The sequence below is a fragment of the Oryctolagus cuniculus genome, chromosome 13 (assembly GCF_964237555.1).
Source record: "Oryctolagus cuniculus chromosome 13, mOryCun1.1, whole genome shotgun sequence".
Taxonomy (NCBI): Eukaryota; Metazoa; Chordata; class Mammalia; order Lagomorpha; family Leporidae; genus Oryctolagus; species Oryctolagus cuniculus.
Genome location: NC_091444.1, coordinates 77,198,059 through 77,259,423, shown reverse-complemented (window position 1 = coordinate 77,259,423; position 61,365 = coordinate 77,198,059). Strand labels below are relative to the sequence as shown.

At 44.4% G+C, this 61,365-nt stretch overlaps 1 protein-coding gene across 5 annotated transcripts; it reads left to right on the top strand.

Moving 5' to 3' along the window:
* The first annotated feature begins 20,753 nt into the window (after positions 1-20,753).
* Positions 20,754-60,848, top strand: RBM17 (RNA binding motif protein 17). 5 transcript variants are annotated; one of them, XR_011381586.1, is made up of 13 exons: positions 20,754-20,890; positions 29,104-29,241; positions 43,002-43,118; positions 44,326-44,492; positions 45,286-45,383; positions 50,242-50,298; positions 51,272-51,413; positions 53,566-53,729; positions 54,760-54,833; positions 55,322-55,420; positions 57,135-57,207; positions 57,348-58,197; positions 60,264-60,848. XR_011381586.1 is itself a non-coding variant. In XM_070055785.1 (12 exons), the coding sequence occupies exons 2-12, from the start codon at positions 29,119-29,121 to the stop codon at positions 57,449-57,451; spliced, it is 1,218 nt and encodes a 405-aa protein (XP_069911886.1). In that variant the 5' UTR covers positions 20,754-20,890; positions 29,104-29,118; the 3' UTR covers positions 57,452-58,739. The 5 variants fall into 5 exon arrangements, 2 of the variants coding, with proteins under 2 accessions (XP_069911886.1, XP_069911885.1); XR_011381584.1 differs by having other exon boundaries at positions 20,771-20,957; XR_011381585.1 differs by having other exon boundaries at positions 20,771-20,957; positions 57,348-58,202; positions 60,271-60,848.
* Positions 60,849-61,365: the final 517 nt, after the last annotated feature.

Below are 61,365 nucleotides of genomic sequence, written 5' to 3'. Positions count from 1 at the left end.
GACATTAGCAAGTGGTTAAATTCATGGAATCCAAGTATTTCATCAGACATGGCCAGATAGATATTAACAATACCTTGAATTGACGGAATTAATTATTTCTGAGAACTCTGAAAGTTTTTGATTGAGTAACCTCATTTTCCCTTCCCCACCCCTCCCCTGTTTCTTGTTAATAGATGAAGAGATTGGGCTGAGACCGGGTTCATCTCATCCATGATGGAGACAGTACGGATTTCTAGTTGTCTCGTGTCTTGTTGTTCTTCTGAAAAACACTGCTCTCTCCTGTTCTGGCCCGTATTTTTGCATGATGATGACCTTCCTGCTGATTTCACACAAATAAGGCAAATCCTCCTTTTCTGCCGCACTGATCATGGGTATTCCATTACCATGACTCTGTGCAAGGTGGCCAGCACTGGTGTTAGTGAAAACAGAACAGACAAACTTTCTGCCATTATTGTGGTCTTTTAGTTGGGACAGACAGACAATAAGTAATGAAACACATGAGTAGGGCAATGTCCAGTGATGATAAGTGTTAAAAGGGAAAATAATGCAGGTAAGTAAAAAAATGCCTGGAAGGGACTAGATAGGATGATGCCCTTTTTGGGTGAAGAAGACTGGAAAATCTCCGAGGAATGTCACTTGGACGGAGTTCCAGATGAAGTGAGGGACAAATCTGGTCATTATTTGGAAGAAGTGCATTCCTGAGCTGGGGATAAGCTCCAAAGTCTTAGGAAGAGCAAGCAGGCTGATGGGAGTGGATGAGTCAGGGGCCAAATAGGAGACACAGGCTGGAAAATCGAGCAGATCAGAAGTTTGGAATTTTATTCTAAGTTGATGGGAAGCTATGGGAAGGTTGAGAGCAGAGGAATAAAGCACTTGGGTTCTTTCAGTTGTCCAAGCAAGGTGTTGGGCATGTGGTCAGAGACTACAGCCGTGGAAATGATGGGCACCTTGAGATTTATTTTAAGAGTAGAGCCGAGGGGCCAGCACTGTGGTGTAGTGAGTAAAGCTGCCCCCTGTGGAACCAGCATCCCATAGGGGTGCCAGGTCGAGGCCCGGCTGCTCTACTTCCCATCCAGCTCCCTGCTAATGCACCTGGAAAAGCAGAGGAGGATAGCTCAAGTCCTTGGGCCCCTGAACCCATGTGGGAGACCCAGAAGAAGCTCTTGGCTCCTGGCTTTGGTCTGGCCCAGCTCTGGCCTTGAGGGCATTTGGGAAGTGAACCAGCAGATGGAAGATCTCTCTCTCTCTTTAAAAATAAATAAATAAATAAATAAATAAATAAATAAAAATTATATATATGTATGTATGTATGTATGTATAAAGTTAGAGCCCAGAGTACTTGCTTATTTGATTGGATGATGTGTATAAGGAAGAGAGAAGAATCAAGACTGTCTCAGATGTTGGGCTTGACTACTCAGTGAAAGATGTTGCTGGTTACTAAGATAGAGAACATGAGTAGAAACTTGCTTGCGTGATGAGGTGTAATTAAGAATTGTGTTTTTGGGGCAGATGTCGTGGTGTAACGAGTTAAGCCACTACCTCTGATGTTGGCGTCTCATTTAGGCGCCAATTTGAGTCCCAGCTGCTCTACTTCTGATCCAGCTCCCTGCTAATGCCCCTGGGGAAGCAGCAGAAGGTGGCCCAAGCACTTGAGCCCCTGATCCCCCATGGAAGACTCAGATGAATCTCCTGGCTCATGGTTTCACCAAAGCCCAGCTTCGACCGTTGCGGCCAATTGTGGAGTGAGCCAGGGGATGAAAGATCTCCCTCTCTAAGTGTGTATGTTTGTCTCTCCTTCTCTTTAACTCTGCCTTTCAAACAAATAAATATTTTTTAGGAAAAGAATTGTGTTTTGGCCATGGTAACTGATATATAACTGGGGATATTGTTTAGATGCTGGGTAGATACCTCATTTGAGGAACTATGTTCCTAAGGAGAGCAGGGACTGTACAAACAAGGCAGGAGCTTCAATGAGGAGTTGTGGGCAACCAGTGAAGGTTTTAAAAAACAGATTTCCTTGGGGGTGGGTGCTGTGGTACATGGATTAAACTGCTGCTCGTGACACTGGCATCCCATGTTTGAGTGCTGGCTGCTCCACTTCTGATCCAGCTTCCCGCGAATGTACCTGGGAAAGAAGAGGGAAGATGACCCAAGTACCTGGGCCTCTCCCACTCAAGTGGGAGACCAAGATGGAGTTCCTGGCTTTGGCCTGGCCCAGACCTTGCTGTTGCAGCCATTTGGGGAGTGAACCAGTAGGTAGAAGGTGTCCCTCTCTCTTCCCCTCTCTATCACTCTGTCTTTCAAATCAACCAATCAATCTTTACAAAGTAGACTTTCTTTCCAGAGCAGTTTTAGGTGTGTAGTTAACTTGAGTGGAAGGCAGATTTCCCATATCTCTTCTGCCTTCACACATGCATGGCACCAGCATTAACAACACCCACACCATGTTGGTCCATTGCTACAATCCATGAGCCTACATGAACACATCCTCGTCACCCGAAAGTCCATGGCTTACAATAGGGTTCACTTTCAGGGTCACACATTCTATGGGCTTGAACAAATGCACAATGACCTGCATCATCCATCACAGTGTCAGACAGAGCCGTTTCATTGCCCTAAAGTTCTCCCGTGCTCGGCCTTTTCACCCCTTTCCCCTTCCAACCTGCTGGGGAAAAAACACTGAAATTTTTAAGAAACAGCTTGTTTTCTATGAAGGGAGTTGTTACCGTGTAGTGGTATGCTGAGGAGAACCACTGAGAAGAGAAGAACTGCAGGAGCAAAACGTTTGAGTTGGAGACTCCAGAGCACTGGTGCATCCTGAAGGAATCAGCCGGAGATCATCCTTCCCCGTAGCTGGTGGAAAGGCACTGTTCTCGCCTGCTAAGGAGGCAGACGTGGGCCAGCTGGCAAATGCGTTGATGTGGGGTGAGGTGGATCTCTTCTGATTTCTTAATTTTCTCAGTAAAATGAGAATCAAGGAGAGGCAAGGACAAGGGTGTTAGAGGAGAAGGTCATATTCAGCAAGCTTTATTGAGCAACTATTACGTGCCCAGTCACCATTTTGGACTCATGGAAATAGCAATGAACAAAATCATGCCCTCACTTTCATGAAATTTGTACATTCTGGTAGATCTAAGGAGGTAGAGAAGTGGTTATTAATTTTGCTGCAGTCATTACTGATTCCAAATCCCAAATGGCTTACAATTTTAAAAAAAAGGTATTTCTCACTCCTGCTTCGTGTGAACTGAGAGTGAATAGCTCTGCCCTGAGCCATGGCTCTAATGCAGGTAGAATAAAACTCTCCACCAGCTCAACCATCTTAATTCTCAGGTGGGAAGAGAAACCAGCCCGTCTAGCACATGTCAGTCTTGTGACTCAAAGAACTGAGAACATTCCCCTGAAGCACACAATGCTCTCACTGCTTGTTGGTTTGTTGTATCACCTGCCATTGAGTGAAGCAAGCCCCATGGCGCAGGATGCCACCAATAGGGTGGAGAGAAAAACTCTTGCCATGGGAAGTACTGGGACTCACCAGGAAAGGGTTGTAGTGTACTCCAAGGAGAAGCGTGAATGCTTAGACATGAATACAGATTTATTACAGCGTGAATGAGAGAGTGAGCCTACTGTGAAGATGTAATAGGGTCAGCAGGTAGAGCAGAGGGCCCATTTAAGTTTTGTAGTTAGAAATCTAAAATGAGGGGCCAGTGCTGGGGTGCAGCAGGTTAAGCCACCGCCTTTAACACTAATATCCCACACAGGAGCTGGTTCAAGTCCCAGTTGCTTCACTTTTGATCCACCTCCTTGCTAAAGCACCCGGGAAGGCAGCACACCCTGCACCCATTTCTAGATCCAGAAGAAATTCCTAACTCCTGGCTTTCAAGCGGCCCAGCTCTGGCCATTGTGGCCATTTGGAGAAAGAACCAACAAGTGGAAGATCTCTCTCTCTCTCTCTCTCTCCCTCTCTCTCTTGAACTCTGTCTTTCAAATAAATAAACCAATCTCGTAAAAAATGAAATTTAAAACAAAAGCAATCATTGTGTGTGGAAAGGGAAATGAAAATACAGGTAGATGCCTGAGAACTGCCTAATCAGGATCCTGGAAGGGAAAAATATTGAATAATTGGAGACAAAGACTTTTGAAGTGAAGTGTGGGAGTGGATAAAATGTACGAAGTTTTAGACAACATGAATCAGCCTGCTTTTGTCATCAGCCTCCCTGAAAATGGCACACTGAGTGCGTGAGTGCAATGGCTACATGGGTTCAAGAGCAAGGACTCCACTTGCCAAGGCCAATCTGCCTCCGGCTTTCTCTGAACACTCGGTCTGCCTGCTCCAGAGACCAATGCTGCAGCTCCCCCAGCTAACGGACCACATGTCTCAAGGGCCAGTTTTATTCAGGAAACAGAAAAGGAGTCCTTTCCTTTCATCTGGGGCTATTTTTTATGATTGCTTTGTACAACCCACTTTTCACACCTCGTAAATCCTCCGGCTGCAGTGGGGCCCCTGAGATCTGACACTGTTAAGGATTTGTGTTGTCTTCCTCCTCCTGCTGTCACCCTCACAGAGAGCAGATATGGTGACTGCTCTGCTTTTTAATAGCTCCTTTTTGTGTTTATTTGCTTAAAACTGCAACACCCTCAAGACCACAAAAGCTTTTTCTCCTGCTTCCTCCTTTCCATCATTGGCTTTATCCTACCTTGAATCCCCTTGGATCACAATATGCTGCCCCTGCCAGATAAACCCATGTTATTCTGCACTCTTGATTTGGTCATTTCTGATTCTTGTTCCCTAAGTGTGCTCACACCACTCTTGCCCTCATCCTGGTCACTACAGACAGCCGGCTTCATGGGCATGCAACGATGTTATTGCACAAGGCCCTGTGATCTGATGGGGCTCTGCAAAGTGGTTTACTGGTCTGTGGTGGCCTTCTTAAATTCCTAGTAATCTTGTCTTTGACTTTGTGTTTTGTAAGTGAAAGTCTTAGGAGACAGTGGAGCAAGACCTATGGGCCTGATGCCTCAATTCATATGTGACCCTACTTCCTGCTACAGATTACTGAACTAGTGATGGTGGCCTGGCCATTCTGCCTCCAGTGGGGACCTGGACCCAGTGCAGGGGCTGGAAAGGGGTTGGGCACAGGTGCTCTGTTTGGCGATTCACAACACTAACCCAGCAAGTGTCTCCTGTGTAAGGGAACAAGGCATTAAATAGCAAGTAAAGGCCAGCGCCGCGGCTCACTAGGCTAATCCTCTGCCTTGCGGGGCTGGCACACCGGGTTCTAGTCCCGGTCGGGGCACCGGATTCTGTCCCGGTTGCCCCTCTTCCAGGCCAGCTCTCTGCTGTGGCCCAGGAGTGCAGTGGAGGATGGCCCAAGTGGTTGGGCCCTGCACCCCATGGGAGACCAGGAGAAGCACCTGGCTCCTGCCTTCGGATCAGCGCGGTGCGCCAGCTGCAGTGTGCCAGCCGTGGCGGCCATTGGAGGGTGAACCAACGGCAAAGGAAGACCTTTCTCTCTGTCTCTCTCTCACACTGTCCACTCTGCCTGTCAAAAAATAAAAAAAGAAATAAAAAAAATAAATAGCAAGTAAAAACACTGCAAGATGGGTTGGCTGTTCAGCAGGCCTGAGTGTGCCTACAGCGCTAGCATCCCATATGGGCACCAGTTCATGTCCTGGCTGCTCCACTTCTGATGCAGTTCCCTGCTGATAAAGCAGTGGAGATTGCCCAAGTGCTTGGGCCTCTGCACCCACATGGGAGACCTGGAAGAAGTTCCTGGCTCCCGGCTTCAGCCTGGCCCAGCCCCAGCTGTTGTGACCGTTTGGGGAAGATTCATTTTCATTCTCTCTCTCTCTCTCTCTCTCTCTCCCTTTCTCATTGTGCCTCTGTCTTTCAAATAAATAAAATAAATCTTAAAAAATATAGTTCATACATTGAATCAGATTTAAAACAATGCAGATTTATGTGCAGCTATTAAGAGCATTGAAAATGGAGATGTTCTTTTTCTCTCACACCCCCTCTGCCTCTCCCTGTCACTCTGTAACTACCTTTCAAGTAAAATGAATAAATCCTAAAAAAAAAAAAAAAAAAAAAAAAGGAGGGAGGCAGCATTTGTGGCACAGTGGGTTAGGCCTCCACCTGCAACGGCGTCATTTCATATGGGCACTGATTCAAGTCCCGGCTGCTCCACTTCCGATCCAGCTCTTGCTGATGAGACTAGGAAAACAGTGGCGTATGTCCCCAGTTCTTGGAGCCCTACCATACACATGGGAGACACAGATGAAGTTCCTGGCTTTCGGTTGGCCCACTTGGTGGCCATTTGGGGAGTTAACCAGCAGATAGAAGTTCTTTCTCTTTTTCTCTCCCTCCTCCCCCATCTCTGTAACTGTCTTTTTTTTTTTTTTTTTTTTTTTTTTTTGACAGGCAGAGTGGACAGTGAGAGAGAGACAGAGAGGAAGGTCTTCCTTTGCCATTGGTTCACCCTCCAATGGCCGCCATGGCTGGCACACTGCGGCCGGCACACCGTGCTGATCCAAAGGCAGGAGCCAGGTGCTTCTCCCGATCTCCCATGGGGTGCAGGGCCCAAGGACTTGGGCCATCCTCCACTGCACTCCTGGGCCACAGCAGAGAGCTGGCCTGGAAGAGGAGCAACTGGGACAGAATCCGGTGCCCCGACCGGGACTAGAACCTGGTGTGCCAGCGCTGCAGGCGGAGGATTAGCCTATTGAGCCGCAGTGCCGACCCTCTGTAACTGTCTTTAAAATAAAATGAATAAATCTTTAAAAAAACTGAAAAAGACCTCATTGAAATTTGAAGATCTCCTGGTAATAGTTAACAGACTTGATAATTGATTAACAAAGGGATACACTACATTGATGTTGTCTTTATTCTGAAGGAAGCAAACAATGGTGCTGTAAATCACTTTTCCTATAATGGTCCTAAGATATAAAACTTACTTTCTGTTAACACGCAGTAAGTGTTTCCCTTGACCATGGATGAGGTTCCTTTGTTCACCATGACAGTTGATTGAAGAAGTGACATTAGCTGGGAACCAGCTGAAGGAGCCTTCTCAGCATGGACAGAATCCTGACTTAGGCTTCTGCAAGGTTCAAGTCTGCAAATGTAAAAGGAAGAATTGGAATTGAAAAAAAAATGAAACAACTAGAATATGTGGCATTATCATCAACTCTTGATTCTACGTATGATGAATTTTTGACAGTTATTTTATAATCTCACCTTGCAGTCAATTATTTTGAACAAAATTCAAAGTAACTGAGTAGCAAAATAAGAACATAGAGAAGTAAACTTCCACAAAATAATGGATCTAAATATATATTACAACCTCCTCTTCCACACACACACTTTTGCTATGGGGCCCAGAATAGGCCAGGAGTTGGGGAAAAATGAGCTGGAAGATTTTCCCACAATTTCTGTCTCTAGGCTTGCACCCTAACTCTACCCCTTTATATGACAATCCAGTATGCCCATTTTCTCATGGTGCACCTGTGTCCCCTGCCCTGGGAAGGAGACACCATGATGAACATGTGTGAACTCATCTCCACATGGAGATGCCAGGAAGCTCCCAGGAAACCTCACTCACACTAAATCCCACCCAAACTCCACCCCACTTGTATATTCAGTTAGGGTACCTCCCCTTAGCCCATAAAGGGAACCACTGAACCCGGAAGCAGCCCTCTCTTCCTTTGCCTAAATTCTCCTCTCTTTACCGCAAGCCTCTGCTTTGAATTCTTGTATCATGTGGGGACAGGAGTCTGGAATAAAAACTGGAAACACATTGCTATGACACTTTGATGATGCCGTTGGTTTTTGTTTTGTAATATTGTTCCCCTGTTCATTTCCACACACGTCTTCCCCACTTCAACCTGTTGATGTGAAGTACAAGGCTTCAAGCTTTTGTTGAGGAAATGAGATGGTCACACATGTAACCTGTTTGAGACTCACAATCCTGATAAAAGAGAAGTCTGCATACAGAAAATGGGAAACTGGTGAAATCCATATTCACAGACAACAAAGTGAAAACAGGAGTCACCAGATGAAGTCCCAGGGCCTGGAATTAACATGGAGTCGCTGGTCAGTCAATGTTTGTTGGAATAAACTGAGCTTCCTTGGCTCTTGGACTTGCAGAGTGAGAAGCAGAGGTCCAAAACTGAACCTCTTTATCCATTCTGTCCTGCAATTTTCCAGGAGGGATTTAAAGATCTTTACAAAAAGCATTTCCCAATAATGCCTTCTCATTGAGAAGCATGCTAACAAAGAGGCAAAGTGTTGCCTTGGACATTTGGTCACTGTCCCATCTTTGGACCAAACCCAAGACTTCCTAGTCAGACTTGTATGCCAATTACTTAACTCGGTGAATGTCAAATATTGTTTAGAGCTTGGAGCTTTTCTTCTCCTTCTATCTTGACTGTTTCCCTTGGCGAAGAATACTGAAGCAGCTGCCTGAAGATGAGTCAGTAAACACTGAAGATAACAATCCAGCGTTGAGAGACTACACCTAATCCTAAAAAGCACAAAGGAGCAGAGGGGGCCCGAGCTGCATGAAGAAGACATTATCTGCTTGAAAATGCATCACTCCAGGGACACAAGTAGTCAGGAAAAACCACATTCATAAAATAAATTGCAATACTTAATACTATATACATTCTGGATGGAGGAAAACCTTTTAGAAATTTCATTATTCAATGTTTTATAAGATGTGTTTATTGATTTATTTCAAATAGAGAGAGGGAGAGAGAGATAGAGAGGTAGCTTCTATCCACTAATTTACTCCCCAAATGGCTGCAACAGCCAGGGATGGGCCAGACTGAAGCCAGGAGTCAAAAACCGCATGGTGGTCTCCCGCCTGGGTACAGGGTCTCCAACAATTGGGCCATCATCTGCTGTCTTCCTGAGTGTGTTAGCAGGAAACAGGGTCAGAAACAGAGTAGGTGGAACTTCAACACGCATTACTTTATGATATGCTGGTGATATAAATGGCAGTGTAACCAGCTGTGCCACAATGCCAGCCCACTCATTGTACAATTTTTTTAAAAAATGAGATAAATGGCGCAATCATCTACCTCTGTCTTTTATATTTATCCTTTGAAGTTTGGTTTCCAAGCTTTAGAATGTATCAAAATCACCCAGAGGCTAAGTTAAAACATACGCTAATAGGCCTACGCCCCCTCGTATTATTTCTCAGCAGGTGCAGCGCTCAGACAGGAAAGAAAGAGGGCTGTTCAGTGCCTTAAGAGCTCAATATTGTGGGTGTAATAGGAAAGATTTAAGCATTCTGTAAGGTGATGGCGCTTACAGTTCCTTTCTTTTTTTTTTTTTTAAGATTTATTTATTTATTTGAAAGAGTTACAGAGAGACAGAGGCAGAGACAAAGAGAGAGAGGTCTGCCATCCGCTGGTTCACTCCCCAGATGGCCACACGGCCAGAGCTGTGCCGATCCAAAGTCAGGAGCCAGGAGCTCCTTCTGGTTCTCCCACAATGGTACAGGGGCCCAAACACTTGGGATATCTTCTACTGCTTTCCCAGGCCATCAGTAAGGAGCTGGAGTAGAATAGCCAGGACTTGAACCGGTACCCATATGGAATGCCAGCACTGCAGGCAGAGGCTTTGTGTGCTACACCAAAGTGTGGACCCCAACAGTTCCTTTCAACCCTAGGCTCATTCTGTTTCATCCCCTTCTGTCCTGAAGAAAGCATAGAATTCAGTCGCCTTTGGCTTTCGATAGGGGGAAGAACCCAATAGGGATTTGAGGAAGTTGTTTCAGATCTGCTTTGTTTTCTAGGATGACATTCAGGTTCAGAAAAACACTACATTGTCGCTCCCCCTCTTCGTGGAGGAACGACACAGGACCCTGCGCTGTTCTTTCGTCTGCTCGGCCCTCCCCGGGTTTGCTGCTGGTTCTTCCCGGGTTAGCTACTATCCCTTCCACCTCCGTGGAAGGGCAGTTCCCCCTGCCACATTCCCCACTTCCGCAGGGGAGCGGCACACCGCCGGCCGGCTTTCTCGGGGGCTGCACGGGTGTTCCTTCAGCTAGACGTTCCCCTTAGATGTTCCCTTAGATGTTCCTGGTGCATGCCGTCTCTCTCCTCCTTTATAGTCCTCCTCCGCCAATCCTAACTCAGCTGCCCACACGCCGAGTACGCTGCTCTCCTCCAATCAGGAGCAAGTCCTACAGTTTATTGGTTGAACTGGAGGCAGCTGTGCGGAAGCTGTTTACTTCTCTCCCAGCGCCATATTGTGGGACAGCAGATGCATAGAATAAGTCTTAATTCCAGTAACTCAGTCTAGTCCGGTTTGCTCCCCACACTACATCTGTCGTTAGAGCATGGAATATCAACCATGATAGAAGAGGCAAGCATATGGATAGGAGCAAATTAAATTTGAATTCTCAAACTTTTTCATAATAGATATATGTGTTTTTGCTCAAAGATGTCTTTGATTAAAAAAAACTGGTGGGAAAGAAAAGAAGGAAGAAAAATTATCTGTGTGTTGGGGGTAGTAAAAAAATTTCTCTAGCACTTCTTGTTCTGTTTCTCTGAAGGTCATGATCACAGATGTTTTGATAAAGTCATCTTCTCTAGTGCATGTGTCTTTTTGCATAGGGCAGATGCAGTTGGCACTGTTGGTTGCCAGTCTGCTGCTTTACCTTGAGACACTGTGGCAGGTAGGAGATAGGGAAGCAGAAGCAAAGAGTTTTCATTTTCCAGCTGCATGGGAGACCTGGACAGAGACAGGCTCCTTGGTTTCAGCCTGGCCTAGCCTGGGATGTTCCAGCATTTGGAGACTAAACCAGCACATGGAAGATCTCTCTGTCTCTGTCTCTCTTTCAAATGAAATGGAAATAAATAAAATGGAGACAATCAGTCCTGTGTCTGACTCAGGAGTCAAATCTGGTCTACTTGCTGTTTTTATAGTCTTTGAGCTAGGAGTAGTTTTCATATTTTTTAATGGTTGGGGAGACTCAGAATAATAATATTTTTTGATAGGTGAAAAACATATGAGACTCAAATTTCAGTGTCCATAAGTTTCATTCAGACTCAGAAGTGTTCATTCTTTTGCAGATTGTCTACAACTGCTTTTGTGCTTCCATGGCAAAGTTGTAACAAAAATTATGATTCATAAAGCCAAAAAAAATTTTTTTGAAAAACAGAGTTACAAAGAGAGGTAGAGACAAAGAGAGAGGTCTTTCATCAACTGGTTTACTCCCCAGATGGCCGCAATGGCCGGAGCTGTGCCGATCTGAAGCCAGGAGCCAGGAGCTTCTTCTGGGTCTCCCACGTGGGAAAGCCAAAAATCTTAACCAATTCCTCCTTTAGGTCCTTAAACAAGGCACTAATCTTTGTTGTCTTTCTCAGCACCTGAAAGATGATACTATGCTTGATTTTTACCTTGATTTTGGAGGAGGGAATCCCAGAATCTTCTTTTTAGCTTTCCCCACTATGATACACTCACCCCAAAGGCCAAGGAATCATGGTGGGGAATGTGTACATTTTCAAAAATACCAATCCCAATTGTAAATTTAGAAACTGGAAAACTGAACCAAGAGGTGGGTTCATGTAAGCCAGACCCTGGCAAGGACTCCATTTATCATCTGCCTGCGTGTACCTCCACGCTATCTGAGATGACATAGTGACACTTTAGGGCTGAAGATATCCACAACAATAATAATTCCCAGAATGTTTGGTTATTTCTCTTTCACCAATATAGTTGCCCAAGCAATGAGCCACAGGCTCCTTGGGTAGATGCCTGAGAAATTGTTCTTGAGTATAATTGCAGTTGTGTTTAGGTTCCTTCTTCCTGGGGAACCAGGACTCTCTTCTGTCAGTGGGTTCTGGGACTGATAACACCCTTAGACTGGTGTTGCTTCCCTCAACCATCTGGCTAACATCTTTCATCTGTACAAGCTAAGAAGGACATTTGTTGGCTGCCCACGTAGATCCACTGATAACAATGGGGATGATTCTTCCAGAACAGCTCTGACTTACAGGGAGACAGTTTCTCTGAGTAAGAGTCATGGGGCTTGACCTGCAGAGTTACAGAGATAGATATTTGAATCTCTAGGGGCAAAATCCCTGCCTACATTATGCTGCTACTCAACCCTAGTTAGAGGTCTACTGGCCCAGGGGGCAGGAGAGAAAAGATTCTGGAGAGCCCCATTGTCTTTTTGGATAAGAGGCTTTTGCAGTGTCTTAAAACAAAGGGCCACACCAGCTGACCATAGTTCCAGCTTTACCCTGCTGCTTGTTTAGTAGATGAAAGCTCTTTTGCAAGCTGTGGGGGAATTCCTCTGGTTCTCACCTTTCAGCTGCCTGCTTTAGACCTGCAGGTTTTTGTCTTGTTGTTGTCGAATGTTGATGGAACCTAGCAGTAGCCACCTGTTGTAGTCTGTCTTCTGTTGCTATAACAGAATACCTAAGACTTGGTAACTTATAAAGAAGAGAGGTTTAGCTTTGGCTCCTGGTTCTGTAAGCTGAGAAGTCCAAGATTGTAGGGCCAACATCTTCTTGCCTTCTAGCAAGTGATTGGGTGTGGGAAAGTGGGAGGACAGGCAAGCACAAGCTGAAGAGAAACACACTTGTGATGAAGTTAGTCAAGCTTGCTCTATGACAACCCACAGTCACGATAATTAACCCACTCTTGGGTACTGAGGGTGGATCCCCTCTAACCTAATTACCTCTTAAAAGTCTTACCATATCTCAACACTGTTACATGAGGAACCAACATGCACTTTGGTGGTGACAACCCACATCTAAGCCACAGTGATATCATCCAGCCTTATTAATAATTTTAGATATTAACAGTCCTGTGGGTTCTTGTCATCTATTTAGATAAGAATTCTGAATATCAGCTCAAAATAGACCAGGCAACGTGGTAAGTTTTTAAGCATTTTATTCAATGAGGGAAATGCACAGGAAAGTGAGAGCTTTAGTTAGAGGAGAAAGAAGTCTAGAAGCTAAGTTGGGGCCATACCAGGCAGAGAGCAGGCCAGCAGCCACGTGGAGCAAGGATATGATTATGAGCAGCCACAGTTAGCTTAGTGCAGGCAGAAAAGCAAAGGCAGAGAGTGAGCCATGGTCTCATCAAATCTTTTATAAACTTTCCAAACAGGAGCAGTTACGTAGTCTGACAACTGGGTGTCCAGGTGAGCTCAGATAAGGGCATGAGATCATGAAAGGGGGCAGGATGAAGGCATGGCCTGCAGCTTACAAACCTTACAGTTTGATCCTATCTGCTTGCCTAGATCAATAGCATCAGCCATGCTCCTCTCCAAACACCTAATCCCTTATACCAGCTAGTGAGTTCCTTTCCACTGGTTCCTTCTGCTGACTGACCTAGAATGTCTCCCAACGTTGTAACTGTCGTGTCCATTCAGGCTTGCTCTGTTTTCTCAGTCTTGCCAACCAGGACTTCCCGTGTCTTCAGCTGAGTCTCTTCTCGAAGGTACTGCGTCCACCAGAGCTCTGCTCCACTGTTTGCCCACCTCTCACCTCCTTTGCCTACTGTAGCTTCCCTTAAATCTCCACTTTGAATACTCCTTTTAAGTGGCCTTTGCTTTAGAGCTGTGGTGAGTTAAGCTGCTGCTTGCAACATCCACATCTCATACCAGAGCACCAGTTCAAGTCCCAGTGGCTTCGCTTCTGATCCGGCTCCCTGCCAAAGTGCCTGGGGAAGCAGCAGATAACGACCCGAGGATCTGGGCTCCTGCCACCCAAGTGAGAGACCTGGATGGAGTTCCAGGCTCCCAGCTTTTTGTGGCCATTTGAACTAGCAGATGAAAGTTCTCTCTCTTTCTCTGTGTGTGTGTGTGTGTCTTTATCTCTGGCCCTCTGCTTTTCAAATAAGTGAAAATAATAAAAATAAATAGAAAAATCAGAACATATACTTGACTAGTTTTCTCTGCTCATCACACTCTTTTTTTTTTGACAAGCAGAGTGGACAGTGAGAGAGGGAGACAGAGAGAAAGGTCTTCCTTTTGCCGTTGGTTCACCCTCCAATGGCTGCCGTGGCCAGTGCACTGTGGCCAGCGCACCGCGCTGATCCGATGGCAGGAGCCAGGTACTTATCCTGGTCCCCCATGGGGTGCAGGGCCCAAGCACTTGGGCCATCCTCCACTGCACTCCCAGGCCACAGCTGAGAGCTGGCCTGGAAGAGGGGCAACCGGGACAGAATCCGGTGCCCCGACCGGGACTAGAACCCGGTGTGCCGGCGCTGCAAGGTGGAGGATTAGCCTAGTGAGCCGCGGCGCCGGCCCTCAATTTCTATAACATTGTGTAACTGGAATGCTGACCTAGTATGAGCTTCAAAGAAACTTGAACAAGATGGAATTCCATAAAACCTAAGGCATTGCCTCAGATGTCTCTGTGAGCCTGTGTTGCATTGATTTGGAGTAAAGAGTCCTAAGAGGAAGCACTCTGGAGCCAAGGCGCTCTGCTGAAATAGCTTCTCTCAGCTGCCATTTCTTCCACTGTAGTGAGGTTGATGATAGCTACCTTGGGGAGGAATAAATTAGATAAAATACATAAGCCACTCACCCAGGACCTGGGACATGGAAAAGTATATAGATGTCCTTTTTTTTTCAGAGTGGATTAATGGGAGAGTCCCAGTGAGACAATGGAGACCAAACTGTCCAGTGCCAACCCAATCACCTCTGGCAGACTGATCAAGGTTCTCATCACGATTCAGGTGTTTACAAGGTGTGTGACCTGGGCAAATTTCTTACCTTCCCTGAGCCTCATTTCCTGTTTTGAAGAATGGGCATAACAACACCTGTCTCACTGAGTAATTAGGAATGAATGAGTTGATTGATGTTAAGGGTAGCTAGCATTCAAATGGCAGTCATTCTCTCTACCATCCTAGGGTCGTTTAACCTCTGTGCAGAGTTACTGTCACTGTTCTTTGCAAGACTTTAGCTCCATGATAAGAGAGACCCTCAGATCACAGCAAAAATTATTTCCCAGTGGTGCCGCATAAGCTCACGGTCTGTGTTGACGATCTGCTGTACACAGGCAAGCACAGTGAGGTTGCCCTCAGAGCTGTATTCCTGACCCAAGTGCTGGAGCAAAGCTTGCCTCTCCACATTCTCAGGGGTTGCACCAGAAGACACAGTGGAGAGACAAGAGCCCGCCGGGGAGATATTCAGAATCAAGCTCTTGGTCTCACTACCTGAAGAGTTGGAAAAGGATAATTTTACTCACTACTTTAGGTGTGCATATGTCAACCTGGCGTTTTTTTAAAAAGTCCCAATGAAAGCTGCAAAACATGCACAAAAATTATGTTTTGGAAAAGTGAATTTCCAGGGCTTGTGCTATAGCGTAGGAGGTTAAGCCTCCGCCTGCAGTGTCAGCATCCCATGTGAGCACCAGTTTGAGTCCTGGCTGCCCCACTTCCCATCCAGCTGCCTGCTAATGTGCCTGGGAAAGCAGCAAAAGACAGCCCAAGTGGTTGTGCCTTGCACCCACGTGGGAGATCTGGAAGAAGCTGGTGGCCTTGGCTTCAGGTTGGCACAGCTTTGGCTGTTGCAGCCATTTGGGGAGTGAAGCAGCAGATGGAAGATCTCTTTCTGTCTCTCTATCCCCCCATTCTCTCTCTCTGTAACTCTGCCTTTCAAATAAATAAATGAATCTTTAAAGAAAAAAGTAAATTTCCTGTACCCCTTAAGTATGTATAATTACTATGTGCTCATTTAAAATGAAATATACTAATAAAACAAAAAGAATGAAATAAAAATAAATTTCTTATTGAAAAGATTAATTTTCAGCTAATCAAACAATTTTTTTTTTGACAGGCAGAGTTAGACAGTGAGAGAGAGAGAGAGGCAGAGAGAAAGGTCTTCATTTTCCGTTGGTTCACCCCGCAAATGGCCACTATGGCTGGCGCACTGTGGCCAGTGCGCTGCGCCAATCCGAAGCCAGGAGCCAGGTGCCTCCTCCTGGTCTCCCATGTGGGTGCAGGGCCCAAGCACCTGGGCTATCCTCCACTGCCTTCCCGGGTCACAGCAGAGAGCTGGACTGGAAGAGGAGCAACCGGGACAGAATCCGGCGCCCCAACCGGGACTAGAACCCGGGGTGCTGGTGCCGCAGGCGGAGGATTAGCCAAGTGAGCCACAACGCTGGCCTAATCAATGCAATTTTAAACATTGATGAGAGATTTGTCAAACAAGCAGAAGGAAGACCAATTGGAGGGAGACAAATGAAAACTTTTTTAAAACTTCAGAAGATTCTGCATCCAAGGTTCACGTGAACAGGAAGCTGGAATTGAGAGTGGAGCTGGGACTCAAACCCAGGCACTTCAGAATGGGATGCCACCTCTTAGCAGCCACATCAAAGCCTGGATTTCTGGTCTTTGACTAATTCTACCATCTGCCTCCTGCTGTCCTCCCTCCAGGTTGCTGAGCACTGCAGGAGAAAATCCCGACTTGTTTGTCTAGGGGCTGCTATGCACACTTGCTCTTCAGTCCTACTCGGTTCCCTGAACCATTTGGTCTTGTCCCTCTTCCAGACATTTTTGCTTATGCTGCCTAACAGGTGCATGATCTGGGTTAGGTTCCTCCGTTGTACAGAGCCTCAGCTTCTCGATTGGTGAAATAAAGGCGATATTTGCTACTGTCGATAGGAAATGGAGGCAAGAGAAGTACTTCCATGTTCGAGGAGATGAGGGAAGTAAGATTTTCCTCCGGAGAATCCAACCAGAAAGGTTCCCAGACAATGGACGTGACTGCATCTGTGGTCTCTCAGTCAAAATTGTCTGTGAATGTGTAAACTGAATGATTTGGGAATGAATGCACCCAACTCCACCCAAAAGTGGGAGAGAAAAGTGGCAGAAAATGGACTCCGCAGTGGAGACTTGGGAGAGTTAGAGAGAGAGAGAGAGAGAGCAGATTCAATGTGGACGGAGACCCTCAGGCTCCGGGCCCCAGAATCAGACCTTCGCACACCCACTTCTGCTTTGATCAGCAGGTGGGACAAGACTCCGTCTAGACACTTTCTATCTTTGCCCTTCATCTTTTTGTGTCTACGCAACACGGTGTTCTGCTTTTTCCTTTATAAATTACTTCCTTCTACTCTGCACAATTTTATTTTCTTCCATTTCTAGCTTCTTGCACAGGTGCCTAGTTCACGTAATCAATTCTTCTTTTTAAAGTAATACAAAAATGTAAACCTATAAACTCTCCTCTTAAACCTTTTGAGCTAAATTGCATGATTTCTGCTGTGCTTTTCATCCTTTCTGGTATGATGCTATTTTGGTTTAAGTTTCCTTTTTTGATCCAAATTTGTCTCAACACTTAAAATTTTCCAAGGAGTGGGAATGTTTTATTTTCCGTTTTATTGTTAATCTCCAGTTTTGATTTGTGATCAGATAATATTATCCAGATGGCTCTACTTGTTGAAATATTAAGATTATTCTCATGCGTCCCATGAACACTTGAAAAGATGCAATGTTTGTTTCAGGGCACAGAGTTTGATGTATTAGATTTGCCCCATTGATTATATTTTGAAGTCTTTTCAATTCTCATTGATTTTTTTGTGCCCTTAATCTGGCAAAAGTGGTACCAATTAATTCTGTTCTATTCATTTACTCCTATAGTGTGATTCGGTGCATAGATTTTCCTAATTTTTTTTCTTTCTGGTGAATTTGTTTTCATTTTATAAAATGCTCTTTTAAAACTTATTCAAATGTTTTGCCTGGAACTCAACCTTGTTTGCAAGTCCTGATGGCTTGTTGTTTTGGTGTATTTCTGGTTTACCTTTTCCAGTCTTGTGTTTTTGAGCTTTCAGAATCGTTTTATGGGAGCCCTTTCTTTCTTTCTTTTTTTATAGGAAGTTTTTATTTAATAAATATAATTTCATAGATACAACTTCCAGATTATAATGGTTCTTCCCCCCATACCTGCCCTCCCACCCCCGACCATCCCATCTCCTACTCCCTCTCCCATCCCATTCTTCATTAAGATTCATTTTTAATTATCTTTATATACAGAAGACCAACTCTATACTAAGCAACGATTTCAACAGTTTGCACCCACACAGACACACAAAGTGTAAAGTACTGTTTGAAGACTAGTTTTACTGTTAATTCTCATCGTACAACACATTAAGGACAGAGATCCTACATGGGGAACAAGTGCACAGTGACTCCTGTTGTTGATTTAACAATTGACACTCTTATTTATGAGTTCAGTAATCACCTGAGGCTCTTGTCATGAGCTGCCATGCTATGGAAACCTTTTGAATCCACAAACTCTGACCTTATTTAGACAGGGCTATAATCAAAGTGGAAGTTCTCTCCTCCCTTCAGAGAAAGGTACCTCCTTCTTTGATGGCCCCTGCTTTCCACCGGGACCTCACTCACAGAGATCTTTCATGTAGGTCATTTTTTGCCACAGTGTCTTGGTTTTCTATGCCTGAAATGGGGAGCACTTTCTTGTATACAATATAGAGTGAATTTGTGGTTTGTGCTCCAATCTGATCATTGTCTTTTTAATAGTGAGTATAGGTCACTTACAAATATTTATTCATGTGAGACATTTGGTCTTAGTTCTTACTTTTTTTTTTAACTTTTTCAGATACTTTGTGATGTTACTTCATTTTTCTGTTGTGTGTGCGTGCTTCCTGATCATTTGAAAGGTGTGTATTTTTGTTCTGAGTGACTATTATAATATAACCACCTGATGCTCTCAATCCTCTATTTCTTTGGGTTGTATATTGCCTCCCCACTGTATTTTTCTTTCCCCATATTCTATCCACTTTCTCTCTCTCCTCTCTCTCTCTTTAAGATTTATGTCATTTATTTGAGAGGCAGAGTTACAGAGCAAGAGAGAAAATTGGTTGCAATTGCCAGGGCTGGATCAGGCCAAAGCCAAGAGCCTGGAGCTTTATCCAGGTCTCCCATGGATCTGCTGGAGTCCAAGAGCTTGAGCCATCTTCTGCTGCTTTTCCAGGTGCATCAGCAGGAACCTGGGTCAGAAGTGGAGCATCCGGGACTTGAACTGGCACCCCTATGGAATACTGGCATTGCAGACGGCAGCTTAACCTGCTATGCCACAGTGCTGACCCCACATCCACTTTCTTGATCATGAATTTAAATTGATTTTATGACTGTACATGAATTTCAAAACTTATTTGCATCAAAATAAACTTATCTTTTAGTTCCATTTGCCATGACATTTTCAAAGTACGTTAAAATTATCTTTATTGGTATGATTCTTTGAATTAAGACATCTGCTTAAATTTCTACTACTTGATCATTTAGCAGCAGCCTTTTGACACTCAGTTAAAGATGTGACACTTGGGGCCAGCACTGTGGCAGAGCAGGTAAAGCTGCGACCTGCAGTGCCGCCATCCCATATGCGTGCCGGTTCAAGTGCTGGCTGCGCCACTTCCAATCTAGCTCTGCTATGGCCTGGGAAAGCAGTAGAAGATAACCCAGATGCTAGGGCCCCTGCACCCGCGTGGGAGACTCAGAGGAAGTCCCTGGCTCCGAACTTCGGAACAGCACAGCTCCGGCCATTGTGGCCATCCAGGGAGTGAACCAGCAGATGAAGACCTCTCTCTCTCTCTGGCTCTTTATAACTCTGCCTTTAAATAAATATGTCTTTTAAAAAACAAGTGACAATTATATTCATTTGAAGTTCCATTCTCCCTTCCCCTTTCAACTTTTTTTTTAATTTACATTGTTTTTTGTTTTGTTTGTTTGTTTTTGACAGGCAGAGTGGACAGTGAGAGAGAGACAGAGAGAAAGGTCTTCCTTTTGCCTTTGGTTCACCCTCCAATGGCTGCCTCGGCTGGCGTGCTGCAGCCAGCGCACCTTGCTGATCCGAGGGCAGGAGCCAAGTGCTTCTCCTGGTCTCCCATGGGGTGCAGAGCCCAAGCACTCGGGCCATCTTTCACTGCTTTCCCGGGCCACAGCAGAGAGCTGGCCTGGAAGAGGGGCAACCGGGACAGAATCCAGTGCCCCGACCAGGACCAGAACCCGGTGTGCCGGTGCCACAAGGCGGAAGATTAGCCTAGTGAGCCGCGGCGCCGGCCTACACTGCTTTTAAATTGAGAAGCTTTATAACCTTTACCTTTATTCTGTTATAACATATACTATCTATTTTGAAAGCAGGGAGTCAGTGGAGAGAGAAAGAAAGAGAGAGAGAGATTTTCCAACCAGTAATTCATTCCCCCAAATGTCTGCAACAGTATGAGCCGGGCCAGACCAAACCCAGGAGCCAGGAACTTCATCCAGGTCTCCTACGTGAGTGGCAGGGGCCCCAAGTTCTTGAGCCATCCCCTGCTGCCTCCCAAGGTGCACGTTAATAGGAAGTTGGAATTACGTGGGAAGTGAGGACTTCGATCCAGGAGCTCCTGTATGGGATGAAGGCATCCCAAACTGCGTGTTAACCGCTGTGCCACCCACCCACCCACACACTGGATCTCGGCATGTTATTGTGGTTTTACATTTAGTTCAATGCTGGCTGCCATTCTCTTGTAGTATTTCCCCTACGGAGATTTATTTGCATGCTTTTTTTAACATATAAACTACTGGTTTTAAATGGCTGCGAACCTTGGGTGGGGAGCTTTCTCTCCTCCCCGACGACAGAGCAAAGCGTGGGACCATTTCTCTCCACCATTTAGGGTCCACGCTCCTCAAACTTGCACTTTGGAAACCTTGCGCCACGGCGCCACCTCTTGGTGGAAGAGATCGCCAGTGGAGGCGACCCTGCTGTGTGGTCCTCCCACCGGCAGGGGGCAGTGAGGCCAGACGCCCGAGGCTCGAGCGCACGCTCAGGCGCGCTTTTCCCGTCGGCCACCGCACTCCCTGCCCCGCGCCGCGGAGCGCCCTGCTTCTTCGGTTGCGGGTGGGCTGTCGCCGTGGGCTAGCGTTTGCAGGTTCCCGGTGAATGCGGCCCGGCCCCGCGCTGCCGCCGCCGTGGCTCATGGGCAAAGTCGGCGCAGCGGGCTGGGTAAGTGGCGCCTTCGCGGCGCGGGCGGGTAGCCTGACAGCGGGGACGCGAGGTGGGCTGCGCTTCCCGGGGGACGCTGGGCGCGAGGCCGCGGCTTTGGGCCGTGCAGCGGGAGGCGGGGGCGTTCCGGCCTGGTCAGCCCGAGCCCCCCGGGGGAGGGGTCTTCCCCTCCACGGCGGGCCCCTCCCGCAGTGCCGCGCCGTCTCCATCCCGCCCTGTGGTCCGTCTTCTCCACGCCTTCCGCTCGCAGACTCTAGCCTTCTCCCGTCGAGTCTGCCTCGGTCTGTTTGGAACTACAAGAGCGTTCCTTTTTCTCTACGGGAGCCGTGTCCTAACGAAGTTGTGCGGTTCCCACACCGCGGCAGGTCGGAGTGTGCCCCTCCCCCGCCTTGGCCTCGCACAGCGACCCCTCTCCGGGGCTCGGGAAATGGAGGGAGAAGAGCCGATGGCTTCCCGGATCTCAGAACTGAGAGTTGCAGATGCTGGCATCTCACAGAGCCAGGAGCTCACCGGGTTAGGTGAAGGCAGTCGTGATCCCGGCGCTGCCTCGGCCCTTTGTAGTCTTGAGGTTTTGAGCTGCCCCTCTTGCCTGATGAGGATGCGAGGTGAGTGAGGGTATCCGTGCTCTCCAGGAATTTGGTCCCTAGGAAGACAGGCGTGAGAACCCGTACGTGGGTTGAGCTGAGCGGCGAGAGCCGGCGGGGTCTTGGGAGGCCTCCAAAAGGAGGCGATGCTTATACCGACTCCTGGAGGTGTTGGGTGTGCAAGGTGAGGACTGGGTGCTCTGGACAAGGAATAGGTGCAAAGTGTGCAGAAGTGAAGCACTTGGCGCGTTCCGGACACTGCGGGTGAGGCAGAGAGAAAGGCTTGAGGAGGAGTGGGATCGGATCATGCAGGCAGGTCCTTTGAGAAGTCTGTGAAGGCGCCACTGAAAGTACCCAGTTGCGGGGCTGGCGCTGTGGCGCAGCGGGTGTAAGCCCCGGCCTGTAGCCGGCATCCTTTGTGGGCACCAATTGCAGTCCCGGCTGTTCCACCCCCGAGGCAGCTCACCACTAATGTGCCTGGGAAAGCAGCAGAGGATGGCCCAAGCCCCTCAACTTGGGCCCCTGCACCTATGTGGGAGACCCGGAAGAAGCTCCTGGCTTCTGGCTTCCAGTTGGCTCAGCTCTGGCTGGCCGTTGTGACTGTTTGGGGAGTAAACCACTGGATGGAAGACCTCTCTCTCTGTGTATCTTTCAAATAAACTAAATCTCAAAAAAAAAAAAAAAAAAGTACTTATTGCTAGAACCAGGCATAGGATGGAAAGAGAATATTCTAGGGGCAAAGGCAGGAGTGGTAGATGAAGTCTGTGTTTCTCTTTAACAGTGTTTAAGTTAGCAGGCAACTCAGTTTCCGCCTTCTTCCTGAATATAGGCTGAGTAGACTGACTTTTAGGGAATGTGGGGTAGTAGCCTGCACTGGGAACATTTTATTTTTAGGATTTATTAAGCAGTGTGCTGTACACTGTAGAGTTTTTAGAACAGACAGTTGGGTGTGAGGTAGACAGATGTAAAAGGCATAAAAGAAGTGTTAACAGCCCAGAGCTGTTCTGTTGTGGAGTTCTGTGGAACCGAAGCTCTCCTTTATGGGGGAGTTTGAGAAAATTGTACACTCCCGAGTGTGATTTTACCTAAAGTGGATTTCTTCTTGCCTGGCTTGTTTTAAGTGACCTTTCTGTTCTTCACCAGCTGTGGATTTTTCCAGAGCTTGCCCTATTCCCCGCAGGGAAGAGGTGATCCTGTTCTGGTAAACTGGAGCCTTTCATAGTAACAAAATGGTCAAGGATGCTAAACGCCGAAATTCCAGGGGCACTGGCGGACTTTGCAATTCATGGTAAATTCTTCCAGCAGTCATTGTAGGTCTAATACATGAGGCAGATGCCCTTTGATAGCTTATGTGTTTGTGGATGTCAGAGCGCGCCACCGCTCAGATTTCCTTTCTGTTTCTGTGTATACTTGCCATATTCTTTAGGCTTCAGGGAGGCAGCTGAAGCCTGCATTTCTATTCCGTGATAGAAAGGTTCTGTGTTAGCCTGCTGCTTTAGGTGCTAGAACTCACACCCTGACTCCTTAGTGATTGTATGGTGGTAGTAGCTTTTCCTCCGATGAATTTTGGTTTGCAGTTTTATTTTGTGATACTTCTCTCAAATTCTGCTTGCCTTGTGTCCTTAAAAAGCAGGTCTGCAGATTTAATTGTTTCGTAATAATGTGATTTGAATAATGCATACATTTCTACCTACTCAACTGACATTTAAGATTTATTTATTTATTTGAAAGCATTAGAGATCTTGCATCCCCTGGTTCACTCCCTAAGTGGCCACAATGACCAGGACTGAGCCAGGCCAAAGCCAGGAGCTTTGTCTGGGTCTCCCGCTTGGAAAACAGGGGCCCAAGTACTTGAGCCTTCCTCTGCTGCTTTTCCTAGGCTGTTAGCAGGGAGCTAAATGAGAAATGAAGCAGCCAGTGTACAAACCAGTGCCTAAATGGGATGCTGGCATTGTGGGTGGTGCCTTTACCTGCTGCACCAAAGCACGGGCCCCTAGCAAATATTTATAGAATGCTTTTCATGTTCCAAGCATATTGCCAAGCTAGAGATCTAGAGATACTAAAGATGAGGATGAAAACAGCCCATCTTTTTTGTTTGTTTGTTTGGACAGGCAGTTAGAGAGATAGACAGAGAGAAAGGTCTTCCTTTTCCGTTGGTTCACTCCCCAAATGGTCGCTATGGCCAGCGCGCTGCGGCCAGCACACCGTGCTGATCTGAAGCCAGAAGCCAGGTGCTTCCTCCTGGTCTCCCATGCGGGTGCAGGGCCCAAGCACTTGTGCCATCCTCCACTGCCCTCCCGGGCCACAGCAGAGAGCTGGACTGGAAGAGGAGCAACTAGGACAGAATCCGGTGCCCCGACCGGGACTAGAACCCGGGTTGCCGGTGCTACAGGTGGAGGATTAGCCTAGTGAGCCGCAGCGCTGGCCGAAAACAGCCCATCTTTAAGGGATCTTTAAGGGATGTTTATATGTATGGGGGTGGGAGGCGGTGATGGCTTGGTGTGGTGGGTAAAGCTGCCGTCTGCAGTGCCAGCATCCCATATGGGCACCAGTTCAAGCCCTGGCTGCTCCACTTTCAATCCAGCTCTCTGCTGTGACCTGGGAAAGCAGTAGAAGATGACCCAAGTCCTTGGGCCCCTGCACCTGTGTGGGAGATCGGGAAGAAGTACCTGGCTCCTGGCTTCAGATCTGCGCAGCTCTGGTGGTCGTGGCCAACTGGGGAGTGCACCAGTGCATGGAAGACCTCTCTCTTTCTGCTTCTCCTCCTCTCTCTCTCTAACTCTGACTTTCAAATAAATAAATCTTAAAAAAAAAAAAAGGCTGGTGCCGTGGCTCACTTGGCTAATCTTCTGCCTGCAGCGCTGGCACCCCGGGTTCTAGTCCCGGTTGGAGCGCCAGATTCTGTCCTGTTTGCTCCTCTTCCAGTCCAGCTCTCAGCTGTGGCCCGGGAAGGCAGTGGAGCATGGCCCAAGTGCTTGGGCCCTGCACCCCCATGGGAGACCAGGAAGAGGCACCTGGCTCCTGGCTTCGGATTGACGCAGCGCGCCTGCCATAGTGGCCATTTTGGGGGGGGGGTGAACCAAAGGAAGGAAGACCTTTCTCTCCATCTCTCTCTCTCTTTCTGTCTAACTCTGCCTGTCCAAAAAAAAAAGGAGTATAAAGCAGTAGACAGCGTAGCATGTAAAGCTGCTGTGACCCCAGCTGGTTTCGTGGTAGTAATCTGAGGGTAGTTACTGAAAGCTTCTAAGATGCATGTGGGAGAAAAGGGGGTGGGATGCTTCTGAGACTTATACATGCCCTTTTTCATGCCAGTTGTGTGCTGACTTAAAAAACAAATTTCCAGGAATGGGTGTATTTTTTAGCCTAGTGGTTAAGATGCCCGCATCCCACATCGGAGCACCTGAGTTTGTTTCCCTGTTCCAACTCCTGATTCCAGCTTCATTCTGTGGTATATTCATAAATGCTTTAAATAACAGAAATAAAAATTAAATACATCTTTTAAAGAAGAGGTGCGTTTTGACTGTGTAAATACTGGGTGAGCATTTGCTGTAACGGTTAAGACACACCTTAGGATACTCCATCAGTGTCTGAGTTCGAGTCCTGGTTTAGCCCTCAATTCCAGCTTCCTGCTAATGTGCTCCCTGGGAGACGGCAGTTGATGATGGCTTTAACACCTGGATCCCTAATGAGAACCAGATTGAGTTCTGGGCCTCCTAGCTTTGGCCTGGTCCAGCCTGGGCTGCTGTGGACATTTGGGGAGGGAACCAGCAGCTGGGAGATATCTTTCTCTCTCTGCATCTGTCTCACTAGCTTTTAAATAAATCATTTTTTAAAAATTGTGTGAATAAAGTTATACAAAAGGAGAACAACAAGGAAATAACGCAAATGGGATTCAAGGAAAGTCAGATGGATGGGTTGGGGTAGCCCATATAATTGAGCGTGGTTTCTTGTCCAAATCCTGTCTTTTGTTTTGAATGGTGAATTCACAGGTGATTTTTATATTGAAATAATTAATAAAAGCAAGCCATACATGCGTGGGTGGATTGTAACTGTGTTTTTACTATGATTAGTACAGTTCTGTGAACTTCAGTGAAAGTGAGAAAAATGAAAAAAGTTCTGTGTTTACTGTGGTGCAGAGATTCAACTTTCTAAGCTCTGTGTTACAGAAAACTAGCAGATACTGGTGAGGTGACATCAGTTTCTGTTATTTAAAGTATTTTTAAAGGTTTGAGAAAACAAATGAGGAACTTGAAATGCACATAAGATTTTTCCGCATGATGGTTCTAGAACTTTCAGAGCAAAGCAATCAAAAGGAATTTAGAAATGAAACAGAACCAGAGGAGCAGCATCGTCTGATCGAATCTCGTTAATTCAGCTATGAAATGTTGTTACATATGGAAGTGTAGATGTAAGGACTCTGTTGGAGACAGAGATCCTCTGCCCTGCTTGATTTTTAGCCCCGAAATGTTGGGAGACTTATCCATCAGAGTCGACTTTTCTGGGTAGGGAGGTGTACTGCCGTTAATGTTCACTCAGCCCTCTATCCTCAATGCTGCTCCTTTGCTTATTCTTTTCTTTATAAACTTTGTATGCATATTATAAAATATATTAAACATAAAACTTAAGATTTTAGCTTTCTGTAAGCTTGTGGTTCTGGGGATTATGTGCACTCACATTGTGCAGCTGTCACCTCTGTTTGCCTTGCACTGGAACCTGTGGACATTGTTCAGTTTCAGTACTGATTTACGTGGTTAATGTAAACTTCTGTTTCATTGTTAGCATTTTAATAAATGCTGTTTAAATGCCTACTCTGTACCAGGCATTGGAGATGCAAAAATGAATAAGGTAATCTTCCTCTCTCCCCTAAGTTAAATGGGTATTTGGTTAACCAGTTTCCATTATCACTACCATATTTGTAAAGATCTTTGAAGAAGTTCTCCAGTTTCTTACAAAGTGATACTGAGAGAAATAGACACCTAGAGTTTGACTTGAGTTGTGATGCAATTTTGATGGTTTGTGATTTTCCAGAAAGTGCCATTGTTTATTTGTTTCTCAGATTGTGTTAGTCTTCCCTTGCCATCCTAAGATTAAAGAAAACATGATCCTGTGGTTTACTGGGCTTTGATTTGGTGACCAGTTGAATAGGCAGGGCTCAAAAGCTGAAACAGAGTTAGGTGAGAGGTGCCTGGCCGTTTCTGGGTGAAGGCTAGTACATTTCTGAATTAAGTTTGTTTGGAGAATCATGGTGCCAGGATGAACACTCCGTGTTTTTCTTTGCTTCTGCTCTGAGTTTTTCTAGATCAGAGTTCAACGATACGTTTGTGTCTAAGTGAGAAGGTGAGTTTTGAATTCTAGGTAAGCTGCAGGAAAGTGCACAGAAGCCTCAGAAGCCGTGTGTATCACTGCCCAAAAATTTCTGAAGAGACGGATTGGAAGGGCTCTGTGAATTGAGTATTACCTGTGTGTGTGACCCCATTTCCTGTTTGGCTCTGGGTTGGGTATTGATCTGGGGATAGAGCAGTGAACAGGGTAAGCTGGACCTGGCTTTTCATAGCTTAAAGTAGAATGGAGTGAAATAGGTTCAGCAGTGAGTCCCAGGGGGATTCCTTACAAAACCTTGAAGAAATAATCCTATTTGAAACGTCCTTGTTAGGGAATGGAGGTTATTACTTGATTTGGCCTCTGTGCCTCAAGATTCATGTCACAAGGCATTGCTGTTTCTGAATCAATTTGACGTTGGTGCTGAAGGCAGTGGGTCTGCAGTGCTGCCATCAGCGGCATTGGTGAGTTGCCAGGGAGCCATATTTATGGGGAGGAGAAGTCAGCCGCCAATACCCCAGGGCTCTGCTTTTATAAACTCGGGTCCTTCTTGTGGCCTTGGAGGCCTTTTATTTAACATCAGAGTGGAGGAGTGAGGGCACTGAAGCACTGCAGCAGTGTCCCCCAGCACTGACTTCAGGCAGGGAGCGACTGTACTGAGAACTGGAGCAGCTGCTCCAAGGGAATCCATGCTGCTGTCCACTCTCTGCCCCTACCCTGCGTGTGTGCAGCTCAGGTCAGCTAAGGCGTCGGGAGGCAGGGCCCCTGCCCGCGGTGGGAAGGTGGAGAGGAAAGAATATACTGAAGAGAAGTATTCGCCCTGAGTCAGACCTGGGTGGGAAATTTAAATATTTTCCTTCCCTCCTTCTGAGTCACAGAGCATGGCTGCAGTAGGGTTTTGTAGAAGGTGGTTTTTAGGGGAAAAAGCTTTCTGGGCTAAGAAGTGGGCCATATTGGTGGGTTTTACAGTGTTGAAGGTTTTTGTTGTTTAAGGTGGCAGTTGGGATTTACTAGCATGATCTCAAGACTGGCTTGAAAGGGGTTTTTCATTGTGCCCTCTTGCAAATTAATCCCCTAGATCCTGGTCGCCACATCTATAATCTGCTGGGTTTTAGTGGTCCCTATCACAGTTAACATTGAGCTTGGCTGGACAAGGTTAGCTCCTGTTAACTGTTACTGTTTTTGTTGTTGTGTATTCAACTATTTTCCAAGGATATTGTGTATTGCACAGTCACATGTAGATTGTTGATTGTCTTTTTATAATCAGTGTCCTAAAAGATTATAAATTCTACTTGATGGGTTGTGAGGAAGTCAGAGTATTTAAGATATAACCCATCCACTCCCCCCTCAACAGTCATTATTTACAAAATTAAAGCATTTCTGAGATGATGTCTATTTGTTCTTCAAATATTCTTCAAACAATTCTTGAGAATTGTTAATTTGTTGTTGTTGTTACTATAAAAGGATAGCTAATTGTGGTAAACTAAACCTGGCAATTGGTGTTTTTTAAGCATCTACTTTTTGCCATTGAGATAAATGAAATTTTTTAAAAAATCAGATATGTATAGGGCTAGTGTTGTGGTGCAGCAGGTTAGGCTACCACCTGTTATGCCTGTATCCTATACGAGCAACAATTCGAGTTCTGGCTGTTCCACTTCTGATCCAGTTTCCTGCTAATGTGCCTGGGAAAACAGCAGAAGATGGCCCAAGGCCTAAGTGGTTGGGCTCTTGTCACCCCATGGGAGACCCAGATAGATTTTGAAGTTCTTGGCATTAGTGTGGGTCAGCCTTGACTGTTGCAGCCATTTGGGGAGTGAACCAGCAGATGGAAGATCTCTATCTCTGTATCTTCCTCCCTTTTCCCTCCGCCCCCCACTGTAATTCTGCCTTCCAAATATTTTTTTTAAAAAATCAGATCTATGTAAATAATTATGCCCTAAATCTAGAACTTCTTTCCATCTTAACCTCATTATATACCACAGAACCAAAGGATTTCATTATTGAATCACTTGAACACATGATCTTATAGGTAGAAAAAGTAATTCTAGAGATTTATTTTTAAAATAATTTATGGTCAAAATTTCATATACCTAGAGTAAGCTCTGCACTGGAGATTTAAGTCTTGGCATCCGTCCTAAAGGGTGCTGGACCTTTTACCTGCAGAATTCCATGATGCTAAGGAAAAACTTTGACATCTTTATTGTATTTTGCACTCTTTAATCCCTGCCCCTCTTGCCTTTCAGCATTAAAATGAAAAGATGTCCTTGTACGACGATCTAGGAGTGGAGACCAGTGACTCAAAAACAGAAGGCTGGTCCAAAAACTTCAAGCTTCTGCAGTCTCAGCTTCAAGTGAAGAAGGCAGCTCTCACTCAAGCAAAGGTAAAGACAAGCTCGGGATGTAAGAGCAGATGTCTGCGGGGTGGGTTCCTGGTAGGACTAGGAGTAATTTGGTCTTTGCTTGCTCTTCTGCCTTTTTATTGGGTGAGTAGTGTTAAACATTTATAGGAGAGGATTGAAGAGTTTAAAATCATCTACTTCTCTTGGTTCTTTGAAATGCAAATATTTCTTGGAATAGGAGTGAAGAAAAGTAGTATTCTCAACTTCCAGCAATGACACTTGTTTTTAAACTTCAGTATGTCTACCATTGACTAGAATGTATTTAAAATGCTGATTCTGTAGCCATATTCCCAATGTTGGTAAATTCTGGTTCTGGGCTGGGGCCTCAAAAGTGTAGTATTATTTTTTTTTTAAGGTAAGTTATGGGGCCAGCATTGTGGCACAGGGGATGCATCTAGTATGTGTGTTGGTTTCAGTTTCAGCTGCTCCATTTAAAGTCAAGCTCCCTGCTTATGTGCCTGGGAAAGCAGTGGAAGATGGCCCAAGTGCTTGGACCCCTGTCATCCATGTGGGACCCAAATGAATCTTTTTAAAAAATCATCTAAAGATAAGTTATTATTGTAGGTATGCTTGGTTTTCTTTTCTTTTCTTTCTTTTTTTTTTTTTTTTTTTTTTTTTTAGAGATTTTTTTATTTATTTGAAAGAGTTAGAGAGGAAGCAACAAAGAGAAAGAGGTCTCTGGTTCTCTCCCCAAGTAGCCTTGACTTGGGTGAAGCCAGGAGCCATGGGCTCCATCTGAATCTCCCACATGGCTGGCAGGGGTTGAAGTACTTGGGCTGTCTTCTGCTGCTTTCTCAGGCACATTAGCAGGGAGCTGGATAGGAAGTGAAGTCTCTAGAACTTGGGTCCTGAACCAGTGCTTCAGTACAGAACACTGTCATCGCAGGTGCCAACTTAACCCACTGTGCCACAATACCAGCCCCAGAAGTGTGCGTTTTTAAGTAGCATTCCTTCTGTATGTTATGGAAGCTTTGAAATCAGCACTTTCAGGTACCTCTGTAGCATCATCATAATAAAGTGTATACATTTCTGGGGATGCAGATTTGTTTTGAATGTGTCAGGTATATGTCATTTCGGTGGTAATCGGTTTTGGTTTTTTGTACATGCTAAACATTGAAAATATCTTCAAAATAATTCAGTATGTAAAACAGCATGGTTGTCAACTGATTATTAGTTTTTTAAGTGTGTCAAATATTTTTAAGAATGAGAATGGTATTGGACTTTATGTTGTTTTAAGGGTTCTTATGTTTTAGAACATGCATCCTTAATGGAAACTGTATCCTTCCCCACCCCTCAAACTGAGTGAATGTTGATCTTTAAGCGGTGAAAAAAAATCTTGGTCTTTTTATGTATAAAGCACAGATGCATGCATCTGTAGTGTTAACATTTCATGAGTAGAAAAAAAATGTGTAAAAGGACTTCTTGAGAGAAGAAGCAATAATGAGAAACGAGTTGAAAAAAAAATTATTTGAGAGATACATAGTAAAATATTTACTGATAAAATGACTTAATTTCTGAAATTTACTTAAAATAATTTAGTCTCAAATAGAAGAGATAAGTGTATATATTAACATTGCTAATTGTTGGAACTGGATGGTAGAAATTTGAGAATTCAGTAATCTTTTTTATTAACATGTAATGCGTGTACATTTTTATGGAGTATAGTGTGGTATGATCAGATCAGATAATTAGCATTTCCATTACTTTATGTTTGGACCCTTTAAGCTCCTTTCTTCTAGTTCTTCCTGAATTGTATGTTATTGTGAACGGTGGTAACCCCACTGCTGTGGAACAGTAGAGCTTATTCCTTCCATATAGCTGTATTTTGTTGCCATTATCTAATAGCTCTCTCTATCCTTCCCCATCCCCTTAACTACCCCAACCCCTGGGAATCACTGTTCTGTTTTCAGATGGGCATTATTAAGGCTCCATATATGAGAAAGAACATGGTATTTATCATTCTGTGTCTGGCTTATTTCACTTAATGCAATGTCCTCCAGTTCCATCCATTTTACTGCAAGTGACAGGATTTCATTTTTTTACGATTGAATATTTTATTGTATATATACACACACCTTTTCCTTATCCATTGATGGACTTCCTGTTGATCCTATATTTTGGCTTTTTGAGTAGTGCTGCAGTAAACCTGGGAGTGCAGGTATCTCTGACAGTTTAACAATATTAATTCCTCCCATTTTTTTTCCTGTGTGTTCAGAATCCTTGATCAGTGTTTTGTGCTTTGTATTGTAGAGGTCTTTGCCATCCTTGGTTAAGTTTATTCCCAGGCTTTTAATCTTTTTGTAGCTATTGTGAGTGGGCTTGCTTTCATGATTTCTTTGTTAGCAAGTTGGTTATTAATGTATTAAAATGATCTTGTTTTTTCTGTTAATTTTGTATGCTGCAATTTACGGAGTTTTTCAGTTCTACAGTCTTTTGGCAGTCTTTAGGTTTTTCTGTTCAGAGAATCATGTTGTCTGCAAACAAGGATCATTTGACTCCTCTTCCTTTTTGTAGGCTTTTTTTTTTTTTAAGGTTTATTTATTTGAAAGGTGGAATCTAACAAAGAGACAAAGAAAAATCTTCCACCCGCGGGTTCATTCCCCAGATATCTACAATGATCGGGGCTGGACCAAACCAAAGCCAGGAGTTTCTTCCAGGTTTCTCGCACTGGGGGCAGGAGCCCAAGCACTTGAGCCATCTTCCCCTGCCTTACCTTGCCATTACCAGGGAGCTGGATCGGAAGTGGAGCAGCTAGGACTTGAACCAGCGCCCATATAGGATCCTGGTGTTTCAGGTGGCACTTTACCTGCTGTACTACAACACCAGTCCCTGTAATGCCTTTTGTATTTTCTCTTGCCTAATGACTATTGCTAAAACGTCCAGTACTGTATGGAATAAAAGTGGTGCAATGGACAGCCTTGGCCAGTTAAAAATCTTACAGGAAATGCTTCCAGCTTTTCCGCATTCAGTATGCTATTGACTGTGGGTAGTCTTCATTATTTTGAGATATGTCCCTTTTGTACCAGTTTGTAAGGGTTTTTTTTTTTTAATCATAAATGGATTTTTATGGAACATTTTTTCTGGGGGAGATGACTATATAATTTTTGTCCTTCATTCTGTTGATGTAATGTGTTATGTTTATTGATTTGTGTGTGTTGAATCATCCTTGCATCCCTGGGATAATCCCCCCCGAGTATAGTAAATATTTTTGTGCTGTTGAATTTTGTGTTGGTTGTATTGGGTTGAAAATTTTTATTATCTGTGCTCATCAAGGATATTGGTCTATGGTTTTCTTTTTGTTATATCTTTGATTTTGGCAATGCTCGCCTTGTAGAATGAATTTGAAAGAGTGTTCACCTTGTCAAAAATTTTTTTAATAGTTGGAGAAGAATTAGTGCTATTTTTGTTTCGGTTTTTGCATTTTAAAGGTTTATTGTATTTGGAAGGCATATGATAGTAAGTAGGAGAGACAGAAATCATCCATCTGCTGGTTCAGTCCCCAAATGGCCTCAACAGCTGGGGCTAAGCCATACCAGAGCCAGGAATTCCATCCAAGTCTCCCATTCAGGCAGCAGGAACCCAGGTACCTAGACATCATCCACTGTCCCCCTGATTGTACCAGGAAAAAGCTGGACAGGGGACTGGAGCTGTGGCATAGTGGGTAAAGCTGCCGTCTGCAGTGCTGGCATCCCATGTGGGCTCTGGTTCAAGTCCCGGCTGCTCTACTTCGGATCTAGCTCTCTACTATGGCCTGGGAAAGCAGTGGAAGATGGCCCAAGTCCTTGGGCCCCTGCACCTGCATGGGAGACCTGGAAGAAGCTCCTGGCTCCTGGCTTTGGATTGGCATAGCTCTAGCCATTAGGGCCATTTGGGGAGTGAACCAGCAAATGGGAGACACCTCTCTCTCTCTGTGTCTCTCTCTCCCTCTCTCCCCCCGCCTGTTTGTCTGTAACTCTGCTTTCAAATAAATAAATTAAAAAAAAAAAAAAAAACTGGACAGGAAGCATGGAGTAGCCTGGACGCAAACCAGGCACTCCAGTATGGGATGCAGGTATTCCAAGTAGCTGCTGCTTAACCTGCTACAACACAATACTGGTGCTAGGAGACTTCAGTTTCAGAAGTTATTGGTTGGTTTGGATTTTCTGAGTCTTCATGATTCAGTTTTCATGGGTTATATATGTCAAGAAATATATTCATTGTTTTCTGGGTTTTCTAGTTTGTTGGCTTATAATGGTTCATAATAGTCCTTAATGCTTTTTTTGTATTTTCTGTGACCTCAATTGTAGTATCTACTTTTTCATCTCTTTTTATTTATTTGAGTGTTATTTTCTTTTTCTTTTGGTTTGCCTTGATTTGTCAATTTTATCTTAAAAAAAATACTCTGAGTTTGGAGTCTGATTTTTGAGGGGGCAGGTAGGGTGTCTGGGTATCTGTTCCATGGTAAAAGTCGAGTGTTGAAGTCTCCTGCTGTAATGTATTGAAGCTTATGTCTCCCTTTATATCTAAAAGTGTTGGCTTTATAAAATCATGTGCTTCAGGGGTTGGTGCTGTGGTATAATGGGTAAAGCTGCCTCCTACACCACCGGCGTCCCATATGGGCACCAGTTCGAATCCCGACTGCTCCACTTCCCATCCAGCACCCTGCTAAGTGCCTGGGAAAACATCAGAAGATGGCCCAAGTCGTTGGGCCCCTTTAGCCATGTGGGAGACCAGGATGAAGCTCCTGGCTTCAGCCTGACCCAGCCCTAGCCATTGTGGCCATTTGGGGGGTGAACCAACAAATGACCTGCTGACCTCTCTCTCTCTCTGTCTCTACGTCTCTACCTCCCTCCCTTCTTCTGTCTTGCCCTCTCTGTAACTCTGACTTTCAAATAAATAAATAAATAAATCTTAAAAAAAATGTTGTGTGCCCTAGCATTAGGTGCATATACATTTGCAAACATATTTTTTTGTTTGAATTGATCTCTTCATCATATAATGACCTTCTTTTCTACAGTTTTTTGTCTTGAAGTCTGTTTCATCTGAAATAAATACAGCCATTCCTGCTTGCTTTTGGTTTCCATTTGAGGGGAATATCCTTTTCCATCCTTTTATTTTGAGCCTGTGTGTTTATTGGTGAAGAGTTTCTTTGTAGGTGATAGATGGTCAGGATTTGTTTTTGTAGCCATTTAATCAATCTGTCTTTTAATTGGGAGATGTAGATCATTTATACTCGAGATTGTTATTGATGAGTAAGAATTTAGTTCTTGTTTTTTAAAATTTATTCTGCATTGAATATTCTTTGTCCTTTTCTTCCTTTTTTTTTTTTTTTAAGACTTATTTTATGTATTTGAAAGACAGTGTTAAAGAGAGAGAAAGGTCTTCCATTCCGTTGGTTCACTCCCCAAATGACCGCCATGGCCAGAGCTGAGCTGATCCAAGCCAGGAGCCAGGAGCCAGGAGCTTCTTCTGGGTCTCCTATGTGGATACAGGGGCCCAAGAACTTAGGCCATCTTCTACTGCTTTCCCAGGTCATGGCAGAGAGCTGGATCGGAAGAAGAGCAGCCAGGACTCAAACCAGCACCCAAATGGAATGCCGGAGCTGCAGGCTGGGGCTTTAACTCACTGCACCACAGCACCGACCCCTCCTTTCTTATATTTCGTCTTTGTGGTTTGCTGGTTCACTCTATCAATGAGATTTTATTCTTTTCTGTTTCTCTTTTATGCCTCTACTCTGCTAGTCAGTTTTTTGTGTTTCATGTGTTTTCATGATGGTAGTTATCTTTCTCTTGCTTCTGATTGTAGGACTTCCTTACACATCTCTTGTAGTGCCAGTCCCTTAGTGATGAATTCCCTTAGTTTTTTCATGTTTTGGGAAGTCTGTATTTCTCTTTCGTTTCTGGGTTTTGCAGGCTGTGGTAGTATTCTTGACTGACAGGTGTTTTGTTTTTTTCTTTCAGAACTTATAATATGCCATTCCATTCCCCTCTGGCCCAAGAAATCTGCCATTAGTCTAATGAGAGTTCCCTTAATTGTGACTTGATAATCATCTCTTGGCATTTTTTGTAATTCTCTGTGTTGTACCCTTGATAGTTTGGGATGTCATGGTAAGACTCCTTCCTGTTCTTGTCTGTTTAGAGCCCAACTGGGGGCCTCCTGTACCTGCATGTCCATTCTTTCCCCAAACTAGGAAAGTTTTCAGCTGTTATTTCTTTTTTTTCTTTTTTTAAGATTTATTTATTTATTTGAAAGAGTTACATAGAGAAGGCGAGGCAGAGAGAGAGAGAAAGAAAGGTCTTCAATCTGCTGGTTCACTCCACAGTTGGCTGCAATGGCCAGAGCTGTGCTGATCAAAGCCAGGAGCCAGGAGCTTCTGGGTCTTTCACGTGGGTGCAGGGGCCAAGGACTTGGGCCGTCTTCTACTGCTTTCCCAGGCCACAGCAGAGAGCTGGATTGGAAGTGGAGCAGCCAGGGCTTGAACTGGTGCCCATATGGGATGCCGGCACTGCAGGCTGCGGCTTTACCCGCTATGCCACAGCACCAGCCGCTTTAGCTGTTATGTCACAGAATAAGTTTTCTATGCCTTTTCCCTTTTCTGTTCATTTTGGAATTTCCAAATTCAAATATTTCTTCACTTAGTTGTATTTCAAAGGTCTTAAAGGCCAACTTCATTCTATATTTTTCTCCTTTTTTTTTTTTTTAAAGATGTATGTATTTATTTGAAAGAGTTACACAGAGGAGAGGCAGAGAGAAAGAGTGAGGTCTTCCATCTGATGGCTCACTCTCCACCTGGCCACAACGGCCGGAGCTGTGCCGATCCGAAGCCAGGAGCCTGCTATCCCAGGCCACAGCAGAGAGCTGGATCGGAAGTGGAGCGGCCGGGCCTCAAACCAGCACCCATTGAGATGCCGGCACCTCAGGACAGGGTGTTAACCCACTGTGCTACAGCACCGGCCACTCTCCTTTTTATATGACTGGAATATCTGTCTTCTGGTTCAGATATTCTTTCTTCTACTTGATCTTTTTTTGTTTAGGCTTTCAGCTGTATTTTTTATTTGACTTACTGAGTTATTAATTTCCAATATATTTTTTAAGAGTCAGGGTAGTGGTTTTTTTTGTTTGTTTGTTTGTTGTTTTTTTTTTTTGGTTTTTTTAGGATTTATTTATTTTATTTGAAAAGCAGAGTTACAGAGAGACAGAGGCAGAGAGAGAGAGAAGTCTTTCATCTGGTGGTTCGCTCCCCAAATGGCGTGAGTTGGGCTGACCTAAAGCCAGGAGCCAGGAGCTTCTCTTGAGTCTCCTACACCGGAACAGGGGCCCAAGCACTTGGGCCATCCTCTGCTGCTTTCCCAGGCCATAGCAGAGAGCTGGATCGGAAGTGGAGCCGCCATATGGGATGTCGGTACTGCAGGCTGCGGCTTCACCTGCTACACCACAGCACCAGCCCCTTGGGGTAGGTTTTTTTTATTATTATTAATTTTTAATTTTTTTGGAAGGCTTAGAGATACCGCCATTCGCTGATTCACTCTCAAAATGTCCACAAAAACCAGGGCTCACTCAGGCCAAAGCAAAGAGCCTGGAACTCAGTCTGGATCTCTCAGGTGTAGAGGCAGGTACCCAACTACTTGCTGCCTCCCCGGGTGTGCATGAGTAGGAAGCTGGAATCCAGAATGGAGTTAGGACTCAACTCACACACTCTGACATGGGACACAGGCATCCCAGGTGGCAGCATTGCACTGAACCTGTCCCTATTTCCAATATTTTTTACTCAAGGTGTCTGTCTCCTTACTGAATTTCTCAGTCATATCAGACATTGTTTTCCTAATTTTGTATAATTGTCTGTATTCTTTTGTATCTCATTGAGTTTCCTTATAGTCATTTTCTTAAATTCTTCATCATATATTTTCTTGGTATCTTTTACTTTGGAATTTATTGCTCAAGAGATACAATTCTTCTTTGGGGGCATCATGTAACTTTTTTTCATACTTCTTGTATCCCTGCATTAGTATTTGTGCATCTGGAGTATCAGTTGTCTCCATTTCTTTTAAAAAGGAGGCAGTCATGGCAAAAAGCTCCTTTCTGAAGATGTGTCTTTGAGTGTCAGTTGGATAGGTTACTTTGACCTTAGTTCCGGTAGGATGTTGTATTATAATCTCCCTATAGCTTTTTCTACTGTAACTAGTGGCAGCTGGGTTGCATTGTTCTCAGTCTTGGTAGTATTGCATGGGTTCCAGTGGTGAAGATAAGCCCTCACTTAACTTGGGACATTGTTACATTTTCCTGCTCTCTGTATATGTATTCATCATTTTTTTTACAAGATGTACTTTATTTATTTGAAAGACAGAATTACAGAGAGAGAGAGAGAGAGAGAGAGAGAGAGACAGAGAGAGAGGTCTTCCATCCTCTGGTTCACTCCCCAGACGGCTGCAATGGCTGGAGCTCTGCCAATCCGAAGCCAGGAGCCTCTTCCGAGTCTTCCATGTGGGTGCAGGGACCCAAGCACTTCGGCCATCTTCTGCTGCTTTCCCAGGCCATAGCAGAGAGCTGGATTGGAAGAGGAGCAGCCAAGACTAGAACCAGCGCCCATATGGGATGCTGGCACTTCAAGCCAGGGCTTTAACCTGCTGTGCCACAGCACCGACCCTGTCATTCTTAAATCATGTAATGAGCAAGAAGTTATTTTTGTTATTGTATCTGTTATTCAGATATTCTTACTCTAGATATTAGCAAATCTTAATTTCAAGTATTTTTTAAATGGATCAAAGTTAAAAGTTGCTTGTGAAATCATTCTGTTTTCTAACTTTTTTTTTTTTTTTAAGATTTGTTTATTTTTTTTGACAGGCAGAGTGGACAGTGAGAGAGAGAGACAGAGAGAAAGGTCTTCCTTTTTGCCATTGGTTCACCCTCCAATGGCCGCCATGGCCGGCGCGCTACAGCCAGCGCATCGCGCTGATCCGAAGCCAGGAGCCAGGTGCTTCTCCTGGTCTCCCATGGGGTGCAGGGCCCAAGCACTTCGGCCATCCTCCACTGCACTCCCGGGCCACAGCAGAGAGCTGGCCTGAAAGAGGGGCAACCGGGACAGAATCTGGCGCCCTGCCGGGACTAGAACCTGGTGTGCCAGCGCCGCAAGGCAGAGGATTAGCCTAGTGAGCCGCAGCGCCAGCAAGATTTGTTTATTTCAAAGTCAGAGTTATGGAGAGAGAGAGAGAGAGAAATCTTCGACCTGATGGTTTACTCTCCAGATGACTGCAATAGCCAGTGCTGGACCAGGCCGAAGCCAGGGGTCAGGGGCTTCTTCCAGGTCTCTCACGTGGGTAGCAGAGGCCCAACCACTTGGGCCATCCTCTGTTGCTTTTCCCAGACCATTAACAGAGAGCTGGATCAGAAGTGAAGTAGCTGGAACATGAACTGGTGCCCAGGTGGGATGCCGGTATTGCAGGTGGTAGCTTTACCTGCTAGGCCACAATGCCAGCCCCTGTTTTCTAACATTTTTGAGATTGCTGTCTATGATTAGTACTTTTTCTTAAAGGGAAGTGAAGATGTGTTGTATTCATTTTTTTAAGCTGTTTAAGTACTCAGAGTACAGGACTGACCTCATCAAAATTCTGAAGGTTACTTGGGAGAGAAAATTTTACCTGTAGCTAAGTGACGGAACTATGATTTCATTTGTATCTCTGCTTTTAAACTAGATGTTGGATTGAACACTAGGGACCAGCATTGTAGAACAGCAGATAAAACCGCTTCCTGTGACACCGGCATTCAGTACTGGTGCCAGTTTGAGTCCCTGCTGCTCAACTTCCAATCCAGCTCCCTGCTAATGGCCTGAGAAAAGCAGAGGAAGATGGCCCAAGTATTTGGGCCTCTGCCGCCCATGGAGGAGACCTGGAAGAAGCTCCTGGCTTCGGCCTGGCCCAGCTCTAGCTGTTGCTGTATCTGGGGAGTGAACCAACAGATGGACTTTGTCTCTGTCTCTTTCAAATAAATAAATAATTTTTTTTGACAGAGTTATAGAGAGAAAGAGAAAAAGGTCTTCCTTCTGTTGGTTCGCTCCCCATGTGGCCGCTACGGCTGGCGCTGCGCCGATCCGAAGCCAGGAGCCAGGTGCTTCTTCCTGGTCTCCCATGGGGTGCAGGGCCCAAGCACTTGGGCCATCCTCCACTGCCTTCCCAGGCCACAGCAGAGAGCAGGACTGGAAGAAGAGCAGCCGTGACTAGAATCTGGTGCCCAATAAATAATCATTAAAAAAAAAATAGTGGGGCCAGCACTGTGGCGCAGCGGGTTAACACCCTGCCCTGAAGCCCCGGCATCCGATATGAGCGCCTGTTCAAGACCCAGCTGCTCCACTTCCAATCCGGCTCTCTGCTATGGCCTGGGATAGCAGTAGATGGCCCAAGTGCTTGGGCCCTGCACCCGCATGGGAGACCAGGAGGAAGCACCTGGCTCCTGGCTTTGGATCGGCACAGTGCTGTCCATAGTGGCCATTTGGGGGGTGAACCAACAGAAGGAAAACCTTTCTCTCTGCCTGTCTCTCTCACTGTCTATAACTCTACGTGTCAAATTGAAAAAAAAAAAAAATGAAAGGGCACCATCTCACCTGTGAAGAATTGCCTTAAAGCTTTACCCTGAATTGAATGAAGCCTTTAACTTTTGGTCTTTAGGACTTGATAGGCATAAAGGAATGAGTTAAGCTAGATCACCAGTTACTAGACAGATCTAGAGTGTTGGGCATTTTTACAAGACGGTGTCTAGGAAAAAAGGAAGGAGATGAAAATGGTGGTGGTGGTTCATGGAAGAGAGACTTCTAAGTCAAGACACTTAAAAAACAAATGTCTGGGCCGGTGCCGCGGCTCAATAGGCTAATCCTCCACCTGCGGTGCCGGCATACCAGGTTCTAGTTCCACTCAGGGTGCTGGATTCTGTCCCGGTTGCTCCTCTTCTAGTCCAGCTCTCTGCTGTGGCCCGGGAGTGTAGAGGAGAATGGCCCAAGTCTTTGAGCCCTGCACCCGCATGGGAGACCAGGAGAAGCACCTGGCTCCTGGCTTCGGATCAGTGTGGTGCACCAGCTGCAGCGCCCACTGGGGAGTGAACCAATGGAAAAAGGAAGAGCTTTCTCTCTGCCTCTCTCTCTCACTGTCCACTCTGCCTGTCAAAAAAAAAAAAAAAATGAGGGCCGGCACTGTGGCATAGAAGATTAAAGCACTGGCCTGAAGTGCCGGCATCCCATATGGGCGCCCGTTCAAGTCCAGGCTGTTCCTCTTTCGATCTGGCTCTCTGCTCTGGCCTGGGAAGGCAGTGGAAGATGGCCCGGGTCCTTGGGCCCCTGTGCCCGCATGGGAGACCTAGAAGAAGCTCCTGGCTCCTGGCTTCAGATCAGCTGAGCTCCAGCCATTGCAGTTATTTGGGGAGTGAACCACCAGATGGAAGACCTCCCTCCCTTGCTTCCTCCTTCCCTCCCTCCCTATCTTTCTCTTTCTCTCTCTGTAAAAAAAAAAAAAAAAAAAAAAAATATGGGGCCAGCACTTTGGCCTAGCAGGTAAAGCCGCCGCCTCCAGTGCTGGCATCCCATATGGGCGCCAGTTCGAGTCCTGGCTGCTCCACTTCCAATCCAGCTCTCTGCTGTGGCCTGGGAAAGCAGTAGAAGATGGCCCAAGTCCTTGGGCCCCTGCACCCACGTGGGAGACTCAGAAGAGGCTCCTGGCTTCGAATCTGCACAGCTCTGGCAGCTACAGCCAACTGGGGAATGAACGAGCAGAGTAAGACCCCTCTCTCTCTCTCTCTCTCTCTCTTTCTCTCTCTCTCTGTCTCTCTACCTCTCTACCTCTCCTATCTGTAACTCTGAGTTTAAGTAAATAAATCTTTAAAAAAAAAAAAAAAACTAACTTCTAGAACTTTGAGAAAAAAAAATTTAACAAAATGTCTTTCAGAAACTTTGATAGGAACCCGATGTTTTAAAAAAATCAGATGTTTAAAAGATAGTTTGGAGCCAGCACTGTGGCATAGAGGGTAAAGCTACCACCTACAGTGCCAGCATCACATAGGGGCACCGGTTCCAGTCCCGGCTGCTCCATTTCCAATCCAGCTCTCTGCTATGGCTATGGCCTGGGAAAGCAGCAGAGGATGGCCCAAGTACTTGGGCCCCTGCACCTGTGTAGGAGACCCAGAAGAAGTGCCTGGCTCCTGGCTGCAGATCAGCTCAGCTCCGTCCGGCCATTGCCACCAATTGGGGAGTGAACCAGTGGATGGAACACTGCCTCTCTCTCTCTCTCTCTGCCTCTCCTCCTCTCTGTGTGTAGCTCTGACTTTCAAATAAATAAATAAATACTAAAAAAAAAGCCGGCGCCGTGGCTCAATAGGCTAATCCTCCACCTTGCGGCGCCGGCACACCGGGTTCTAGTCCCGGTTGGGGCGCCGGATTCTGTCCCGGTTGCCCCTCTTCCAGGCCAGCTCTCTGCTATGGCCAGGGAGTGCAGTGGAGGATGGCCCAGGTGCTTGGGCCCTGCACCCCATGGGAGACCAGGAAAAGCACCTGGCTCCTGGCTCCTGCCAGGATCAGCGCGGTGCGCCGGCTGCAGCGGCGGCCATTGGAGGGTGAACCAGCGGCAAAAGGAAGACCTTTCTCTCTCTGTCTCTCTCTCTCACTGTCCACTCTGCCTGTCAAAAAAAAAAAAAAAAAAAAAAAAAAAAAAAAAAAATACTAAAAAAAAAAAATAAAAACTACTTAGGACAGATTAAGAATTACTGAATTATTGATTTTGTTATGTGTGGTAATATAATAATGTGAGAAAGTGTCCTTAGTTTTAGGGAATTAGGTATAAATGTCCTAATGTCACCAACTTTCAAAAGATTCAGAAAAAAAAGTACTCGTATATGGTAAAGAAAATATGATAAAACATAAGGAATGGTAGAATGTATATGAATGACATTTTTTTTAAATTTTTTCTGTAAGTTCATAATAAAAAAGGGCAGAATTGTATGTCCTAGGAAGAGGGAAAATGTCACTTATCCTCAAGTGTCTTTTTTGCCCAGGATATAAAACCATACCCATTCCTTGTGAAAGATACATACAACTTAAATTGTAATGTGCTGGAGCCGGTGCTGTGGCGCAGCAGGTTAACGCCCTGGCCTGCAGTGCTGGCATCCCATATAGGTGCTGGTTCAAGATCCGGCTGCTCTACTTCCAGTCCAGCTCTCCAATCCCACCTATGGCCTGCGATAGCAGTAGAAGATAGCCCAAATCCTCGGGACCCTGCACCCATGTGGGAGACTTGGAAGAAGCTCCTGGCTCCTGGCTCCTGGCTCCTGGCTTCGGATTGGTGCAGCTCTGGCCGTTGCAGCCAACTGGGGAATGAACCAGTGGATGGAAGACCTCTCTCTCTCTCTCTCTCTGCCTCTCATCTCTCTGTGTAACTCTGACTTTCAAATAAATAAATAAATAAATTTTAAAAAATTGTAATGTGCTACAGATTTACTCTCCTGTGGTCTAAGGGAAAATCCAATGTAGAACTATTTTTTGCATGTTAATTTTACATAGAAGTTTAAATTTTACTGTAAGCCTCCCCCCAAAAATGGAAATCTGGTGGTTTTTTAAAAGCCCTAATAAAATCGTATATGATTGTAGTAATTTAATGAAAAGGTGATTATTTTAAGGTTATTGTTTTCTCATGCCTCAAAGGTTTATTAGATCAGAAAAAAAATTTTGCGACAAAGAATATGAATTTTAATTTGAAACTTCAGTGTACTTCTCTTGTTTCTGATCATTTTAGAGCCAAAGAACAAAACAAAGTACAGTGCTTGCCCCAGTCATTGACCTGAAGCGAGGTGGCTCCTCAGATGATCGTCAAATTGTGGACACACCACCACATGTAGCAGCTGGGTTAAAGGTAAGCCCACACCTGATCTGTGACTTTGATACATACACGCACACATACCTGTTCTTAGAGGACCTTCAGTTATGATGTTAAGCTGAGATGCAGCCTACCTGGGGAGAGATGTGTGTCCAGAGGATTTAAGAAGACCAGGAAAATGCTTCTGAAACCATAATATGTTGTTTTTCACAATGTGATCAGAAATGTAATCAGAATCTAAAGTTACTCTCAGTGATGACTACAAAAATGATTATGCTGTCCATGGCTTGTTTGGTTCTTTTAAGTTTTCTTTATGTTGTTTCTTTTAAGCTTTCCCAGAGGTATAGAAAAATTGAAATATTTGTTGTTGTTACTGTAAATAATCAAGAATTTTGCTTCAGAGTAGTAGTGTCTTAAATTTTGTTTGGTGGTGGCTTATTGAAGAATAAATGCTCTTGGGTATTAGGATAATATAGTGCTAAACTAAAAGTTAAAAGTCATGATTCTGGGCCGGCGCCGCAGCTCACTAGGCTAATCGTCCGCCTTGCGGCGCCGGCACACCAGGTTCTAGTCCCGGTCGGGGCGCCGGATTCTGTCCTGGTTGCCCCTCTTCCAGGCCAGCTCTCTGCTGTGGCCAGGGAGTGCAGTGGAGGATGGCCCAAGTACTTGGGCCCTGCACCCCACGGGAGACCAGGAGAAGCACCTGGCTCCTGCCATCGGATCAGTGCGGTGCGCCGGCCGCAGCGCGCCAGCTGCGGCGGCCATTGGAGAGTGAACCAACGGCAAAGGAAGACCTTTCTCTCTGTCTCTCTCTCTCACTGTCCACTCTGCCTGTCCAAAAAAAAAATTAAAAAAAAAGTCATGATAATAGCCAGCGCCACGGCACACCGGGTTCTAGTCCCAGTCAGGGCACCGGATTCTGTCCCAGTTGCTCCTCTTCTAGTCCAGCTCTCTGCTGTGGCCTGGGAGTGCAGTGGAGGATGGCCCAAGTGCTTGGGCCCTGCACCCGCATGGGAGACCAGGAGGAGCACCTGACTACTGGCTTTGGATCAGCACGGTGCGCTGGCCACAGTGGCCATTTGGGGGTGAACCAGCGGAAAAGGAAGACCTTTCTGTCTCTCTCTCTCACTGTCCACTCTGCCTGTCCAAAAAAAAAAAAAAAAAAGTCATGATTCTGCTGCTACCTGACTGAGTCATCCTGGAAGATATGGAGATAATATTTTGATGTTTTTATCTTTCTCAGGACCCTGTTCCCAGTGGATTTTCTGCAGGAGAAGTTCTGATTCCCTTAGCTGATGAATATGACCCCATGTTTCCTAATGATTATGAGAAAGTAGTGAAGCGCCAAAGAGAGGAACGACAGAGACAGCGGGAGCTGGAAAGGCAAAAGGAAATAGAGGAAAGGGAAAAGTAAGGCTTTGTTTGGATTGGGGCTCTTTTGCAGTTGAATTATTTATTAAAATATTAGAGAATGAACTTCAGTGCTTAAGACTGAAATTAATTGTCATGATTGGTCTGAGCAGTCAACAGAAGGAATCAAATTTTTTTTCCGAGTTTGTAGTTGTGATGTCTCGGCATGTGAGCAGACTGAGTAAATTTCATTATAGACTCTGAAAACCTGAAGTACCGATTTTGAGTGATTTATTAGAAAAATAATTTTGAGATCTGATGTTGAAGGCATTTTTCCTGTGTGATGACTACTAGAAGTACCATGGTTTAAATGTTTTTAACTTCACTATTTTGGAGCAAGATGGAATTTCTTTAAACTTACATGCATCTTTTTATTTTTAAAAAGTATGGGTGGCAGGATTTATTTTTAAGTTTTTATGTTATTAAATTGTTTGTTAAATATTGCATTGTTACTCATTTATTGAACCATTTCTAGAGAATTGAAACTATTAAATTATTACTATGTTGATAGGCTTTATGGTAAATGTCAAGGAAACTTTTCTTGCTAACTGTACTCATGTACCTATTCATTTTTATCTTTTGAGGTTTTCTCACTTTTCATGCTTTGCTAAATTTAATCTTCAAACAGTTGTGTCCTTGTGTCCTTCTGTGCCTTCCCCTTCCCCAATTCGTAATAATTTATTTAAGAGGATTTGAATATTTTCTGGCCAGGAGGAAAGGCAAGATGATATCACAGATTCTATCTCTAGTGTGACTCAACTGTGATGAATATTTACTTCTTTTGTTCTCACAGGAGGCGTAAAGATAGACATGAAGCTAGTGGGTTTTCAAGGCGACCTGACCCAGATTCTGATGAAGATGAAGATTATGAGCGGGAGAGGAGGAAAAGAAGTAAGGCACTGATAGAAATATTATGTTTCAAGCGTGGTGTAGTCCCACTATTTGCTTTTTATACTCAAGTTAATAAGTAGCTTATTTGACATTGGTTTAGGTGGCTTTTCTTTCTGGAATCCCAGCAATCCATTTGCTGCACAACAATTTAAGTTTCTACTGTGATCTATATATAGATCTTTTGAGCTTCTGAGTACGGTTGTATTTCTGGTCATCATTCCTGGAAGTAGAGTCAAGCACACCAATGCATGTGAGTTACACGCGTGGATTTAAGGAAGTTACTTAGCTTTCTGGGTGTTGATTGCTTTCAACTGTCAGTGAGAAAGTGGGACGACAGGAGTTGGAGCTAGGTGCTTGAAGAGTCATTCCATCTTTATACTTTTATGAGCAAAATTGTAATTGTTTTTGAGATAAATCCTTCAAAAACCAAAATTATTTGAGAAAAAGATCCAATGTATTGATTTACTTTCCAGATGCCCCAAGGGCCTGGAATCAGGGCCAAAGATAAGAGCCAGAAACTCAATCCTGGGTCTTCAGTGTGGGTGGCAGGAGCCCAGTCAGTTGAGTCATCACTGTTGCCTCCCTGGGTGTGCATTAGCAGGAATCTGGAGTCAAATGGGAGCCAGGGATCAAACCCAGATAAATTCCTCAAGATGAATTTTTTTTTTTTTTTTTTTTTTTTTTTTTGAGAGGCAGAATTACAGACAGAGGGTGAGACACAAGAGAAAATTTTCCATCTCCTGGTTCACTCCCCAAATGGTGAGAGCTGGGCCAATCCAAAGCCAGGAGCTTCTTCCTGATCCTTTATGTGGGTGCAGGGGCCTAAACCCTTGGGCCATCTTCCACTGCTTTCTCAGGCTATAAGTGGAGAGCCGGATCAGAAGAAGAGCAGCCAGGACTTGAACCAGCACCCATATGGGATGCTGGCGCTGCAAGTGAAGGCTTAACCTACACCACCACAGTGCCGGCCCCCTCAACATGAATTCTTAATAATTATTAGCAGTGTTCTAATGGGAATTGAGAGAATGGGGCATGCTTTATTATTATTATTATTATTATTATTATTATCATTATTTGTTTTTGTGAAAGATTTAATTTATTTTGAGAGGTAAAGTTACAAACAGAGAAGGAGAGACAGAGAGCAAGGTCTTCTATCCACTTGTTCAGTTCCCAGATGGCGGCAGTGGCCAGAGCTGGGCTGATCTGAAGCCAGGAACAGGAGCTTCTTTTGGGTCTCCTATGCAGATGCAGGGACCCAAGCACTTGGGCCATCTTCCACTGCTTTCCTAGGCCATAAGCAGAGAGCTGGATCTGAAGAGCAGCAACCAAGACATGAATTCATATGGGATGCTGGCGTCAAAGCAGAGGCTTAGCCTACTATGCCAAAGCACCATGGACCACTTTTGTTTTTTATAGGTTTATTTTCTTTATTTGAAAGGCAGAATGAGAGAGAGAGAGAGATCTTCGTATCCGCTGGTTCACTCCGCAAAATGGCCACAACGGCCTGTGCTGGGCTGGGCCAAAGCCAGGAGCCAGAAGCTTGATCCAGGAGTAGCTAGGTCTCAAACCAGCACCCGTATTACCAGCACTGCAGGCAGTAGCTTTACCCGCTGCACCACAATGCTGGCCACTTGTGTTATATTTCATATCCATTATCTCTGTTGAGCAACAGGTGTTTCATTTCTGTTAGCATTTTTTATTGGTTAAATGTTTATACAGCTCATCTTTCCAGTTTATAAGTTGACTGTCCTTTTTTTAAGAACATTATTAAAAACTTTTATTTTTTTCTTAAACGTTTTTAGGAACTATAATGCCTCATAAAAAGAGCTTCTAGGCTGGCACCATGGCTCACTTGGCTAATCCTCCACCTGTGGCACTGGCACCCCGTGTTCTAGTCCCAATCGGGGTGCCAGATTCTGTCCCGGTTGCTCCTCTTCCAGTCCAGCTCTCTGCTGTGGCCTGGGAAGGCAGTGGAGGATGGCCCAAGTGCTTGGGCCCTGCATCCACATGGGAGACCAGGAGGAAGCACCTGGCTCCTGGCTTTCGAATCAGCACAGCGGCCATTTTGGGGGTGAACCAGCGGAAAGAAGACCTTTCTCTCTGTCTGTCTCTCCCTCACTGTCTAACTCTGCCTGTCAAAAAAAAAAAAAAAGAGCTTCTATTGACCCTTGTAGCCAATATTATATCCATGGATATGCTAGTGCCCCCGTTACCTGCAGTTTTGCTTTCTGAGGTATCAGTTGCACATGGTAAACCACAGACTAAAGATATTTTGTGTGTATATATATATACACAAAATATATATACAAAATATATTGTATAGTACAATAAGATATTTTGTGAAAGGGAGAAAAACCATATTATATATAACTTGTTATGGTATGTGATTGTAATTGTCCTGTTGCATTATTAGTTATTGTTGCTAATCTCTTAAACTTTATCATAGGAGTACATATATTATAGGAAAAAAGTTATGTAGTGCTTGATCTCTTTTTTTTTTTTGAAGGCAGAGTTAGAGAGACAGAGAGAGAGGTCTTCCATCTGCTGGTTCACTACCCAGTTGGCCACAGCGGCCAAAGCTGAGCTGATCCAAAGCCAGGAGCCAGGAGCTTCTTCCAGGTCTCCCACATGGGTAAAGGGGCCCAAGGCCTTGGGCCATCTTTTCTGCTGCTCTCCCAGGCAATAGCAGAGAGCTGGATCAGAAGTGGTGCAGCTGGATAGCAGAGAGCTGGATCAGAAGTGGTGCAGCTGGGACTCGAATCAGCAGCCATATAGTGTTTGATTCTATGTGCAGTGTTTCAGGTGTCTGGGAAATGTCTTGGGTGCATATTCCCTGTGGATAAAGAGGGTCTACTGTACTGCTATTAACAGATAGGGCATGCTCTGCTCATATTTTAACTTGGTTAGTAGCAGATTTGTAGTAGTCACCCTGAATTTTTTATGCTGACCTTATTAGTCTGCTTTTCACAGAGTCCCATCAGTAATCACCTCAGGTCTTAAAAGATTAAAAAACTACCACAGGAGTAATTCAAAAGGAATATATATGGGGGCCGGTGCTGTGGCGCAGTAGGCTAATCCTCTGCCTGTGGTGCCAGCATCCCATGTGGGTGCCAGTTCGAGTCCTGGCCGCCTCTCTTCCAATCCAGCTCTCTGCTGTGTGGCCTGGGAAAGTAGTCAAGGATGGCCCAAGTCCTTGGCCCCTGCACCCACATGGGAGACTTGGAAAGCATTTTCCCGGCTCCTGGCTTCAGAGCAGTGCAGTTCCCGGCCGTTGCAACCATTTGGGGAGTGAATCAGCGGAAGGAAAACCTTTCTCTCTGCCTCCCCCTTTCTCTGTCTGTAACTACCTTTCAAATAAACAAATAAAATCTTTAAAAAAAATACGTATGGAGACTTTCTGTGGATTTATATTTATCCTCAGTAATTTGTAACAGCCAGTCTGATTAATCACAATGCATCCATACTGAATTTAAAGTAATTACTGTTGTGAAATATTTTAAATTCATGCAGCATAATTTATAAACAACTTTTAAAATTTCCATTTTACTTTTTTTAATCTATACTAATATGGTAGGATATACATGTAATGAAAATTCCTTATTGCTTCTGCCCATGTTCTGCCTTCAATTGTTGGATAGAAAATGGGAAAAAAACCTTACCTTTTTGGTTGATTTGTATCCCCCCATTTTCCATGCAATAACATAAACAGGAGGAATACTGACAGCACCTGCCAGGTTCTTCAGGAGCCAGAAGGACTCACACTTCCAAATTGATGTTTAGTTCCAGGACTAACCATGCTGTGTCGTGGGGGAAAGCTTTGGTGTGATAGGGAACTGAGTTTATTTCTTTTCTGCCAGTTTATTCATTTCTGACCATTTTCTCATCTGTAAACTGGAAATAGTAACCTACTTCAAAGGTTTATGAAGCCCAGAGGAGGTCATGTATAAGTCTGGAATGCGTTATTTTTCCTTGAAAATCACTTGGTAACTACATTCTAGGTTTTGTTGTTGTTGTTAAGATTTATTTACTTGAAGGGCACAGTTAGAGCTTCCATCCTCTGGTTCACTCCCCACGTGGCTGCAAGGACTGAGCCAAACTGAAGCCAGGACCCAGGAGCTTCATCTGGTTCTCCCATGTGGGTCCAGGGGCCTAAGCAGTTGGGCCATCTGCTGCTGCTTTCCCAGGCATATTAGCATGGAGCTGGATTGGAAATGGAACAGCCGGGACTCGAACCAGTACTCACATGCAATGCAGTCATAGCAGTTGGTAGCTTCACCCACTATGTCATAGTGCCAACCCCAATTCTGAAGTTCCTGAATGCCTTTCACAAAGAAACAGTTTTGTCTGTCTGGATGTTACCCGTTCTCTTCATTCTTTTTTTAAATTTATTTTTTTGAGAGACAGAGCTCCCAGACATTGGCCTACTCCCCAAGTGCCCACAACAACCTGAATTCTGGGCTGAAGCCTGGAGCCAGGATCTCAGTCCGAGTCTCCCATGTGGTGGCAGGGACCCAACTACTTGAGCCATCACTGCTGCTTTCCGCATCGATAGGAAGCTGGACTCAGGAGCTGAGGTTTAACCTAGGGACTCTGACATGGAATGTGGGCATCCTAACCAGCATTGTAACTACTGTGCTAAACACCTGACTCGATTTCTACATTTGTAATCCTAACTTCAGATACTCAGTTATTTAGGGATTAGCAGAAATATGGAAGTACCAGGTCTTTGTCTTTTTTCTTTTTTTCCCTCCCCTTAAGGATATGTTGATAGAAAGAACAGAGCCTGTTAAAGTCCTTGGGAGTCAGGCATTGGAAACATTTTTCTTCCCTCCTTTCATCTGTGTATTTGTTTTTGCAGGTATGGGCGGTGCTGCCATTGCCCCACCTACTTCTCTTGTAGAGAAAGACAAAGAATGTACGTAGAACCATTTCTTCCCCTTTTATTCTGCTATAAATCGTTAACCTAGTTATGAGGATTCATAGGTTGGATCACTGTTTCCTGGGTTTAGAAGGAAGCAGCCTGACCCTTCAGGCTGAAGGTGAGCCAGAGCTGCTGCTGTCTTCCACCCCTGCTACTTTTAGACCTTTTAAACTGATAGCTGTTTTATTTATGACCTTCCACAAAGGGCAGTACTTTCTTTGGTTAATTTGTTCCCAATAGGTTGTTTCAGAGTGAGTGTGTGTGCCTGTTTAAGTATGGTGCCCACACACTGTTTCTTCTCCCAGTGAGCTATTCCGCATTTGGGGATTGGGACTGAACTTTTCTGTATCATCTAGATCATTTCCCATTGCTCTGGACTGGATCATAACTAAACTGCCCCAAGAAAATGTAGCTTTCTCTAAAATGCTCATACCTGTCGCACTATTTATGTTACTATTTAAAGAAGGTGATTTTTAATATACCTGTTGTCTATTAAAAACATATGACAATATGTTACAGTTGAAACCAATCTCCAGGAATGGGGTCCAAGCATCTGCATAGCTTTAAAGCTTCCATTGGTGCTAAAGTGCAGTTAGAGTTGAAATGTGGTCCCTGATATTAAAGACCTTTGTGGTCTGTAAGACTAAGGAAATAGAAAGGTTAGATAGTATCCATAGATACTATGAGAGTTAGGAGAGAGTTATATTTATTTCCTTGAAACATACAGAAAATCTTATGAATTCAAGCTAGAATTGTCAGTTTTAAAAGGTGAATGAAATTTCAGTAAGGTGTAAAAAGGACGTTTGATGAGATACGGACAGTAGAAGTGGTGTTAAAATTAGGAATCAGTGTTCTACATTTGTGATTTGATCACTTCTTGTGGTAAACCAGAAATGTAGTTTGAATTAATTCAAGATAAGTAATTTCTATGGTGTCTTGGTGAAGCTGGTTTGCTTTTCTCCACCAGTACCCCGAGATTTTCCTTATGAAGAAGACTCCAGACCTCGATCCCAGTCTTCCAAAGCTGCCATTCCTCCCCCAGTATATGAAGAACAGGACAGACCGAGATCTCCAACTGGGCCTAGCAACTCTTTCCTTGCTAACATGGGGTAATGATTTTAAGTGTTACTATCTAAGCAAATGTAAAAGTGCCTTGAGAAACAGTTTGAGGTATGGGCAGTCCCTTTGCGTAGATTCAGCTTGTTTGAAAATGGGGACATTGAGGACTACAGGGAGACACTTGGTGAGTTCAGTCGCCCAGTGCCCTTCTCAAGGGATTTGTGCTCAAGGTGAAACTGGTTTGTACACAACAAGTTTTGAATGGTTTAGATGTTGAGTATTATTTCTCTGGATAGGAAGTTTCTGATAACTACATTTATTATTTACATTAATTTTAATAACATTTGCACAAATAAAATAGCATATGAATTAGCGTTAACTTGGGTTATCTCCAAAGGGTAAGTAACTTTTTTTCCTTCTAATAAAGTAAGTCATTTGCTTTAAGGTCATGTTTCTATACCTTTAGTCTAAAAACTGTTAGTCATTCTCACTATAATTCGGTATTTGTTTGCCAGCAAACAAAGATCAATTTAAAGGTTGACATTCAGGTGGGGCTCGTGGATTTCTTTTTCCCACCTGGCTGGATTTGGTGTATTTAGTGTGCTTTTTGGTTAAGGGAATGTTTTTCTGGTCTGCTCTGATTGTGTGAAAGAACTATCAAATGAAGCAGCAGCACACTGAGGTCTTTGTTCTGTGTTGCTTGCCAGGATGCTGCCTTTCATAGAAATGCTGCCAGTGAGGCACTTGAGCCGCCACGCCTTTTTGGGTCTGGGGTTCCTGCACACCAGGAATGTTTTGAGTTTCTAATTCTTGGTGTCCGTCTCCTATCCTGCATGACGCTTTATGGTAGCTATGGGCCACAGGTGCATGTGAAAGTCTAGTTTCTCTGTCACCCTAGTGAAGTGTCAAGTACTCTCAGTAACCAGATGCAGCTGATGCTGACTGTATTTGACAGTGTAGATCTAGAGCTTTTCCATCATTGCTGTAAATCTTATTGGACAGGGTTTCCATAGAATATGTGCTGGAGACTTCAGCTTTTTTTTTTTGCTTGATGGTAAAAATTGACATTTTGCTGACTTCCCTTTTAAACAGGAATTATACCTTTAACTTAAGAAAGATGTAATGTGGTGTAATTGAAAAGATTTTAGTCTTTTTACTCCTAGATTAGCTTATTCAAATGAAAACTCTTAAATACATGAAATTCGGAAACAGATCTGTTGGAAGCAGGGTTTTGTGGGTCATTTTAAGCAGCAGTGGTCACTGGGGGGCGCCCTTGAGACTCATGTGGCACCTCAAGTGTGAAAGCTGTGATGCTATTGTAAAAACAGTGGACTAAGAAGCAAATGCTTCGTTAGTTCCACTTCTGCCATTAATACCCACAGAAATAATTTCCTTTTTTCAAGATTTATTTATTGGAAAGGGTTACAAAGAGAGGGGGAGAGAGAGAGAGCTTCCATCTACTGGTTTACTCTCTAAATGGCCATAACAGAGGTGGGCCAGGCTGGAGCCAGGAGCCTCATCCAGGTTGCTCATGTGGGTGGCAGGAGCCCAAGCACTTGGGCCATATTCCACAGCTTTTCCCAGGCCATTAGCAGGAAGCGGGAGGGAAAGTGCAGCAGCTGGAACTCGAACAGGCACCCATATGGGATCCCGGCATTGGAGGCAGCAGATTAACCCATTACACCAGCCCCAGAAATACTTTCTGAATATCATGTCTTGCTTTACTTCTGGTCAACCATAAGGTCATCATCTGGTTCTGTTTCCTGTTTGTTAAGTAGGTGATTTCTAAGTGTTTATTGATTCAAAAGTCTTCCATTGGAATTCTGTGCTATATCTTTATTGTCTGAAATTTGATGCTTATTTTTTGACAGGCTGCTCTTTTCACTAAACTGTGGTCATAAACTATGTAACTGCAGTTCTGGGAGGACTCAAGAAGTCTGGTGTTTTCCACAGAGGTATTGGGAAGATTCTAAAGAACTAGAGATTACAGAATATTCTGGATTGCAGTCATTAGCTTAGGATATTTGTTTCATCCTGAACATCTCCAGTTTCCCTCTAAAGACTCACTGTTAATTATCTGTGATTTCATTGACACCCTGTGGAATTTATACTCTTTTTCTCTAGAAGGAGATCATAGTGATATAAAATCCAACTTATAGTTGATGATGTCAAGTGAAGGAACATTTTCCATTCTCCTCCTAGTGGCACGGTAGCACATAAGATCATGCAGAAGTACGGCTTCCGGGAAGGCCAGGGTCTGGGAAAACATGAGCAGGGACTGAGCACTGCGTTGTCAGTGGAGAAGACCAGCAAGCGGGGCGGCAAAATAATTGTGGGTGACGCGATGGAGAAGGGTGAATCTCAGGGTAAGTCTACAAAGAGGCGGTGCTCCCTCAGCCCAGCTGGAAAGGCCAGCGGGCTGTGATACGGTAATTCTAAATTTATGATGCATTTCTACTTGTGTTTTGTGAAATGCAGAGGCCTCAGGCTCATCTTTATATTTTCAGAACACGGCTAATAGAAAGATGAAATCCTCTGGGAGGAAAACACCAATGGGAATTAGGCAGGAAATGAACAGTCCTGAGGAAAGTTATTTCATACCTACTTTGGGCAAAGAATCTTGTTTTCTTGATAAAATAATTATGTTTTTGTGGCATGAAGGACAGAGCTGTGTGTAGTCTATTGTTATTTTATCTGTTATATCTTTCTGTTCAGTGAATCATTTCTCCTTTTCCCCCTTTCTCTAGCCTTTCATTATAGATGTGGTTGATTGCTTGCTCCGTGAGATGTAAAGTTTTACAGTCTGTTGATAGATGATTTTATTTTGATTTCTACAGTCTGCACTGAGAGCATATAGGAATGTGACAAATGCATAGTAGCATTTTAAGCAGGCAAATTGAGTTAATTTTAAGTCATCTTAGCTGAGTTCCCTTTCTTAAAATAAGGAAACTTTTCGGGCAGCCCTGTTGATGTGCAGCTCAGGAAGCAGCAAGTCAGCCTGAATCTAGCAAAAAACAGTGGTTATGCCAATTTGTGCGAATATCTCAAGCCTGTCAGCCATAATTAACTGCTTGTTATGCTGGATGACTTTGGACTGTTACTCGCCAGTTCTCACAATCACCTGTCATTGTGACCCATATGCCGTGTCAGCCCTTTAGAAAGTGAAAGTGAAATGAGCAGGTTGCAGGTAATAGTGGAAGCTAAAAATTTTTAGTAATTATTATACAAACATAAAACAAATGCCTTCATTGCATGTAAGGCTACATTTTTTGCTCAGAAATTATATAGATGCTTATTAATGATTCTAGAACATAATGAACATTGCTCTTGAAGTTAAATTGGTCATTGTTAGTAGGCCTCACTTCTGTGACATGTCTGTAATATGTTTTTACACAGATGCATCTAAGAAGTCAGATTCAAATCCATTGACTGAAATACTTAAGTGTCCCACTAAAGTCGTCCTACTAAGGGTAAGGAGCAAAAGAAAAAAACCTGGCTGCCTGCCTTAATTTTTGTGTTCCCTCATCCTAGACCCTGACCAACATTGCTTTCACCCCGCCCCCATACCATTTACAGTTAAAGAAGTCCAAAAATAATACTTTGGCAAATAGTATCTTTGGGTAGACCCTATTTAAGGCTGGTTTCAGATTCCCTTTTTACTAATGTTTATGTTTCTTTGCTAAAAACAGTGTTTGAGAGTACATTGAGTGATTACTTTGAAATTGCTAGGACTTAAGCTGAGTTTATGCATTTTGGTGCTTTATAGATGCTCTTAAAACTTTTAAAAACAACGTATTGTTTTGGTGTTTTAAGAAATACCAACCTTTGAGTGTTTCAGGGACAGTATTTTTCGTTGTGTCTTTGGAGATTGAAAACATTTGCTGTTATGAATAAAATTCATTTATTTGTTATGTATTTGTAAATTATACTGAGCTTAAATTATTTTGTTTGCTTATAGAACATGGTTGGTGCAGGAGAGGTAGATGAAGACTTGGAAGTTGAAACCAAGGAAGAATGTGAAAAATACGGCAAAGTTGGAAAATGTGTGATATTTGAAGTAAGCGAGTTTTCTTTTGCTACTTATAACCCAAGTTGTAATGGGCAGTTTACAAAACATTTTCTACAAGTACACGATATTGCTGTAAATGACATGTTGTCTTACTGCCAAAAGACAACAGACAGTAATCAACATTTCTCTTATTGTGACAGTTTTAAACGTAAAAACAAGAATGATGTCAAACGTGATTTAGTGAAGAAATAAATTTTTTTAGATTTATTTATTTATTTGAAAGGTAGAATTAAGGAGACAGAAATATCTTTCATCATCTGGTTCACTCCGCAAAATGGCCGCAATCACTGTGCCAGGCTGAAGCCAGAAGCCAGGAGCCATCCCAAGTAGGTGCCAGGGTCCCACACACTTGGGCTATCTTCTGCTACTTTCCTAGGCACATTAGCAGGGAACTGGATCAGAAGTGCAGCAGCCAGGATTCAAACTGGCACTCAGATGGGATGCCAGCTTTGCAGGTGGTAGCTTTACCCAATGTGCTACAATGCCGGCCCTCAGAAATGTTTCATTTTATGACTGAGGATCAGTGTAGTGATTAAATACCTCGATTGTAGTGTGCTCGAGTAGTTTAGCTATTTAATCATGCCTTTGATTTCAGTCATTTAGCAAGTATTTATGTAGTGACTCATATGCTCTGTACTATATTGAGAGTATTTGGGATGCAGGAAACATTATATACTCTCTGATCTGCAATTGAAGAAATATAAACACAGGTAAAACAGCTAGGGAACATTCAGTTGCTGAACTTGGTTGTATTGACTGTAAGTATAGGAGCTGAAAAAGAGAATTAAGTCAGCAGGAAATAGAGGTGGCTGTGTGAACAGTGTCAGCAGATATGAGCTGAGCTTTGAAATGACTAGGTCGGTTTTGTGGGCAGGACTGGGGAAGGGAATTCAGATTGGGGAAAAAGCTTCTTGGAAGTAATGTAGATGGAATGGGTGGATGTGAGGATTAGGAGGAGACATGTTTACATAGATGGAAGAGCCATATTACAGAGGACTTAGAAAGCTAGTCAGTCAAAATTGAGATCTAAAGTGAAAAGTGATGAGAGCACAAATCTAAAATTTCTGCTTCCATTTCTTCCTTTTTCCTTACTATATTGCTGTTTGTAGACCACATAAGTATTTGCTTGTCTATCAGATGGTGTAGAACCTCTAAGAGTCAAAAACCACCTTGCTTAGCTGTGTGTACCCAGCACCCAACTACAAAACAAGCATTCAGCATAATCCTTGATGACAAAGAATTTAAACTTGTTTGGTTTTGGACTACTGTTGTTCATGTATGCTAATGAGTAGAATGTTTACTCTGATGCAGATCATGTAAATCTAAATGCTAATCTCAAATGATTCCTTTTACCTTTTTTTTTTTTTTTTTTTTTTTTTTGGTGACAGAGTTATAGAGAGACAGAAAGAAAGGTCTTACTTCCGTCGGTTCACTCCCCAAATGGCCGCTGCAGCCAGCGCTGTGCCGATCTGAAGCCAGGAGCCGGGTGCTTCCTGGTCTCCATGCGGGTGCAGGGCCCAAGCACTTGGGCCATCCTCTACTGCCCTCCCGGGCCACAGCAGAGAGCTGGACTGGAAAAAGGGCAGCCAGGACTAGAACCCAGCGCCCATATGGGATGCCAGCGCTGCAGGCGGAGGATTAACCAAGTGAGCCATGGCGCCAGCCCCGATTCCTTTTACTCTTATTGTCGTTTCTCTTTCAGATTCCTGGTGCCCCTGATGATGAAGCAGTACGAATATTTTTAGAATTTGAGAGAGTTGAGTCAGCAATTAAAGGTAGGTTGTACAGCTAAAACAAACAAAAGTTGAATTTGTGACCTTAACTCTTATAAATGAAGTTACTGGTAAAGTTAATGCTGTCATGATGTCTTACAAGATACCTTTATTAACCGCCTGTCTTTTTGTTTGCCTTTTAGCTGTTGTTGATCTGAATGGGAGGTATTTTGGTGGACGTGTGGTAAAAGCATGTTTCTACAATTTGGATAAATTTAGGGTTTTGGATTTGGCAGAGCAGGTTTGACTTTAAGAACTAGAGCGCAAGTCATCTCCAGTGATCCTTAAATTAACTGCAGACTGAGCAGAGGAGAAGGAATGGTAAAAAAAAAAAAAAAGAAAAAGAAAAGAAAAAGCCTTCGTGACTGTTGATACTGAGACTCTTGGAAGGACTTCTAAGATATATGTTGGTTTATCCCTTTTTTATTTTGTGGCTTTTTAATATAGCATAAAAATCCTTTAAAAAAAAACAATTGTGTGCCTCTCTGTTCCTTTTTTTTTTATTACTACTGAGTTCATTACTCTGTTGCTAGAATTTCATGGTAATTTTCAAGTGCTTTGATGATGCAGCATATCTTGCACTAAAAAACTAGGGAGTTTAGGGACGTGGGGTTGTATTAAATTATCCTTTGTTTTTCTTTCTCCCCTTTCCCTTTTTAATAAAGCCTAGAAGTTATTAAACTAGTTCATAATTTCTGTAATAAAGTAGCATCTTGGCAGTCTGCCAGAGATGAAAATGTCTGCTTTCTCTAACAGAGAAATTCTTTTCAGTGACTCCAATCATAGAAAAAACTCTGCAGCCTGAGCTAAGAATAGTGAGCCAGCCATGACCTATTTGGATGAATAATTTGTCATTAAGCTAAGTCAGACTGTAGGGTTTGTAGTGGATTTATGGAACATGTGGGTATAGAAATTATGAATCACTTGTTTTCAGAGATTCAAGCTTAGTCTTTAGGGTAGATCAGAAACGACAAATTAATTCAGAACCTAGCTGTTAAGTGTCGCTCCCCCATTCGTGGAGGAACGATACTGGACCCTGCGCTTTTCTTTTTGCCCGGCCCTTCCTGGGTTAGCTGCCATTCCCTCACTCGCGGAGGAATGACGGCGTCCTGGGTTAGCTGCCGGCCTCCCCGCCTCTGCGGAGGAGCAGCATAATGGTGCCATGACTCGGATATGAAACCTAGGAGGGAAAAAGTGGGAAAATACTGGAGAGAGATTAGGGAGAGCCTAGGGAAAAGCCGGACGGAAAAAGTGCTGGAAGAAGCTAGTGAAAGCCTAGGCATAGACTCGGATACAGACTGCGGACTGCGGGGAGAAGCTAGGAGAAATCTAAGATTGAAAGCGAAAGTGAAAGCTAGAAAAAACAAACTCGGATACAGACTGCGGGGAAAAGGTAGGAGAAATCTAAGATTGAAAGCAAAAGTGAAAGCTAGAAAAAAACTTAGACTCAGATACAGACTGTGGGGAGAAGCTAGGAGAAATGAGAGAGAAATATTGTTGGAAGAAAGCTAGGAAAAGTACCAGGGAGAGAAAAATATAAGCTAGGGAAAGTGAAGCCGCGGGGGTAGGCCGAAGCGGAGACGTAAGCTAGGTTGGGATTCGTCAGGTTAGCCCGGGGAGCAAAAGGCGAAAAACTAAACTGGAAGCGGAGACGTAAGCTAGGTTGGGATTCGTCAGGTTAGCCCGGGGAGCAAAAGGCGAAAAACTAAACTGGAAGCGGAGATGTAAGCTAGGTTGGGATTAATCAGATTAGCTCGGGGAACTTAGACTGAAAACTGAACCGGTAGCGGAAATGTAATTAGGCCGATTCGCGGAAGCTGCTGAGCGCAGAGAACGCGCGGGGCATGAGCAGATAGGAGAGCACGTGGGGCGCGAGCAGATAAGAGAAGTGTGGGGCGATCGTGGAGACTGCGGAGCGCGCGCGGAGCTGGGAAGCCACACAGATAGGAGGGAGATAGAAGTAAGATAAGAGAAATAAGAATGCCCGGAGATAGAAGTATAGAAGTTAAATGAGAGAAATAGGAATGCCCAGAGAGAAAAGTAAAATGAGAGGAATGAGAATGCTGGGAGATACAAGTAAAAGAAATAGGAATGCCCAGAGATAGAAATAGAAATGCTGGGAGATAGAAGTAAAAGAAATAGGAATGCCCAGAGATAGAAATAGAGAAAAATAAAAAAGGCCTCCCCACAATACGGCAATGAGAGGGCTCGGATTCGGTCGGCCTGATTAGTAAGGCGATAAGCACCTGCAGGCAGCTCGAGCAGCGCATGCGCCGCAGGTCACCGAAGACAGGCACGTATCAACACCAATAAAAGTCTCCCCACAACACGGCAATGAGAGGGCTCGGATTCGGTCTGCCTGATTAGTAAGGCAGTAAGCACCTGTGGGCAGCTCGGGCAGAGCAGAGCATGCACCACAGGGCACCAAACACAGGCACGCATCAGCACCTAAAAGCCTCCCCACAACATGGCGAAGACAGGACCTGGATTCAGTCTGCCTGATTGTTAGGGCTGTAAGCACCTGTGGGCAACTCTAGCAGAGCAGAGCAGAGTGTGTGCTGTGGGGCACCGAAGACAGGCGCGTATCAACGCCAAAGAATAAAAAGAAAGGGGGAACTGTGAGGAGCAACTGAGACTAGACTAAGTTACTGGAACTAAGACTAATTCTATGCATCTGATCTCCCACCATATGGCGCTGAGAAGGAGTAAACAACTTCTACGCAGCTGCCTCACCAATTGGACTAACAAGCGGCAGGAGCTGATCCTGCTCCTGATTGGAGGAGAGCAGCGTGCTTGGCGTGTGAGCAGCAGAGCATGGATTGGTGGAAGAGGACTATAAAGGAGGAGAGAGACAACATGCACCAGGAACACCTGAGCAGCCCCCGAGAGAGCCGGCCGGCGGTGTGCTGCTCCGCGGAAGCGAGGAAAGTGGCGGGGGTGCTGCCTCTCCGCGGAGGCGGGGGGGTGGGGGCCGGCAGCTAACCCGGGAGGGCGTCGTTCCTCTGCCAGTGAGGGATGGCAGCTAACCCGGGAAGGGCCGGGCAAAAAGAACAGCGCAGGGTCCAGTGTCGTTCCTCCGCGAATGGGGGAGCGACAGTTAAGTCGAAAATATGTACCCAATTATGTTTGGGTAATGGCAATTCTATGGGGTCTTGTTTCTACTGGCCAAAATCCAGCAATGTTAGTGCTATTAAATGTAATTTTAAAATTTATAAAATTCAGCCCTTTCAGCTACTTAAGAATTGTACTGCAAATTAACATGGTTTCTGGAAATGTGAAAAGTTGTACCACTGAAGTTCAGTGATACATATGGTTTAAAAATTTAGCAGGGCAACACAAAAAATCCATTGCTGAAGTTCATTGCCAGAGCAATGGATGTTTCCAAAAAATATTCAAGCTTGTGATCTGTTCCTTGCTTTTCCCAAATATTGCATGTGACTTTCTTTGAAGTGGCAACTGAGGGACCTGAACCTCTGTTGTCTCTGTAGGTTATTATGACATGAACGTGCACTGTGACCCTTGGGGGGAAAGCTCAACATTGTTTGCATCCATGGACTTGGTTTGGAGACAGGAATATTTTGACCCTTTTTACAAAAGGATTTTCTCATGTTTTTATTTAACATAAGTAAAGAAATAACATTTTATCTTTGGTGGTATTATTTTACTAAATAAAATTAGGACTGGAGTTCTGTGATAAAAGTGCTATTAAATAAGGTAAGTTGAGTTAGAGAATATAAGGTACAAAGAACTGCATAAGTGGATGTTTAACAGGACCATGAGAATTCAAAGCAGTCATGAAACTCTGCCCTGTTCTACCTGTGGGATTAGGTGGATGAATATAAAGACCATGTTTGAACTTACAGGTATAAGCTACCACATAACTAGCCAAGTTCACTGTGGTAGGCATTTGTCATTCTTTGTGCCCCATCAGTGAATTTTTAATATTTATTTGAAAGGCAGAATTAGAGAAGAGGCAGAGATCTTCTGTCTGCTAATTCACTCACCAAATGGCTGCAACAGCCAGGGCTGGGCCAGGCTGAAGCCAGGAGCCTGGAACTCCATCCAGATCTCCCACGTGGGTGGCAGGGGCCCACAATGCTAGCCCATCCCCATAACTTTTTTTTTTAATTTATTTTATTTTTTTTGACAGTGGACAGTGAG

Bases quoted from the DNA above. Each gene is read 5' to 3' on its own strand.
- RBM17 (XM_070055784.1), top strand. From the start codon at position 29,119: ATGTCCTTGTACGACGATCTAGGAGTGGAGACCAGTGACTCAAAAACA. The intron at 45,384-50,241 runs GTAAGGCACTGA...TTGTTTTTGCAG, and splicing joins GCGGGAGAGGAGGAAAAGAA to GTATGGGCGGTGCTGCCATT. The intron at 50,299-51,271 runs GTACGTAGAACC...TTTCTCCACCAG, and splicing joins TGTAGAGAAAGACAAAGAAT to TACCCCGAGATTTTCCTTAT.